Source organism: Lissotriton vulgaris, chromosome 2_1, assembly GCF_964263255.1.
Source record: "Lissotriton vulgaris chromosome 2_1, aLisVul1.2, whole genome shotgun sequence".
NCBI classification, from domain to species: Eukaryota; Metazoa; Chordata; class Amphibia; order Caudata; family Salamandridae; genus Lissotriton; species Lissotriton vulgaris.
The window spans coordinates 95,263,871-95,335,959 of NC_141687.1; positions in this window are offsets into that span (position 1 = coordinate 95,263,871).

Below are 72,089 nucleotides of genomic sequence, written 5' to 3' on the forward strand. Positions count from 1 at the left end.
AGCCCAAATCCTTATAGCGTGGTATGTTTATTCCAACAAAATTGTCAAAAAGGGTGTTTTTTTGACAATTTTGTAGGAATAAACATACCACGCTATAAGGATTTGGGCTCAAGCTCTGCTTCTTTTACGAAATTAGCATTCACAAATATTAGGGGGGTCGCTCCCTCGCTTGATGCCCGCCGTCACTGTGAGGCTGGGGGATTGGCGAACTTCATCAGTGGATATATATATATATATATCTATACTACTATTATAAAGAGAGAACTTGCACCTTTTGGCAAGGTAAACTCGGGAACCACAGCGCCAATCCACACACCCAATACATTGATGTAAACCACAGGGTGTGTAGATGGACATAGGCTGCATAAAATAAAAAATAAACGTAAATTAAAAAAATAAAGTTTAAAAAAAAGTAGTCCCCTAAAACAAGCGCCGGCCGCGACGTAGCACTGACCGCGACCTACACCTGTGTGATGACGCGTGGGGAGGAGCGGTGACGTGCGGCGAGGAGTGAGGAGTGGCGCAGCGGCTCAGGTAAGGCGAGAGGCGGGAGGCGGGAGGTGGGAGGCGGGAGGCGGTCCGGGCGGGCGGGGGCTAAGTCGAATGCACGGCTAAGGTAAGGCCTGAGGTGGGAGGTGGGAGGCGGGCGGCGGGCAGACGGGTGGGGGACCCTGCCGGGACTAAAGAAATGCTCAGAATGCATCCCCCAGCCCCCTTCTGCCCCCGGGCAATGCTGGGGCGGGCTGGAGGCGGGCGGGAGGCGGGCAGGAGGCAGGCGGGCGGGCAGCCGTACGGGCAGCCGTACAAGCAATGTCGGGGCGGGCGGGGGGGCCCGGCCGGGACTACACAAATACTGAAAATGCAGCCCCCAGCCCCCTTCTGCCCCGGGCAACGCCGTGGCGGGCTGCTAGTATATATATATATATATATATATATATATATATACTAGCAGCCCGCCCCGGCGTTGCGGCCAGGGCGGGCTGCTAGTATATATATATATATATATATATATGCTAGTATATATATATATATATATATATATATATACTAGCAGCCCGCCCCGGCGTTGCCCGGGGCAGAAGGGGGCTGGGGGCTGCAATTTTTGGCTGGGGCGGAGCGAGCAGAGGTAGGTGTGATGTACCTCACGACCCCCGCAGTCCCGACCCCCTGCGCTGACAGATTGCTCCTCCACCCTGCTCCGCTCCATTCTCAGCCGCCCTCAGCCCTCAGCTGGTCAGCTCTGCTCCGCTGCTGCAGCTGACGGGACTCCTCCTTCTTCTTCTCTGGAAACACGGACATGTTCACGTACAGGGATCACCTCCCCCTCCCGACCCCGCTCCCGCTCCCGCCCCCGCCCCGACATGTTTGTAAATGCCTTACCTGATCTCCTCACATCACCGCCGCTCCATGTCCCGTCATCACGCACGTCACGGGCAGCTGTTCACGGACACGGATCATCTCCCGCTCCCGCCCGACATTTTCAGTGTTTGTAAATGCCTTACCTGATCGCCTCACATCACCGCCGCTCCATGTTCCGTCATCAAGCACGTCGCGGGCAGTGCGTCGGGGCCAGCGCTACGTCGCGGCCAGCGCTACGTCGCGGCCGGCGCTTCTTTCAGGGGACTACTTTGTTTTTAAAGTTAATTTTTTTTAATTTACGGTTTTTTTAATTTTATGTAGCCTATGTCCATCTACACACCCTGTCATTTTCAAGGATGTATGGGGTGTGTAGATTGGCGCTGTGGTTCCCGAGTTTACCTGGCTCAAAGGTGAGAGTTCTCTCTTTATAATAGTAGTATAGATGTGCACACTGCCGATGCAGAAATAATGCCGACACAAATCAGTTTACCTAAACGGGGCCTGGTTTAATGTGGCTTGATACCGCAGACCTCTCTGTTTTGCTATGACGGAGAGATTTTATAAATGGCCATGTTTGTTTCAGTGGTAGCGAATGTACTGACCTCATAAGGATAAACGCCCGCGTTGGCCCCACTGGGATAGAAAGCTCTGGCCCATCATGCTGCCTATAGATCTCATTAAAACAATAACCCAATGAGACAGCTTAACAATTGATGTTGCCGGGTCTGGGTTAATCGCCGGGTTCCTGGACTAGCACAGGAACCGTGGAAGTTCGACTTGGTTTTATTTTGTATCCTGAAAGAACAGCTTTTCATTTTAAAAAAATGCATGCTTAGTGGCCAAAAAATAATTAGTCATGTGCTTTAAAGATTTGGGTTTCAGAATAGGAACGGAATAGACCCCAAAGGGCCCACATCAGGGCACCACTCCCTGAGAGTACGCCACCCGGGCAAAGAGTCTCGGTGGGTTGAGCACTCACTTCAGAGTGGTATCTGTGGGTAACATGCGAGCCACTGATTCATTGCTGGTCTAACTCTGCCTCTCCTCATTCCAAAGCTTATAAACTGTGCAATGATACCACCTTATTAAAGCGCCAAGAGACGCTTTACTTGTGTGTGCGCAATATGAAATATTTCTACTATTACGACGCCCCTGCCGCTCTGCAGCAAGGCGTTTTGTTTGTTTTCTACCGGATTACAAAAGGGAACAGTTTACAGTAAGTCGCAGGTGCGTTCTTTAAGTAAACGCCTCATCAGCTCCAGTACTTGCACACACATCATTTCACCAGAATGTCAGTGCTAACAGTAGGCGGCCCTCGCTCCCCTCTTCTCTTTACACATGCTCCAGCAACTGCTCTCACCCACCCCACCGGACTCTGCCCCCTTTCTTCCTCAAAGGCCTTAGTTCCTCAACTGTCCTTTTAAGTACCTTCTAGGCGCCCTGTCATCCACTTGTCGCGACGGGGAAAATCCTCAATGAAACCCTGTTGTGATCTCTGTTCCTACATACCGGGTTGAAGGGAGCAGAATGCGGCTGAGGCAGCTGAGGGGCAGAGGAAGGTAGAGCATTGCAAATGACACGAGGTTAGGCGTTATCCAGGGGCTGACCTCTCCAGACCAGGTATGTCGAGTGCTTCTGGAGGGACAGAGCACACGACAGGATCTCATTGTGGAATCTCCCCGTCGGCTCAAACATTTTCGCATTTATATTCTATAGCAGCCCGCCCCAGCGTTGCCTCCTTCTCTGGAAACACCGACATGTTCAGGGACACGCATCACCTCCCCCCCCGCCCCGGCCCCGCTCCCGCCCGACATGTTTGTAAATGCCTTACCTGATCTCCTCACATCACCGCCGCTCCATGTCCCGTCATCACGCACGTCACAGGCAGCGCGTCGCGGCCAGCGCTACGTCGCGGCTGGCGCTTCTTTCAGGGGACTACTTTGTTTTTAAAGTTAATTTTTTTAATTTACGTTTTTTTTTTATTTTATGTAGCCTATCTCCATCTACACACCCTGACATTTTCAAGGATGTATCGGGTGTGTAGATTGGCGCTGTGGTTCCCGAGTTTACCTGGCTCAAAGGTGAGAGTTCTCTCTTTATAATAGTAGTATAGATATTTATTCACTGAAAAAAACATAGGTTTCAGGCAGGTTTGGCTAGGAATTATCATTTAAAAAAATAATTAGAAATTCATTGAAAAAACCATAGGTTTCAAGTAGGTTATAGTTAGGAATTATCCTTTAAAAAACCTTGAAAATTCATTGAAAAAAACATAGGTTTCAAGGGTGTTATAGTTAGCTGGACATGTCACTCATACAAAACCATTGAAATTCCTCTGTTTTAGTTAGTTGTACTAACTGCAACTCTCACGCCAGCAATCCACTGGTGATGATGCCACATATTACATCATTCATAACATGGTCAGTGACATCACTGAAGACATCACTGATGGCATCTCAAATGACATCACTGATGACATCACTGATGACATCATCCATTGAATGTGGTTTGGTTCGTTATTTAAATATGCATTAGATATATAGCAATCTGCATTGAAGAATGAGTGTATATATAAATATCTGGATGGAGGATTTAGTAGCAGTGTGATTGACTGTTTACTTGACTAATGTATAGTGTCTCACTAAATATATTAGATATTGACTAAACTGTGAGAATATCAGTATTACTTTTTCAGTTGTTGTGTAAAGTGCTGTACCATTTGGTTACTAGCAATGTGAAAGACTATATTATTTATTTATTAGTTAACTGATTGTTTGTAATGGAGAGTGAATGTGTGTGTGCTTCGGTGGGGGATCTGTGACTGCCCAAAGACACGTGAATAGTTAATTCAGTATGTAAATTAGGTTAAGACTACGTGTTATAATACTTGTTTAGGTGACTGAATATCTTTATGGGTGTGGTGATGGGAAAAAACATTTCTCAATGGTACATGTCCAACAAAGTAGAAAAAATAAAAGACAGTGTATGTGGCAGTTGTTGGATATAAATAAGTGTACATAAAACTCATTGACTGCATGTGTGACTGTATAGATAACTGTATATTTGTAACAGTGATTTCATAACACACTAACAGCTACATGTATCAAGCTAAAAACCGGTCGCAAACGGGCAGAGTCTGAGAATCTGCCCCTTTGCGACGTGTATTTTTGCATTTGGGATGCATCATCCCAAATGCAAAAATGGCAATTAAAGGAATCTCTAAATTGAGATTCCTTAAATTGCTATTGCATTTAAGGAATCCCAAATTGAGATTCCTTAAATGCAATGCATCAAAGTAAAAAAATTAGCGATTTCGCAAATAGGGGTAGCAAATTACCATGAAGTTGAACTTCATGGTAATTTGCAAAAACTTTGAAAAATGCACTTTTGTGCATTTTTCAAAGTTTCATGTTGTGCACACATATGCCCTTAGGGCATGTGTGTGTGCAACATATGTGCACAGATCAATTCAGGGGTGCAACAGGGTGTCATTTTGACACCCTTGTACCCTTGAAGTTGCATGAGCAATTTGCGAGTACCTACTGGTACTCGCAAATTGCTCATGCAATCTCCAATTTATTCCTATGTGCCTGCAGGCCCATAGGAATGAATGGGACAGCATTCCTTAATTGCGACTCATAATTTGTGAGTAGCAATTAAGGAATGTGTAGGAATCGATATTTGTATAGCAAATCCTACATGCATAGGCTTTTGCGATTCCAAAATAGCGATTCCTTAAAAATCGCTATTTAGGAATCGCAATTCCTTCTGTTGATGCATGTGGCTGTAAGTATGAGTTACTATCTATCAGCCACATGCATCAAGCTAAAAACCGGTCGCAAATGGGCAGATTATAAGAATCTGCCCCTTTTCAATGGTATTTTTGCATTTGGGATGCATCATCCCGAATGCAAAATTCACAATTTAAGGAATCTCTAAATTGAGATTCCTTAAATTGCGATTGCATTTAAGGAATCCCAAATTAAGATTCCTTAAATGCAATGCATCAAAGTAAAAAAATTAGCGTTTTCGCTAATAGGAGTAGCAAATTACCATGTAGTTGAACTTCATGGTAATTTGCAAAAACTTTGAAAAATTCACTTTTGTGCATTTTTCAAAGTTTTATGTTGCGCACACACATGCCCTTAGGGCATGTGTGTGTGCAACATATGTGCACAGATCAATTTCAGGGGTGCAACAGGGTGTCATTTTGTCCCTATTGGGACTCGCAAATTGCTCATTCAATCTCCAATTTATTCCTATGGGCTTGGAGGCCCATAGGAATGAATGGGACAGCATTCCTTAATTGCGACTCACAATTTGCGAGTAGCAATTAAGAAATGTGTAGGAATCGCTATTTGTATAGCGATTCTTACATGCATAGGCTTTTGCGATTCCTAAATAGCGATTCCTTAAAAATCGCTATTTAGGAATCGCAATACCTTCTGTTGATGCATGTGGCTGTATATGAATAAATGAAGTGCTATTTGTATGTGTGTAGCTGAGTAAATGTAAATAGGATACATTGCTTGCAGAAGTGAGTAGGTTGACTGCATAACTGAATAGGATGTGTGCTTATGTGTAATGTTAATATAAGTGTATAAGTATATTTGATAGTGTTCTATTGATCATTGACAACATGTATGAGTGAATCTATAGGTAATTTATTAGATGTGTGTGTAGATCTAGGTCACTGAGTGGGCTTTTAGATACTTGTATTGCTGTGTCAATGGATTCAAATATGATACTCTGTATTTTACAGTGAGTGATGAAGGTTATACTAGTGTTTGATGAAGTGTATCCGATTGTCACATGGATGATGTCATCAGTGATGTCAATAATCTCTCAATAATCTCCTCTGCGACAATAACCTGTCCCAACACTGCTCGGAAGAAACAACAAAGGAGTGACCTTGGATGACATTATTGCCCATCAGGCCATGATCACGATTGACAACATTCTTCCTGTGGACTGGTCGGATCACCACATGATCTTATTCCACATCAACAAAAAAGCTCTATCCCTGCCTCATGTTCAAGACCCCCCCCAAAATGGTCCAGAAACCTCACCCAGATCCCCTTGGACATCAAGGAAGAAAGGCTAAACTTGCTCCTACCCAGCAGCAATGATCACTCCACAAATGATCTCACCTCGCTATACAACATGAATATGGTATCCCTGCTGGAGCTACTAACACCCCTGAAACTTAAAAAAAACGAGCCATCCCGTCCCGAGCCTGGTTCGACTCTGACATCAACGACGAAAGGAGACAACTAAGCACCTCAGAAAGACACTGGAGAAGCATTCCCACTACCTTCCACCTCGATCAACTCAGAACTATCAGGAAGAAATACAACAGTCATAACAAGAACAAAAAATCTGTATATTTCCGCTCTGAACTGGATTGCGCAAACAATAGACCCAAGGAGCTTTTCAAGATCATCAGACAACAAACCTCCATACCTGATACGTCCCTGGGACAGGCTTCCAAAGAACGGTACGACAACTTCACCACCTTCCTTAATGACAAGATCTCTAAGATCGAGCGCTTGCTAGACATCAACTGCTCCTCCCCTCACCTTAGCAGTCCAGCTGGGGTGCCCAGTTACGCTCCCACTCCCAACACTAAATCCTGGTCACTCCAGGGGAAGAGATAGTCAAACTTATCTCCACCTCTTTACCCTCATCTCACACCCTAGACCCTTTTCCGGCTCTACTCATCCAAAAAATTGAAACTCTCCCTTGCTCCACTCTGGTGCCGGATTATAAACAGCTCCCTAAAAACTGGAATCATTCCATATTGTCTGAAAGTGGGTCAAGTCTGCTGAAAAAAACAGGCTTGGACATAAATGACCTAAACAACTTCAGACCCGGGCCGTCTCCAACCTTCCTCATCTTTCCAAAATCCTGGAAAGATGCGTACTCCAACAATTAACTCAACACCTGGACAATACCAACCTCCTCGACTCCCATCAGTCGGGTTTCAGGAAAGGATGCAGCACTGAATCGGCAATCCTCAACATAATTGATGATATTCACAAATCACTGGACTCAGACCAATGCTGCCTCCTTATTCTCCTAGACCTATCGGCAGCATTCAACACAGTTGACCACAAACTTCTCCTCAAAGCGCTCGAAGAAAAGGTTGGTTTAAACGAGGTGGTCCTTAAATGGTTCTCCTTACTCCTACTCGACCGCTCCCAGGAAATCAAAATCAGATGCTACGAATCCGACCTTCAACCAGTCTTGAGGAGAGTCCCCTAAGGATCAGTGCTCTCCCCCCTACTCTTTAACATTTACATGGAACCCCTCGCTGCCTTACTCAGAAGAGCTAACATCCCTTTTGACCTATATGCTGACGACACCCAAATCCACATGAAAATCTCCTCTGCCAAAGACATCCAAAGACTCAATGAAACACTAAGAGAAGCGCAACGTTGGCTATCATGCAACCATTTAAAACTGAACCCGGACAAAAATGAACTACTCCTCATATCGAACAAAGAAGAGAACCCACAATGGACATGACCAAACACATTAAGATTTCGGCTAAGAGTGCCTTCCTTAACCTGAAGCTACTAAACAAAATAAAATCTTTCATTCCACCCAAAGATCTCAAGCAAGCCCCTCAAGCATTGGTGCTGTCAAGACTGGACTATGGAAACGCAGTCCTCTCGGGAATAGCGAAAACACACCTTGCTCTGCTAAAAACAACCCTCAATACGGCTGCCAGAATGGTCACTGGATTAAAGAAATTTGGCCACATCTCTCCTGCTCTCAAAGAACTAAAGTGGCTATTAATAGAAATGCGGGTGAACTTCAGAATGGCCTGCCTCACCCACAAAGCCCTCCACACAGGCAAATCCCAATATCTGGCACCCAAACTTAAAAAAGCAGGTCAGAACAGGAGCCTCAGAAGCTCAAATACCTTACTTCTTATCCCGCTAAAACCACGAAAACAAAAACAACGCGGCCAGATCCTTCGCCGGCAATTCGCCCTAAATATGGAACTCTTTCCCCCCCACATCAGAACTATTCCCTCCTTCGTTAAATTCAAAAGTCAGCTCAACATCCTTTTCTTCGACCGATCTCTAGCGATTAGATAGGATCAATCGGAGTGCTGAAAATGACACTTTACCTCTCCTGGCTGTGGGATAACAAGTCCTTGTAATGGACCTACTCAGCATCTTCTTTACTATGACTCCCATCCAGATTGTCCCACTGTTTTGCTATTTGTTCTGCTCTCTTTTGCTCGCTTTATTGTAATATGTTCTGCTCTCGTGTTTATTGCTATGAAATTGTTGTGAAGCGCTCCGATACCCTCCGGTCAAGCTAGCGCTATACAAAACTTCGTGAAATAAATAATGATGTAATTTGAGATGTCATCAGTGATGTCCTCAGTGATGTCACTGACCATGTCATGAATGATGTAATATGTGACATCATCACCAGTGGATTGCGGGCGCGAGAGTTACAGTTAGTACAACTAACTATATCGGAGGAATTTCAATGGTTTTGTATGAGTGAAATGTCCAGCTAACTCCTGAAACCTGTTTTTTAAAGGACAATTCCTAGCTATAACCTGCTTGAAACCTATGTTTTTTTCAGTGAATTTCTAAGGTTTTTTTAATGATCATTCCTAACTATAACCTGCCTGAAACCTATGGTTTTTCAGGGAATTTCAAAGGTTTTTTAAATGACAATTCCTAATTATAATATTCACCGCTTTCCCTTATTTTCAACAAGAAGCCAAATCTGCAATGCTACCTAAAACAAACAGGCAATAGTTCCATTTACCACTAACAAATTAACATCAACATTTAACTAGTGTAAGGACGTTGACTATGTACTGCATGAATTACATCCAACTCACACCCATATTTTAAGAGGAATTTGTGATAGAGGTACTGCTTATACACTTCCGACACCCAACAAAATCACAATACCCAGAGCCACCACCGGTACAACCACCCCTTCTAAACCCTCCCCCTCTACTACCTCAAAGGCAGTGCAAAACAGGACAACGGACCTTCCCAAAATAATATATCTCCACAACAGCACACTAGCTCAATGTTCAGAGATGTGGCAACCAACTATGTATAAGGGAGGGAACTCACACATCAACAATAGTTTACACAATCCCAAGACTACTGGTGATATGCTACACATAACTCACTATACTAATATAATGTCCCTGAAACATACATATTTCGACAATGTATTCCATACATGTTCTTTCTTTCATTTCAATCATGATTACAGATGATGCAGTCCACCCTAAGATCTACACTGCGGACAGCAGGGTTTACAACTTGAATTCCGCGTTGCATTTACACGATAGACAGTAGGGAATTCAGCCTTGATTTACTTAATACAGAGACAATTATACTTGAAGTATTCAGATTTTGTTAAAATAAGTGAAAAAAAGCATTCTTCTATAACTGCTGTCTAGTGGCTTCAATGTACACTGCGGACAGTAGGGTTCTCAACTTGAATTCAGCTTTGGATCTACACAACAGACAGCATTAAATTTAGCCTTGATTTATTTAAAGCAGAGACAAAAAATTGTGCTGTTGCACTGCTAGTATGCACAAGCATCTTCAATCACTGCATCCTGTGAACTACGCTCACAAAGAATGTAGAAGATTGCGCCAAAATGTACCTTCACCACTGGCAATACCAAGTACCTCTGGGGTATCACCTTCAAAATCGCCACCAGACATACGTCCCCAATTTGAGAAAGTTAGAATGTACTGCTGGAAGTGCAATCGTTTAATTTGTTATGGGGAGCAATCAGTAGACCTAGTTTGCACAGCAGTTGATAACCATCAATGCTATTTTTTTTTTCACTCAAAGTTCATACAGTCCAGTATGCAACAGTCAATGGTTTGAGTGCAGCCCGTTCAGACCACGCATCATCGCAGGGTGAGCACATGCTAAACACCAGATGTACCACTAACTGCATCGTAAATATTCGCCACATGCCCTTGTTCAGGCAAAATTCAATAGTCAAAACACATTTTTACCAGTGCGGTCTGACTGAACCATGCATCACCGCAGGCTCCACACAAACCGCCCCTACCTTAGTGCACCACAACTCATGAACCCTTTACGATAGAATCTTTTATGTATTTTTTCACATACAGTGCTCCTACCTTTGTATAGCAGAAGTCATAAACTGTTTACGATTGAATATCTGTGTATGCTATCATGATTACTATTCTACTTGTTACCAACAGCAATGTAATAAAATGGAGTCGAGCACACGTGCCCGAACCCACTTCAACTATCTATCTGTGTCCGTGTATTTATTATGTTTGTAAAATGCTGCTCCTGCGCCCTACCACAGTATATTGTGATTTTAAATAGCATATACAACCTTCTTACCTCTGTCACTAAGTGTGGGCTATTCCTCCTTTTTTTTTTTTAGCATATTTAGATAGCGCGAAGTCAACTCAAAACTATGAGGCCTATTAGGATGGCGGATGGAAACGGGTTCCGTCCACCATGGTCGCGGCAAAAATACTCCCGACCGCACCGCGGATAACTCGCTTAGCGATTAGGATATTTCTGTCATCACACACCGACCGCGGTGGACGGATCACATCAAAGACCGCCGCAAGCGGACGGTACCACAGAAACACCGCCCGGCGTGGACGCATTGACCGCGGAAACAGGCCCAACTGCCGCCAGACCTGCGGAGGGTCCGGCCGCACGATTAGGATAACCCCGCCATCCCAACTGAACTCACCACCTTCCTCGACCGCCGCGGAAAAAAAAGCACAGACAAACGGAACATGACTGCGGAAGGACCAAACAAACATCACCCCCTGCCGTCAAACCGATTAAAAAATGGCAGACGGAAGTAAATAGAAAACACAAAAACACCCACCACCAACAACTACATGCCCCATTAACATCCCCCCCAGCACAAACAAGAGCACCAAAGTCACCACACCCACAGAACACCTGACTGGCAACAACCATTGGGACACAACCACCACACAGAGTATAAAATGAATCCCTCCCATTACCACAATCCTTTGCATCACGGCACAGCTGCAAGAAAGAGGCAGAATAGCACAAAAAGCAGACAAACACAAACACACATACAACCTGCACACCACCACACAAACCCCCACAACACCATCCCAACATACCACACACCTGCACACCTCACCCCACCCCACCATCACCTTGCACATCACACACCATGGCACCCAAGAAAAACCCCAAGTTCACAGAGAGTGAGTTGAAGTTCATGGTGTATGAAATCATCCGAGTCGAACCACATCTGTTCGGTACCCTAATCCAGCAGACCACCTTGGCAACTAAAACCACCATGTGGGACAGGATAGTGACCAGAGTGAATGCTTCAGGGACCGTGCCACGCACCAAACACGAGATCCAGAGGCGGTGGCACGACCTCAAGGCAAGGTTGAAAGGCATCAGGGCCAAGAACCACCTGCGGGCACAACACACTGGCGGCGGCACTCCCCCGGAGCCTATACCATTTGCCGAATGGGAAGAGAAAGTGCTGGGCATACTGCACCCTGAGAGCCTGGAAGGAATAGAAGAGGGACTTGAGGCTGGTAAGTACAAACCAATGACCACACTGTCATGGTCTGCCTTGCACAACTGACAAGACACATCTCCCAGGCTCCAATCCATGCATGTGGACCACACAGTCACCCAAATGTGAAGTCCAGGGCTCAAATGCACCCACCATGATCAACCACAAATGTTGCCTCCTATGTTCCCAGGCTTGCATGTTGTCAAAGCAGCTAACACCACAACTCCCAACAGGCCCCCATGTCTACATGGAGGGTGGTTGGGTCCAGCACTACAACTCCCAACAGGCCCCCATGTGTACAGGGAGGGTGGGGGTGGGTGGGTGAGAGTCCAGCACTACAACTCCCAACAGGCCCCCATGTCCACAGGGAGGGTGGGGGTGGGTGGGTGAGAGTCCAGCACTACAACTCCCAACAGGCCCCCATGTGTACAGGGAGGGTGGGGGTGAGAGTCCAGCACTACAACTCCAAACAGGCCCCCATGTCTACAGGGAGGGTGGGGGTGGGTGGGTGAGAGTACAGCACTACAACTCCCAACAGGCCCCCATGTCTACATGGAGGGTGGTTGGGTCCAGCACTACAACTCCCAACAGGCCCCCATGTGTACAGGGAGGGTGGGTGGGTAAGAGTCCAGCACTACAACTCCCAACAGGCCCCCATGTCTACAGGGCGGGTGGGCGTGGGTGGGTGAGAGTCCAGCACTACAACTCCCAACAGGCCCCCATGGGTAGGGAGGGTGGGGGTTGGTGGGTGAGAGACCAGCACTACAACTCCCAATAGGCCCCCATGTGTACAGGGAGGGTGGGGGTGGGTGGGTGAGAGTCCAGCACTACAACTCCCAACAGGCCCCCATGTCCACAGGGAGGGTGGGGGTGGGGGGGGGGTGCGGTCCAGCACTATAACTTCCAACAGGCCCCCATGTCTACAGGAAGGGTGGGGGTGGGTCCAGCACTACAACTCCCAACCGGCCCTCATCTCCCATCCCAGAGCAAGATGGATTCCGCCCACCATTTGCTGACCAGTGCATCTCCCCCTTCAAACTTACAGATAGGTAGCGATCTTCACAGGGGCACCATCCAATAGCAGGACCGGACCACACATATCCAAGTATTGTCTCCACACTTCCACACCACCATAATGCCCAGTATTGTCTACCACACCAACATGATGACACCAACAACCATTTCCTGATTCCCTAGAAATTTGTACTGTAACAACAACAAACCTGTCATGTCCACAGCACTGATTCTTAAATTCTTGTACCTCAGGTGATCGCAACTTGACAGGCGAAACCAGCAACCGCCAGCACCAGTCGCCCCCCTCACAGCCAGGACTCTCCGGTGAAGATTCCATGGACACCTCGGGTGCAGAGGACGATGCTGGCTCAAGCACACTCCCAGGGCCATCAGGCTCCCAGGACATGCCTGCCTCCACCACCTTGGCCAGTGTAACAACACCAACACCTGCCATTGTGAGCTGTGCAGCTACCACCACCACCACCACCTCATCACCACCACCACCACCACCACCACCACTCCTGCCAGTGCCACCCTGCCTGGCCCATTGTCCAAAGATGGGCCATCAAAATCTCAAGGTAGCAGGAAGAGTGGACGGGGGAGGACACAGGTGAGGCCACAGCTCACAAACAGGAGTGCAGGTACAAGGCGAGGTCGGGAACAACACCCAGCTCATCCTGGGACCGAGACCCTGGATGCCATTTCCAGAGTGGAAGCCTCCTATGAGCGGTCGCAGGCACAGGAGGATCGTGCACACCAAGACTAGCTACAGACCTGCCAGCTGTTGCGGTCCATGGACACCCGAATGGGACAAATTGTTGACCTCATGGGGCAGCAAACAGCTATTTGGAGGGAGTGGTTATCCCTCGCCACACCACCTCCCCCTCCCCCAAGTGGCCAGCGGGACAGGGTACCAACACCACCTCTCCCTCCCCATGTGGCCAGCGGGATAGGGCACCAACACCACCTCCCCCTCCCCCAAGTGGCCAGCGGGACAGGGCACCAACACCACCGCCACCATCACCTGAGGCCACTGACAGGGAGGTGGTCCCAGAACAACCTGCCCCCACAGCTGGCTCCGCTCCGGCTCCAAGACGGAGGGGCCGTCCGAGGCTGGATCCAGCACAGAGCAGTGGCAATGCACCATCCACCCGCTCGAAGAGGGGCCGCCACTGACTTCACCCTTCCTTGAGCCTGGCATTCACTCTGCGAACTATCTTGCCCCACAATGCCAAGCATTGGCACACGTCTGTTGGAGTAGGTGTACATCACACAATGTGGTGCCCCCACGGTGTTGTCATCTGACATTACCTTCAACTCACACTTCCCCCCAACACCTATTTGTAAATATGCACTAACAGTAATACACAACCCGTAAATAAAAATCACGGAAACACTCAAGGCTGATATCCATGTTGAAACACAAGTTTGTCTCAGTTGTTGACATCACCAGGTGCAGGGATCAATGTTGTTTTGAATCATGGCTCTGTGTGAGTGACCTATGGACAATCAGAGAACAACAAGCACAGGTCAGGAAACTGAATCACACCCATCACACAACAACGTACTGCAACATCCCACATACCACAATCATCTCAAAGTAAGCAGATCACAGGACACACATCAGGGAGCATTGCTCGTACACCATGTCCCACACCCATGTGCAAACAGAACATAACAGGCAGCATTCACACACCACATCCACCCATCACCAGCAGACATACGTCACGCATTGAACAGCAGCAAAAGAGGTAGTTACTCACATTCAAGGAAAGTAGCGAGCAATGAGCTGACGCGTTCTTCCTCCCCACTATCCTCATCACTGGACATGGGTGGTATGGGAGGCGGAGCAACCTGTTGGTCTGCAGGGTCCATGATCAGCTCAATATTCTTGCGTAAGGCCAGGTTGTGGAGCATGCAGCAGGCAATCACTATTTTGCATACTTTGCCGGTATGGCAGGGCCCCTCTGTTTTTATCCAGGCAGCGAAACCTAGACTTCAGCAGTCCAAATATACGTTCCACCACCCGCGTTTGTCTTCCAATGGGCCTTATTATAGCGCATTTCACCTGGGGTAGTAGGATTCCGTAGGGGGCTTAGCAGCCACGGACGGTTTGGGTACGCAGAGTCGAAAAGGTGGGTGGATGACAGACACATACATCATTACCAGGATTGGTGGGAACAGCATGGCACACATACAACACAGTAGTCATCACAGCACACTCACCTACAAGCCACGCACGTTCTTGATGCAAATTAGCCATCAGTTGGGGGACAATGCGGAGGATGTGGGAGTCATGTGCGGACCCGGGAAATCTGGCACACACATGGGAGATGATGTTGTCAGCCAGGCACACCACTTGCACATTGATAGAATGGTAGTGCTTCCGATTGCGATAGATGGGTTCACGTGCCTGGGGTGGAATCAGACCAATATGTGTGCCATCAATGGAACCTACTACGTGTGGAATCTGGCCCAGGGCATAGAAGTCCCCTTTCACTGTAGCCAGCTCTGCAGGACGTGGGAAATGGATGTAATCATCCTTGTAATGCATCATGGCTTCCAGCACATCCCGCAGTACCATGCTGAACATGGATTGGGACATACCCCCGGCATGACCAACTGTATACTGGAAAGTGCCTGTCGCGAAGAAGTGAAGTGCCGCCATCACCTTTGCTGTGGGTGTAATTGTTCCTGGCTATGGCCTGCGTGGCTGCAGATGAGGTGCCAATTGGGCTACAAGGTCCTACAATGTCGATCGGTCAAGCCGGAATTTGCAGATGACCTCCTCTTCAACCATGTCCTACAGCACAGTGTATGGTCGATGCACATTTGGAGCGCTCCTGTGCGGGAGTAGATGGGAGCAGATGTCAATTGACCAACACCGCACAGCTGTGCCACACTATCACATCTTGACCAACACAATACAGATAATACATGTTGCATACACTGATTGTATGTATGACGTGACCGAAAATAGAAGGCACTACAGCTAACTACACACACAATGTTCACCCACAAACATCCTGTGTGCAAACATGTCCAATGGTACGTGCACACATGTTGAAAGAACAGCGAACATCACATGACTGAGGGCCCATGTGTGGACAAGCATCCCCACAGACACAATTGGACGTGCACACACAACACGAACATGGAACACACCCTCCTTGTCTTCATGCACCCATGACCCCACCTACAATGCTGTGCATCCTCACATGACAGGCATGGACATACAACAGGCGACACACAGACGCATACACAGAATGCATGTATACCCCCATCATTGCTACTTGCACACACAAACCACACACTCACGAGTGCTTCAAAATGTGGGTACACAGCCTTAATGTACTGTGTAGATGTCTACAATTAGAAACGTGTGACCTCAAAACCAAGACGTCACCACATAGCCATGCACATCTGATGAAACTTGGGCTCACATCACTGGCCATTGTTAACCACTGGCAAGGTCAATAGTATGACCACACATGCAGCTAATGGACATAAATGAGACACTTGGACACGGGCCATTGACATGACATAATGATTCTTGATGTATTCCGGACGTGGCCTGACACACATGTACACCTACAAACATTACATGTGTGCGGAGACATGCAGTGTGTGTACACACGGCATCCGGGTACGCCTTCCGCCAACACAGAAGATGTGCAATTGTGCGTAACATTTGCTGCATGGTCAAGGACCATCATGGTCACACCCCGCCAACCTCATGTGCGCACTACCGCGACGGTGCATCTTTTGAAAATCATCACTCACTGGCATCGCAATGGCAGCGCCCGCTTTCCGCGGGGCGGGCAAGCTAACACATACATTTGAATGTGCAAGTGGAAATGGCAGTAGGTATACCCCCCTTTCAGTTACATAGCAGCACACACCGCAGACCGCTGGGTGCGGGCGGTCACCTACCGCCGTGTGAGGTGGGTGACCGGTGAATGAGGCAGCCCGGGAGAACCAATTGCTGCAGACGTGTGCCACTGATATCAGCTCAGGGCCTTATAAATGTGTGAATTTCAGCAGCACACATCCACTGCTTCCAGACACTGCTGCCTGCACCCATCACCTCTACCTGCTGCTGCTGAGCAATCCACCAACTGCTGCCTGCACCCATCACCTCTACCTGCTACTGCTGAGCAATCCACCAACTGCTGCCTGCACCTATCACCTCTACCTGCTGCTGCTGAGCAATCCACCAACTGCTGCCTGCACCCATCACCTCTACCTGCTGCTGCTAAGCAATCCACCAACGGCTGCCTGCACCCATCACCTCTACCTGCTGCTGCTGAGCACTCCAACAACTGCTGCTGTTGTGCCACAGTCCTGGACCTTGCCATGCAGAGAGTTCGAGAGATCCGGTCTCGTCCCTTCGCCGCAGCGGAGCTGGAGGTCCTTGTGGACGGTGTGCTCCGCCACTATGAACAGCTCTACGGTGCCCCCGGACAGGTGGTAAGTGCAGTGGGGGACATGTTGGTGTGCATGAGATGGTCACTGACTCCTGGCTTCTGCAATCTTGGCGGTGTGCTGTGAGACCTTCACATGTGTTGTACTGTGCATGGCTGCTGAAAGATACGTGTTGCTCCTATCTGTGTGAATGGCCAACTGTCCACTGACTTGCCTCCTCTTGTCTCCCATCATGGTAGGTCAAGCTGCACCTTCGCAAGGCCGTGTGGGGGACCATAGCACGTGATGTACGGGCAGTGGGGGTGTGCAATAGGCGACACACACACTGCCACAAGCGGTGGGACGACATCTCCAGGCTTAGCAAGAATGTGGCAGAGATGACACTGGGGCTCATTCCCAGATCAGGCCGGCTTGCACGACGTACCATGACCCCTCTAATGTTATGTTATGTTATGTTATGTTAGCTGTTTTTGTACCGCGCACAGCTGCCCCAGCAAAGGGGCGTCCTGGCGCCAAGAAAGGTATACACAACATCGCAATAAAATCACAGAATCAGAGATTTTTATTAAAAAGAAAGGTTTTAATGGCACGTCTGAACTGGAGTAAGTCTTCCAATGCTCGAATTTCAGCAGGAAGAGAGTTCCACAGTTTTGCGGCTACTACTCGGAAGGAGCGGCCGCCAGTCCTACTCAGCAAGAAACGTGGGACAACAGACAGGTTCTGACCCATCGATCTCAGGGATCGAGAAGGGACATAAGGTGTCAGTAGATTCATCAATATAGGGGGGGCCGTGCCTTTTAAAATTTTCAAAGCCAGGCAAAGCACCTTAAACTCGATCCTCCGAGCAACAGGCAGCCAATGGAGCGCCTGCAGTGCTCTTGAGACTGAACATCGCCTAGGCAGTCCTAATACCGCTCTTGCTGCGGCGTTCTGCACTCGCTGCAGCCGCATGAGTTCCGCCTGATTCGTTCCTGCTAGCAATGCACTGGCATAGTCTATCCTAGATAGTACTGAGGCCTGGACCACGAGCTGTCTAGTGGGGGCATCGAAAAATTTAAGTACAGGTCTGATGCCCCTGATAATGCCAAAGCAAGAGGCAGCCACCCTCTTAGTATGGCAGGTGAAACTGAGGGTAGGGTCCAGCCAGACCCAGAGATTTTTTATCTCCATTACTGGAGAAGGGGTCATTCCTAACTCGGGAGGCCACCAGTTATCATTCCACCATCCAGGATGCTTTCCGACCACCATGACCTCTGTCTTCTTAGTGTTCAATTGGAGACAGTTCTGATTCATCCAATTGGCCACCGCACGAAGCCCCTCGCAAAACTTGAGGGCCTCCACAGCTGAGTCCCCACTTAATGTGACCGCCAGCTGCGTGTCATCCGCATAGGAAACCATTGTCAGGCCCCAGCGTTTGACTACCGCAGCCAGCGGTCTGACATATAGATTAAAGAAAGTGGGGCTCAAAGATGATCCCTGTGGGACCCCCAGAGTAAGCGGGTGAGAGGTAGTTTTACCGGGTGGGATCGCGACCTGGAAAGATCTATTGGAGAGGAAGGAACGGAACCAACACAAAGCAGACCCTCTAACGCCAGCTTCCTCTAACCGCCGCAACAGGATCTCGTGGGACACCGTGTCGAACGCAGCACTCAGATCTAATAACAGGAGTGCCGCTGTTCGTCCGGTATCCAGCACGGAGCGCAGATGTTCGACCATAAACAACAAGGCAGTCTCCGTGCTGTGGCCTGCACGAAATCCATTTTGAGTGGGATCCAAGATGTTAGCTTTGGCGAGATGGTCAGCCAGGATCCCATTCACGTGGGCCTCAGTGACTTTGGCAGCCCACGGCAGCAGTGAGATGGGGCGATAGTTCTCAGGTATCAGGTATAGTTCTCAGGTTCTCAGGTATCGGATCTAGGGTAGGCTTTTTTAAAATAGGTGTCACTACCGCTTGCTTCCACTTGGTGGGCACGGTCCCTGAAGCCAGCGACAGGTTGATAAGAGCTAGCATGGGTGAGCGACATGTTGCCTGCATGTTCTTAAACTGGGACGGTTTAAGAGGGTCCACGGGGGAGCCAGATTTGATTTTTTGGCTCAATAAATCAAACCCCTCCTCAGAGAGGGGGGCCAGCATGTCCAGAATCACATCATCGCCCATCGGACAACCAACAGAGTATTGCATGTTAGTTGGAAAGGTGCGGTAGATTGCTTGCACCTTTTGGATAAAGAAAGAAGCCAGACTTTCGCAATGGGAGTCTGTACAGATTTCCGCTGCAGAGGCCCTCTTAGTCATAAGGTCCTTTAGGACCTTAAAAATTAGTTTAGAGGGGTTAGGGCTGTTCCGAAACTCCTGCGCATAATATGCGGCACGGGCTCGACAGACCGCTCTATGGTATGCCTTAGTTAGAGTGAGATAGCAGGTTTTAAGCGCGGGGTCATAAGCTTTTCTCCATCGCCTTTCTGCTTGCCTACAGTCTCTCTTGAGAGACGCTAAGGTCTCATCATACCAAGGACTGTGAACTTTAGTCCGGCAGTTGGATCGAACCAGAGGAATTAGAGAGTCCAGGGCCATGGCAATCCAATTGCAGAATGATTTGTACCCACAATTAACATCCGAGAAGGGAGGCAAGGGTGTCTTCTCTAGTAGACGATAGAAGTCTTCTAACTTTAATTTATTCCACTGACGTATGAAAGTGATTTTGTTCTGCGTCACAAAGAGAGGTTCCGACAAGGGAATAGCTGCCTTCACCAGCATATGGTCCGTCCATATCAGCTGGGTAGGTGGACATATAGTTATGTCCTCTAGATTGGTGAAAAACGGGTCCAGTATATGCCCGCCCTGATGGGTGGGAAAGGCCACTCTCTGCGAGAGCTGCAAGGCTTCTAAGTCGGCTAGGCAGCTCCGGATAGAGGGTTGAGATGTACAGTCAAAGTGCAGGTTGAGGTCGCCTAGCACATTAAAATTGGCACAGCCAAGAGCCTCTGAACTGATGACGTCCGGGAGAGCGGCCCTAAAGGCGGCATTGCAGCCCGGAGGCCGATATATTAAAAGACCAGTGAGGCTATAGCAGTGAGAGAGGGAGATTCTTAACCGGGCACATTCGCATCCCGGGAATTTTAGTTCTTTCCATTCGCAGGGGAAGCGGCGTTTCACTGCCATGGCAATTCCACCCTCTCTCGAGCCGCGATTAAGGGTGGCCACGGCATAATCAGGGGGGAAAGCAAGGTTTAGTATTGCGGTGTCTGCATCCTGTAGCCAGGTCTCGGTCATGAAAAACACATCCGGGGAGTCATTAGTGAGAATATCAAAGATCTCCGCATGATGTTTGACCAAAGATCTGACATTTAAGCTATATATACTAATAGCATTCACCCCAGACACGTTAATCTGCCGGGGTGATGTTTCTAAAGAGTGGATGCGGAAGGGATGCGGAAGCTCCGTATCATAGCTGTGACGCATCCTGACCTGTCCGCCCGGTTGAGAGGGGAGCAGCAGCAAACTAGCGGTAAGCAGACTGAATGGGTTTGTGACTTGTGAGTGCATGCATGTATTGCTGCTCAGACACAGTAGTGACATCCGTGGTGTGTATGTTGTGCTGCAATTGCATGTTGGTGCCATTAGAGGAGTGAGCGTTAGCATCCATGTCGGCCAGGTGGACATGCCAGTTGCATTGTAGTGCAGGGTTCCAGGACATGCCGTTGAGGTCTGTGGTCCCATGGCATCACATGTGTGGTGGTCAGCATGCACTTGCCCTGTTTGTTTGATGTACATGTTTCACAGACACCCCCGGTTCTTTGACATGAGGATGTCTAGTAGGGGTGGTTCATGTGCAGGATGGGTGCTACATGTTGGTCAGCAGGTCAAGGAAATATTGATTTTTGTAATTTGCAGTACATGAGTGTGGCAATTAGGTTTACCTCTTTTCTCTCACTTTCAGCTTTGGCCAAGGGCACTGACCCACAAACGACGGAGCTTAGTTGTGGCAATGCATCCGGATCAGAGATCACACACACGCCGACTGAGACTGAAGGGAGCAGCCCAGGAGAGGGGGACAGAACTGTCCCTGAGGACTCACATGTAGAGACACCATCGTCCTCATCTTCAGACAGTGGTGGTGAGTCAGCACTGTTGGTAGACACAGGGGGTGGGCAATCTACACCTTCAGTCGGTACACACCACACTGGGCCCACACTGCCACCAACTGCAAAAAATACTGCTCGTGCTCGCCAGAGTAGGGGGAGCAGAGTGGCCTTCAGTGCAGGCACGGCTGCCCCTGCCCCTGTGACACAAACTGCCCTTTGTGCTGAGGCAGTTGATCTGCTGTGACAGCTGTGCGTAGGGCAGACCAACATGATCAATGCATTCCTAGACCACGATAGGAAGTTGGGGCAGGTGGTAGCATTCATGGAGGGGATGCATGGCGATGTTGCTGGTCTCCACAGAACAATTCAGTCATTATCCAACACAGTGTCTGCAGCCATTCAACAGTCGCATGGACAAGGTTCTACTTCAGTTCCCCCATCCACACCACTTGATGTCTCAGGGGAGAGTGACATTTCTGACCAGGCCTCATTTTCTGGGTATTGCACTAGAAGCAGGCACAGGCAGCAAGGCAGGGCACGGAGGCAGCCGACACCATCCCCTAGGACAGGGAAATCTCTCACAGAACACACCATCAGTTTTTCCATCTTCCAGTGCTCCCCTCATACCGGCAACCTAGCAGAGTCCATAAGTAAAATTGAAGGATAGAGGGCTGAGTAAAATAAACCTCAGGTTTGTAAGAATGTGTTTTTTATCATATGTTTCCGGAACATAATATTATATGTAAATAGAGCTTTAAAGATAGATTTTAGATAAAGATGAGATTGATGTTAGCATCATATTGTTGAGGTAACATTTACTGATTATATATAAAAAATCTCAAATTGCCACTGATTAGATCTTGGTATTGGTAAGGATCTGTAAGTTCCACTAACTCGGGGCTAATCTAAATTAAAAGTCATGCTTGATTCTGTCTCACATGACCCAGCTCGTAATAAGGCACAGTGGAGCTGTGCTCATGACGAGCTGGGCTCGTCATTACGGCCGCGCCACTCCCCTGTGTGGCGAATTCCACACCTGTGCGGGCGTTCGACAGGAGTGGGCGGAGTCATGACAAGGCACTGCGCTGCTCATGGCCCCCCTCCCCCTCTCACAGGAGGGGAATTACGCCCACGGTTAAGGGGTTAAATAATTCGTCGGATCCTAAATTCCTATATAAAAACCTGCCTTAAATATCCTTATCACAAGCGATGGGTGACACACTTAATCACTTGTAATACATAAATGACATAGCTTCTCAACTATAATCAATTATTACTGTTGAGTTCTGATGCCACAATGCCTGCTGCCAGAACCAGCTTGCAAGGTAAAAGCCAGATAACAGAGCATAATTAAAGCTCAATGCCTACTGCCAGAACCAGCTTGCAAGGTAAGAGCCAGATAACAGAGCATAATTAAAGCTCCAATTTGAAAAAGGAAAGTAAAGCATGGTGTTTTCTCCTTCTGCTCTGTTTTTCTTGCTTCATAGGTAACCAACAAGAAGATACTTGTGCAACATGTATTTTCTGCCCATGCCATAAATCTCTGCATATTTCTACACATATCAAGCTACAGTGCTTTTCTAAAATATTGAACTAATTCTAACATCTTTTTGGGCACAAATATCTAGCACCTTTTTTTGTCTGCTTACTTTTGCACTACAGAGTTTACTTTTATTCTTCATATTTTGCAAACATTCTTTCATATGAAAGAGCAACACATCAAGGATTTAAGTGGTTTGTTGGAACGGTTATGGTGTGACCATATACTGTAAGGAATAAAGTACCCCCTGACGTACATTATAAGGATATTGCAAGTCACCTCTACAATCCATGATCTTATAAAGGAACTCTTCCTTAGGCCGTGTTCCTCTATATGGTTACAGATCCTCCTCGGTGATTTGCAATATCTTTATAATGTACAGCAGGTGGCACTTTATCTCATATGTATTTGGAAATGTACTTTGCTTGGAAGGTTGTTTGGAAATGCACTTTGTGCCTTTTCTAGTTTCTTCTCCAGCTAGAATTTCCACTGTTTTCAAGCTGTTCCATGTCAAACACACAGCAACCTTATACACCAGTTTTTCAACTTACTTGTGATATCTCTAAAACAAAGTCCTTAAACCCAATGGTATATATGCAGCAGACAAGTAGAGTGATCCTCCCAGCTCCAAATGCCAAAGAAAAGTGTCTAGGAGAGGGACAAAGCACTTTGAGGAGCCTGCTGGACAGGCACAGGAAGTTGGAGTCCCTCGTTTAAAAAACAAGTTTTAAAATATGGCTTCTTACATAAAAAAAACAACTCCAACAGCCAGTTTGAGAAGAAAATCCACTCCAAATGCCTCTCAGCTGCATTCTCAAGCAGAAAAGCTGCTTGACCGCTCCATTTGTGGTTGGCTCTAAGAATCATAGATTAGTATGGTTGCGTCCAGAAGCTGTGCGAGAGAGTGCGAAACTATCAAGCGGCCTGATATAGTTGATGCTCGCAGTTGAGCGGCAAAAGATAATTTGAGCATACAAATGGAAAAAAACTCCGCTTTACGCCCCAATAGCGGAATTCAGGAATTCCGCGTTCCTCCGCGAGCGGAGTGAGGTTTACCCGGGCTTAGTCCAGAAACACCAAACTTGAAAGTCTGTCTTTGACCAATTGGAATTTTAGACTCAAAAATTTTGTATAATAATCCCAATGTTAACCTAGTGGAGAGATAGGTCTTGCAGTAGTGAAAAACGAATTTAAGAGTTTTTCACCAACAGGACATGTAAAACTTAAATTTACATGTCTGACCTTTTAAGTCCACTGCACCCTGCTCCTTGGGGTGTTCAGGGACTACCCTACGGGTGACTTATATGTTTTAAAAGGGAGGATTTGGGTCTGGCAAGAGGGTTATCTTGCCAGATTTACTTAGCAGTTTAAAACTGCACACGCAGGCTCTGCAGTAGCGACCTAACATATTTTAAGGGCTACTTAAGTGAGTGGCATAATCAGTGCTGCAAGCACACTAGATGCATTTGATTTACAGGCCCTTGGCACAGTAAGTGCACTTTACTAGGGACTTATAATTACATTAAACATGCAAATTGTGGATTAGCCAATGTTACCATGTTTAACGGAGAGAGCACATGCACTTGGTTAGCAGTGGTGAAGTGCTCAGAGTCCTAAGGCCAACAAATATCAATTCAGTAAAAGGCGAGGAGGGAGGCAAAATGTTTGGGGTGTCTCTGTAGAAATGGCCATTTCCAATACATAAATTCTCCTCTTGAGCAAGTATATGTCCCTGCTGGTGCACATAGATAATGATCCATTGGTTACTCTTAGATATATTAAACTACTTCAAGAAAGGATTGAACTCCCCCTTTAGAGTTTATGAAACACCATGTCATTTGCTAATGCGATTATAGTTGCATTTTCACTTTTGATTCAAACTCCACACGTTCATAGTGTTAAACAAATTATTCTGGAAAAGCTTCGGAACATCCTGTGGCGAAGTGTGGCTCAATGGTTAGAGCGGCAGACCCTGATGCAGAGGTCTAGCCCGGGACCATGGTTTAATTCCCCGCCTCGGCGGGTTTTGGGCTCAAAATTCCACAGACCTGATACTTCTCGCCTCGGTGCCTGTTCCAATCATGGAGTCCCACTCTGCAACTCTGGGCAATAGCTTGCTTAATCTCCACAATGGCCCCCACAACACTAGGGATGCCTGACCTCCACCCTGGGGGTGCCCAGGAGTGGACGCCTCACATGGAAAGCCAGGACAGGGTCCACAGCGGTATTCGTACAAGCGCCTTGAGAGCCTTGCGGGTGAGTAGTGCGCTATACAAGTATCAATTTACAATTTTTTATTAAGATATTTTACACATGCCGAATGTATCCAAGATGTACCTGATAAATATGTAGTAACCTCTGTCATACACTTTATTCCATACAAGCTTTCGTCAAAAAAGCAGACCATCAGAATTTCAACCCAGTTAGCTTTATATGCTTTTGTTGTCATAGAATCTCTTTCTGCAAGGTGATCTTTGAACTTCTCTTTCACTCTCTGGTCTCTGCTAACATACAAGGCTGCTTCTCTGCTAACATGGGAGCTGCTTAGTACACCGCCATATCATGCACCAAATTCCAATTTTGCATCTGCATATCATTGTTAAGAAAATAGATATTTTTCAAATGTGTGCCTTATCCTTGATATAGCTTATATAAGATACAATAATATACCTGGTCTTTGCATTTCCAAATGCCAATTCTATGGTTGGAACTTTTGCAATGTTGGTGTACATCTGGCCTTTTCTTTTTCTGAAGCACTGCTCCTTAATCTGAACATTAAACACAAAGTAGTTAAGAGGATAAAATCAATTTGGACTGACACAATGTTTCATCTTTGCCTACGTAGGAAATTAATTAACTTTCTTGGCTAAATATTTATGTTTGCTCTCTTTAATGGAACCAGTTTACTGGATAAACAAGAAAAAGATTCCATTACATTTCTTTTCCCTTTAATGAGGAGCTCTCTAATAGCTTTTTGAAGCAAATGTGGTGGAAAAAAGCAATGATGCTGTCAATGAAGAATGTACTGGTGGCGTAAAGGTGAACAATTCAGGCACTATTGATCAGAATTGTAATGTATTCAAACGATTGTAGGAAGCTTCATGTAGGAAATAAACACAATTTCACTTGATTTGCTCAAATTTTACCCTGTCCGTTTTACTGCATTAGACCTTAGGAGTAAAGTTCCTCTGCTACCTTTTAAACATGGTCAAATTGGTTAAAATCAGTTTTGCCCAATTAACTTTCTAATAAGGCCTTGATCTATCTGCAGAAATACACCACTGGTATTGAAAGTTCAATGCCACTTGTGGACTACAGCTCCTACCTAATGAACCATCCATTACAGAGGCTCTGAAATATGACTTCGGACCTACCCTGTGTACCCTGACAGCAGCATCTTAAACCCTGCTGCACAGACCTTTCAAAATCAAGTGTTTGAAGGTAGCTAAGGAAAATGTGAAATTTAAAATAAGTCACTTCTCAGTACATCTTGCTACACACAATGTAGGGTGCATAATATTCATGAGCAGAACATTTCTGACATTTAAAATGGCATTTTGTCCCAGTGTCTAGGCAAGAAACGATATGGTTGTTGGTAAACCTGTAACTGGTACATAAGAAAAGGCAAAGCATAGATTATACACTTTCATCTATATAGTTCTACTTGTACCAACTATAGATTCCATTTTAAGACTTATTTTTATATTTGATTAAAATACATTTTAATGGTGGAGTCAGATTTTATTGAATATGTATGAAATGTCATTTTAGGAGTTAGAGTTACCCTGTCTTTTGTCTTAACTCTCCAGCTACTGCAATAAGCTAAAAGTAATTACTTAATAACAACAGAATGTCTTTTTGTGCCAGTTCTCTGAAAATCATATTAATGTGTACTCAGTTCAGATCAGGGCATTCTTGAAGAGAGCTCAGTATCTGGCCAAATCAGTGATATTTTATTAAAGCAAAACGATACAGGGTAATTGGCAGAACATGGGTTCTAAGCAATTGGATTTGCCCTGTAAAAGTCAACATGGCTCCTGTTTATGGAAGGGTCTCCAAAATTAGTGGATTGCAGAGCATCCTAAATTGATAACCACTTGGATTGTGGAGCATTTCGGATAAATGTAAATGACTATCTGATAAGTGAAAAATAAAAAACATTATGTTATACACATATAAATAGATTGTAGCTCAAACACCATAGAAGTTCATACAACCTTTCTTTTCGTGGCAGAAAACAGAAACTGATGCTGTTTCATTGAATTGTGCTATTTGTTTATCAATGTGTTGTAAGTTCTTCTTTTTTTATTCTGTCACTGATGCAGAGCTCCTAGTGTGTATAGTTCTGTTTAGACTCAACATCTTTAGGACGTTGATTTTTCGCAATTCAATAGTTTATTTCTTTAGCATGGTCCTGAGAGCGGTGTATTTGATCCTTATCTCAAATTTATGAGTTAGTCACCATTTAATAGTCTTCATTGGGTGGCTAACGTTCTATATTATGGATGCCCTAATTTCCACCCCTCCTATTGGCAGAGAAAGATCCATCATAGGACCATTTATCCCAGTGGTAAAAGTAATGTGGTGATTCGTCTAACTGTAAAGGGCACAGTACAGTTAGAGTGATAGATGAGTAAATAGTGATAAACGAAAATAAATACATTTATAATATTTTTCGCTGGATCAAACCTTACACCCAGTGTCTTCTCTTCCAGACTTTAGACATCATAAACATAGGAGGAGGCCTATGTTTTTTCTCACTGCTTCTTTTGTGCTGACCAAGTCACTCCAACTAGAAGAAATATGGTTCATTGGCAGGACCCTGTGTCCTCTTGGTACAGGGAAGAAAATAAGAGTATTAAATCCCTTTGCAAAGAAGGCCTAAAGTGTCATGGAAGCTGTACTTCTGTGACTGTAGAAAGACTTTGTCGGTACTAACAACAATTTTAAATCTGTAACAAGACATGTTCCTATTACTGTCAAAATGGAACTAAAGCTCTTTCATTTCTCTAAAATACAATAATCATAGTGCCAGTGCAACCTTCATCCTGGCACCTGAGAAAGTTTGAGAAAAGGACTCCACCTTATGCAAAAAAAAATGAGAAAACAAACGCTTGTGTTTCTTCTTTAGGATGCCTTGTCCTCTTGTCCCCCACCTCATTTCTAAAGCAGAATTCTCCACTCCTTGTGTTTTTATTAAATTCATTTAATCCAGTTCTCCAGAGGAACACTGCCCTATAAATAAATCATGCTTGTTTGTGGCAAAGTTACTCTTGTCATCACCAATTATTTTCCTTGAACAAGCTTAGAATCCCACTACTTGGAAAGAGGCAATTATTTCACCATTGAAGACACCTGTCTAACCCATCAATCACTACTATGGTTGCCTTATATATCTTTTCCTTTACCTCCACTGTACTAAATCAAAATGGGCCTTCCTTTCTTCAGCAACAAACTAAGGTAGATCCCACTGTGGCAAGCTTCCAACAAGGTCATATAATATTCATAATACTCTATACTAAGTCTGGGCGAAATGTAAATTACTCTGTCATAATTATTGCAATTTACATAAATTCATATTGCACTTATTATATGAAATTCCTGAATTTACGCTATTACAACACTTTGCAAAATCTTACTGCAAGCTCATGGGAATAATATGAACGGCTATAAAAAGAGTAACTTTTAAACGCACCATTTTTGTTTTAGCCCAAATTCTTTTAATACAAAATGCACCCTTATGGTAAAAAATTGCTGAAAGTTCTCATTTTCCACTGAAATATAATACTAAATGATAGATTGGGACTTCGCATACTTACGCGTAATTTCGCCTTATTATCCTAAACTTTCTAGCTACAACATGAAAGCAAATTATATGCATTTTACACACCCCAACTCATTACCACTGTTGGGGATCTTCTAGGTGACTGGCTTCTCTAGTACTGATGAATTAGTCCATAGCCAGTGACACGGTCTCTACCTTTCCCACAAATTCAAAAATTTGTTTTTCTTCGTGTGTTTCCTTTGCATCTCTAGCTTATATACCCTTAATATGGAGTTTAGCCAATCGCTATGTTTTGATGGAGATAGTTTAACCCAGTTTATGCAGATCTCTCTTCTAGCCAGCAGGATCTAGATAAAAAGAATACTTTCTTGATCTTTAGTTAATGGCAGGGGTATTTCATTGCATTGTATCCCAAAAATAACCATTTCTGCGCTTACCTTTATATGCTGGTCTACCACGTTAGAGAGGATCTTACCAATCTGGTCCCAGTAGTCGTTAAGCATTGTGCATGCCCGGAACATATGTAGATCATCAGCTCTTTCTTCTCCACATTTAGGGCACTTTTTTGGTTAATTACTGGTCATTTTAGATAGTCTTTTTGGGGACCAGTATGATCTGTGGATCGTGAAGAGGTGGTTTTTCTTCAAAGGGGCAGATATTACTACTCGGCCCATGATAGCATTAGAGGTAAGCCAAAGGTTTGAGTGGTCCAGGCCGGGCATGTCTTTCTCCCAGATATCTTGTGGTGTTTTGTACTCTTGCTCCCCTACTCTTATGAGGGCCCAGTACCAGTAAGAAATCTCCTTTTGAAGGTGGCTGGATTCAAGAGTTTTGTTCAATGATCCCGTCTCCTTGCAGTTTCTCTTTTATGGTATTTACCCAGCTATTTAGTTGATAGAAGTTAAATCTTGATAGTGACCCCTGTGTTTCTTCGTATAGGGTTTCCCATTTCACAATCCGGTTGTTTTCTAATAACTTTCCCCAGTAGTTTAAATTGTGCTTTCTTAGCGGAATCGATAGTTCGTCTTTTAGACATTGAGGGGTGCCTGGCTATTCCCAAATTGGCGCATGTTTGCTGAGATATGGTATTTTTTGAGTTCTTCTTATCTCAAGCCAGGATCTTGCTGCCTTTATCGTCTTAAGTTTTATTTTTTTGAAAAATTTCGGATGGCCAAATTTGTACAAGTAGTGGTCTTCTTCGGAACCTATGAGTGCTTTTAAGTAAGTGGGCCAGTTACACCATTTGGTCAGTAGTATCCTAATGTTCTTGAACTGAAAAGATATACTGTATTCCAGTATGTCTGGACTGGCGATTCCCCCTTGTGCTTCGTTTCTTCTTAGTTTTTTCCATCCGATTCTGACCCCCTTGGCGGCCCGGATGAAACTTGATAGTTCTCCCTGGAGTTTTTTGATTTGTTCTGTACTAAAACTCAGTGGGATGGAGTTAAATAAATATGTGCATTTCGGAAAAATGGTTATTTTAATGAAATTGGATTTTCATAGGAATGATAGTTGTAGACCTGACCAGGCCTTTAGTAGTTGTCTTATTTCGTTGTATATCCTAGAAAAGTTCAAGATAGTTACTCGTTTAGGTCTTTTGTGTATTCAATTCCTAGATATTTGATTTTGTCTTTGATAAGGGGGTTTCCTGAGGCTGTATTCCACTCAAGAATATCTGTTTTGGCTTGCTTGATCGGGTAGCCTGACACTGCTCCAAACTGGGCTATGGTATCCTCTATTATGGGGAGGGAATTTGCTAGATTTCCAGTAAATATCATCAGATCGTCGGCATATAATGGTACTTTTTTCTCCCATCCATGATAATTGAATGTTTGGATCTCTTCTTCCCCCTTAATAAAATAGCCAATGGTTCAATGTAAAAACTAAACAAGAGGGGAGACAAGGGGCATCCTTGTCTTGTGCCTCTTATTATAAGTACGTCATCAGTAAGAGCATCATTTACTGGAATTCTTGCATTTGGCCTTGCGTAGATGTTGGATATAGTGTTTTCGATTTTATCACCTAGATTAAATTTAGTTAGGGTAGCATTCAAAAAGGGCCAAATGAATCGATCGAATGCTTTTGCTGCGTCAAAAGTTATTACCGATAAAGGGGCAGTATAATGAGTTGCAATGTCAATGCCAGCAATAAGCTTGTGGGATAGTTCATGAATTTGCCTGCCTTTAATGAAACCCTTTTGGTCTGGGTGGATTAGGGACCCTGCCACTGCCCCTATTCTTTTAGCCAGAATCTGTGTGTATATTCTGTAGTCCGTATTCAAGAGGTAGATGGGCCTGAATGATTCGCATTTAGTTGGGTCTTTCCCTGGTTTAAAGATAATGTTAATGATTGCATCATTCCAGGAGTTTGCGAGTTTTTGGTTGTCTAGAAATATACAGTTTAACAGTTCAGTAAGTGGTGTTAGCAGTGTTTCTTGGAGGTGTAGATATATTTCATTTGGTAGGGAGTCTGGACCGGCGGCTTTCTCTCTTTTAAGGGTCTTAATTGTAGCTCTGACTTTCTCTTTCGAGATCTCTTGATTGAGAGCAAGTTTCTGTTCCAGTGAAGCCGCCGGAGTGGTAATACCATTTAGAAACTTTTGTATTTGGTCTTCAGAGCTAGTTAGGTCTTCCGTGTAAAGATCTTCAAAAAAGCGTTTAAATTCTTGCCTAATTATACTGCTTTCTGAGGTGTATCTTGTATTGCCTTCTCTTTGTATCTTTGTGATCCTATTTTTAGTTCTTTTGGTTTTTGCTTTCCAGGCCAGGATCCTCCCGCAACCTTCTCCGTATCCGTAATGTGAGAGTTTACTGGCTTTCCATTTATCTCTATCTCTTCTTTCCAGGAAGTCATTCAGCTCTGTTTTCTTGTTTCTCATGTTTTCATCTATTTCAGAGATTGACTTGCTGCATCTAGCAGTTTTGAGGTCCGCATCTAGAGATAGCAACTCTTTTTTAATCTGTTCTATAAATAGCTTCTTTTCTTTGTTCCTGTGCGATGCAGTGCTGAGGATTTTCCTTCTGATAACTGCTTTTTAGGCATCCCAGGCAGTTTGTTTTGTATTTCCGGCATTATTTAGATCAAAGAACAGTTTTGTTTCACCTGCAAGTTTTTCATTATAGGCCTCTACTAGGAAGATACTCCTATCTACAGTCCACCTCTGGGGAAGAGGTGAAGTTTTTAGCTTCAGTGTGAGTTGTACCGCTGAGTGGTCGGAGATATGGGCTGGGAATGGTTCCACCTCTGTTTGTTCTACCAGGCTCCTACTGATAAGGAAAAAATCTATTCTGGATGCATGCCCTAGTCTTTTGTTTTTATAGGTGAATCAGTGATTTCTATTTCCTTTTTCTTACCATACGTCCACCAGGCCTAGGTCTTCCATACATCGCCCCACCCATTCTCTCATGTTTGGCAAGTCGGGGAGGTTCTTTGCAGGGTGTCTGTCCTCTGAGGAATTTAATATGATGTTAAAATCTCCTCCCATTATTATTGGAGTGTTAGTTGCTAGGAGGTTGGCATATAGCTTCTTCAGTGGTTCAGGGTCATCGGAATTTGGGCCGTAATGGCCCACCAGGGTATATGAGTTGTTATACATTCTTGCCGTCACGATGGCCCATCTGCCCTTTCTGAGGATTTCCATTTTTTCGATCACTGCTTTCAAAGATTTTTTAAAAATAATTGCGACTCCCTTTATGTTGCAGTTTTGATTTGTACAAATACAGTGTTCTATCCAACCCTCAGTTTTACGGATTGGTTCTCACTCCTCTTTTGTTAGGTGTGATTCCTGAATTAGAATTACTTTGCTATTGCAGTTTTTTAAGTACTCCAATATCTTCATTCTCCGTGATTTAATTCTCAGTCCGTTTGAATTCCACGTTAAAATTTTAAGTTCTTTTCCTATGCTCTTATTGATAGCCATCGTCATTGGTCTGGTCTTTATATCTTCCGACTGTGCCTTTGTACTCCTCTTGTATTGCTATTAGGACGTTATTTTGTTCCCCATTTTGCTCCCCACCGTGCGCTTTTTTCTTTTTTTTGATTTTCTGGTGAACTTGTGTGTGATGTCTTCCCCCCACCCTGGAGAAGCCTCTCTTGACTTCTTCTTTCTGGGCATTGAGACTGCCCTTTTCGAGCTCCTTGCCTTTGGTTTAATCAAGTTTTTCTTTTCTTTTCCCACCGGTATTTCGGCCATTTTAATTCTCTTTTTTTTTTGTTTTTCCTTTTATTGCAGTGTGTACTTTGTTTCCTTTTTTGAAAGGGTTTGATCTTCCTGGTGTGTCTTGATTTGTTCGATTAGCCCTTCCACTTCCTTCGGTTCTCTTATGTGGAACATTTTATTGTTCCACATAATTCTGAGTAGCGCTGGAAAGCGCATCTGGACATTTGCTCTGAGTGCCCTCAATTGAGGCATGAGTTGGCACAGCTCCCATTGTCTATCTGGAGTTGTTTTAGATAGGTCTGATCTGATTTTACAGGACCAGTCGTCCTTAGTGTAGGATACAGCTTTAAGGCTTTCACTAAGTATTCGCTCTTTCAACGAGTATGTCATGAAGTTGATCAGAACTTTCCGTGGGTTTTTTCGAAACGTCCCCTTCCTGAAGGGGTCTCGGTGTACCCTTTGGATGTCTTCGTTTAGGTTTACCGATTTAGCCCTGGGGATTTTTTGCTCTAGTAGCTGGATTATGAATCCTTTTATGTCTGTTTTTCATTCAGTTGGCCAGTTCTGCCAAGCAAAGTTGAAAATGCAGCCCACATAGAAATAGCAAAAACGAGGAAAAATAAACAATTTCTCCTCATTTTGCCATATTAAGACCTGGTTTCCCCTGGTCTTAATTTTGGCGCTGCATTCCTATTTATGTCACCCTTGTAAATATGGGGCATTGTCAAAACATTTGGTTGTTGTGAAGGAACGGCAAGTGCAATACCCATTGCTGACCCCTTTTGCGCTAGGTGTAGCGTGAAAAGGAGCCTTTTTTACAAGGCGGGTTAAGCCATGTTAATAAGGCAAAGGGTTTATCACCACAGGAACTTCAAATAAAAGTGACGTTCCTGCAGCAATAGGGGGTTGTAATGATATGAAGCATATGATTAACAAGCAGCAGCAGCTTGTTCAGACCAGTGCTACCTGATTAGTCCTTGGAATCTCCCACTGAGAAATATTTCTGTCTGTACTGGCTTCTGCATCACAAAAGGAAGTCTGCTATATGGAAATTTTCAACACAGATACCAAACTCATTCATACTCCACTAATCAGATATATTCCCTCATAACCGTGGTGCTAGAACAATATTTAGACTGAGGTTAATGTAAAAATCAATATTTGTAAAGCGCGAACTACACACCCTTACATGTCTCAAGGAGCTGTTGTGGAAATTAAGTGAGCTATTGACTAGAGTAACATGGGACTGGGCTGAGCTGAGCTGCCACCGGAACTGAGGATCGAACCGAGAGCCCTGCGCTCTGAAGGCAGCTGCCCTGGCTGCTGCACCACACCTTTCCACTGGTAGCTTGCCAATCCTGTCACCTCCCTAAAGTGACTATGCGGCCATGCATTTTCCCATGTTGCTCCCAAGCTGTGGGACTGTGTGCATCTTCAGACTTTGTCCACTGCTCTCATTGTCAGTGAGGCATTACAACTGGGATCTTGTTTGAATGAATGAATGAATGAATGAATGAATGAATGGGTTTTTTGTAAAGCGCGATAGTTACCCGCAGGCGTCCTAGCGCTATGTCCAAATACAGGTGGGTGGGGTGTGTCAAGTTTATCTGCTGAAAAAAAAGGTTTTTAATTTTTTTCTGAAGAGCAGGATGTTTGGTTCTGAGCGGTTGGGTAAAGGGAGGGAGTTCCAGAGTCTTGCCACGTTTGTTGAGAACATTCTACCTCCACTTCTTTGTCTTTTGAACCTGGGGATAATGACTTGGTGGGCGAGGGTCGACCTTAGCTGCCTGTTGAGGTGGTAGGGGGTGATCAAGGTGTGATTAAGGATTGCTCCTTTCCTCCAGTAGGCACGGTGGGCGATGCACATGCTTTTGAAGTTGACTCTATCTTTTACTGGCAACCAGTGGAGGGCTCTTAGTTCAGTTTTCACTGATTGCCGGCGGGGAATGCGCAGGAGAGTGCGGGCAGCGCAATTTTGAATGACCTGCAGTTTTTTCAGTTTCTCTAGACCTGTAATGTTTTGCCTCATTGTCTTTGAATATGCTTTGAACTTTTAGGATAACTCATGAGGACACTGAATGCTCTATCCTTCAGTTATGTGTTAATTTGATTGACATTATTGAGCTTTGAGATAAACTAAACCTATTGGACCACCTCCACATCTGATACTACACGGTACCTGATAGATGAATTGGTGAGAGACTGTAAAGGCACTAAGTGAAGTTTGCTCATTGTCTTGAAATGTCCCAAAGAAAGTGTTATGTGGCCCTTAGGGTCATTCTCAACATTGCTAAGTTAGCATGAGCACTGCTGTCCTGATTCTGCTTTTGGACACGTTACTACACAATTTTATTTTGCAAGACTCTGTGTCTTTCACATGAGAATGGTCTTCTTTCTGCATTTGCTGCAGTTCCTGGAGTTTAGTCTGAACACGATGTGCAAGGTCGAAAAAATGCCCCTTGTTATTCTGTTCTGGCCAGTCCCTGTTACCTAGACAAAATACGCTACATACAGCTGCACTGCTAGAGACTTTGTGCTTTGATATTATGGAGTTGCAGGTTGTTCACAGACACTTGGATGGAAACCTTTCCTTGGAGAAGAGCTATGCTGTTCCTATGATGTAAAGCTATCATCTAGGCTCTAAGACATGGGGTCTGCTGACAAAGCCCAGAGATCTTCCTTTAAATAATAAACCTCAACGTAGCAAGTGGAGGGTCGTTAGGCCTTATAGATCTTTTTCCACTGTCTATAGATAATGACTTTGCCCTTCATATTTTATGGTATTGTTACAATGCTAACTGTGCTAGGTTAATACCTTTTGCTGCTGGTACTGGCTCGTATACTGTATTATAGAGCACAACATTTAAATAAACATTCTGAACTATACAGTGACTTTGATTTTCCTTATTATGGACAAGTGTGAGTGAGAGAGCGAAAGGGTATGTTTTGCTACCGCGTTTTCTGAGAGTCGGGAGCGTTGTGTTCTGAGTTGTCTAATCATTTGTAGCTTTGTGAATTTGTTGGAGAACGAATGAGACACTATAGCTAGTTGAGTTTGGGATTTTGGGCACTAAGGTGGTAGGAAGCTACAAACCCTATACACCAAGGTCCTGTTTTCCAGCGCATAGTTCTGTGTATGTGAAGAATCCCCGCAACAAAATATGAAGAAATGGAAGACTTCAACTGGTTTGTTCCAGAAGGAAAGAAACTCCAGCCATACTCAGGTTCCTACCTAGTAACTGCCTCTCATAGTTTTCACAAGGGGGGGAGAACATACAGTATAGACATATAGCAAAGACCTCACTGCCTTTACCGTTACTAACATACACAAATCATACACAACAGTAGAAGAACAGATCACCTAAAAAAGGCCATAAACAGCTTACACAGTATAACGCTTAAGCAGAACACATTTGTTAGACAGGAATATATTTTTCTTCTAGCTACACCTGAAATTACCCTCACTAAAAGCTTTCCATTTCTAATCGAAGCATCCCCAAGCTATTGAAGCACGTTTCTTATTTTTCAATAGCATGGTCTCTATACAGCTTAGAGGGAAAACTGTGTAGAAATGATACATGTGTAGGGCTAGCTATTTGTCAGGTGGTTTGAATGCCTGTGGATTTGTTCTAATAGTGCAATTTCCGCTGGGTTGTGTGCTGGGGTGGTTATGATCTTTGGTTTCTGGATGCACATCTCAAAGCAGTACACGTGACAGGAGATTACAAATGATGAAGGAGAATTCTAAATGGAAAACCCTTTCACAATGTTGAGTGACAGTTGGAATCTGACCTTTGGGGTCTCATTCAAATAGAGGAAGAAACAAAAAGTAAGAGAGGCAATAGACTTCAGGAGACAAAATGAAGGCGCAGGGAAGGGTAGGAGGTGCCTTTATACCTTTCTTCTTGCATATGCTCTTTTGAGATCTAGCTGGGCAGTACAGCTGTCTCCAGACTTTAAGTAATTAACCTAAAAAAGGGGTTTAAGAAATACTATCAGGAGAGAGGCATTGGTTCCACCCACATATTGGCAGTCAGTAGTACTTGTTTTGATTGGGCAGAATTGTGTGCTTCCACAAAAAAGTGCTTGCAATTCACGTAGCTGTGATCAATTTGTTCATTTATCTAGCTGCCTGAGCATGCACCTTTAGGGGCACTCACGTGACATTGTAATGCTATTAAAGTGTCTTAGTTAGGTATTTTGCTATGATAGCTTATATATGGCAGCAAAATAGATTGGAGGAGGACTGTCATTAACTTTGGCCATCGGAGTGCAGTTTGGTGCTTGAGAGCCCAGGGCTACAATAATCTACGTGGATTTTTATGTCTGCCTTGACAGTGCAACTGCTGCCTGACCTTATGTGGCTTACAACACAGTGCTTTCAAAGTCCTACTGAGAGAAGGGCTCTGCCACATATTGGTCCCTCTGAGTACAGTATTTGATTACATTGCACTTTTTGTCATTTGGCAAAGCTTATTCCCACTATAGCAGGATTGAATTGCTTATGGTGGCAAGCCGATGATCATGGCTACTGGCCAGATCTGTTTACTATGAAATGTCATAATAAAGGCACTAGACCTGCCATGTATATTGTGAGAGGAATATTTTAAAGATCATAGGTATTTAAGTGTGGATTGTTTTTACTCTATATTAAAGCCAAAGCATAGAAATGTTGTTAAATGGCATCTCACAGACTACCATAGCAGCAAAGGGTTTTTGTTGTTGGCCATCCACTCTAATAAATCATTGAGGGTTTCAATTTGAGTTTTTAGTTAGGCTCTGTTGAGAGGGGTTGTATATTCTTATGCAAGCTGTATTTTTCCACATATTTGTAATTTTAAAACAGATAGTTGCTAGTTTACATGCAGTCCACTCCACTAAAAACCCCACCTGCAATGGCCGCAACAATAGCAGGAGTGGCGGAGCAAAAGCAGCATTGACTCCTGTAAACTACTGCACTCCTGATGCTTTTGGAAGTGCTGTTAACCCCAACTGCTTTGGCGCGCAGCCGAAGGAGCGTATGTTCCTGGTAGGACATCTCATCCCCTTCATCAACGAGATGTTGTGCCCGGGAGAACAAACACTACTGCGACCTGTTTTATTGTGTGTGGTGGCTGCTCCATTGGGCCACAACATGTACAGGAACTCATCATCTGTCTGGGTCGGCCTCGGAGGGCAGCTGCAGCATTCCACTACCCGCCACGAGTTAGACCTTTTAATTTTGACAATTTTCTGACTCCACCTTGCTCTCGTGGCGTATAATGGCAGCCACGCTGCGACGGGCCCCTTAGGACAGCACCTATTCTGATGCATACTAACGTGGCCAGCGCCTGGAGAGGCAGTGGAGTAGCGCAACCTCTCTGACATCGACCCACGCAGCCTCCTCACATACTGCCTGTAACTTGGGGGTTGGATCCTAAACTGAGGCGGGGGGCCTCTGCTGCGGCCTCACTCCTCAATGCAGCTAAGCACAGGTACCCAATGCTGCGGTCATTTTGCGTATGCACGCATGTGTGGCCTATGCATCCTCAATGTGACTGAAAGCTTCTCAAAGTGTTCAGTGTGCTGGGGCCACTGTCAGTCCTTCTGAAATGGTCACCTAGAATTGCCAATACTCACCAGCATATATTTTGCTGGAACTCCCCCTCGGGAGACACCCACACTGGGGTATATTTTGTGGAAAGGGGGCCCCTAGCAGGATACCAGTTCGGCGCTTGTCTGTCTAGTGGGAGGAGACAACCAACAAGAGAGTCATCAAGGCTTGAGCGTCTGACCTTTTTGTGGTGCACCAAGGACTGGGTCCCGTCTTCTCCGCCGCGGTTGTACATTTGGGGGGGGGCTCCTTGCTTGTATCAGCATGCATTAGGGTCATGGTTCATAGCGACCCAAAGCAATACAAACTAACATTTGAGAAGGCTTGGTGTGCAGGACGACGCTACCGTACCAGGACAGGCAGAAGGGGGGATAACCCAAACACTGAAATGGCTGTACAGCAGGGGCCTTGTAGTAGAGTAGGATCTGCTTCTTATACTTACCTCAACTTTTTGCTGCTGTTTTACTGTTTTTCGACTTTAGTCTGGCTGGGGCCCTGCTATCCAGGACCCCAGCCTAGCTCCTTCCTCTCTAACATGATTCCATGTACTTTAGGTACACTCCAGATTGAATACTGGGGTACCCTTATGAATCCCTAGTATATGGTACGCTAGGTACCAATGGTATAGTTACCCCAGAGGCCTACCAGGGGCTGCAGCATGTATTATGTCACCCCCGGGCAGCCTTCCAAAATGACACAACAGGTTTGCTACTGCAGCCTGTGTAAGGTGGTGTATGCACCCATTACTTAAATATAGGTTCCCTATATCTACCTTATCTCACTACACATATAAACCTATCAGTCAGCCCTATGGCAGGCCTTATCAATCCTGAAGGCAGTGTGCTGGGTTTTGTGTGAGATGGTGACCATCCATGAACAGTACCCTCTGCAGCCTTTGGAATCTATTCTCCGGAGTTGTTCTGTGATGCAGCCAGACTATATACTCTTAAGTGCATTATAACCTCGCTGTAAATGCTAACTTTGGAATGGCTGCAAGGAAACATGTCTTGTTTGGTGTCAAACACCTTGGAATCATACATCCCCTCTAGGACTAGCTGCAGAGGTTTGATTCCACCCTCCTAGAGGGAGAAACATGGCCACAATGGTACACCCGGTACCAGCTTAACAGAAACCTGGCATCACAAAATGGATGCTGCAGCCAGAGACACAATTCTGGCCTCCTCCAGCAGGGGAGGCCTGGACAATAGGTTTCCTGTAACAGGGAGGTGTCACCACCTCGCAGACAGGCTTTAGTGTATTGAGGCTGGGTGGTTGCACTCCAAGAGTGCTTTGAAGTCTGCACTGGGGGGACATTTGGTGTCCCTGTGCATAACCCAGTTCAGGGTTCAAGCCAGCCGGGCCGAAGACGGCTGTAATGCCAGAAACCGGTCCCCGGAAGCTTGTTTCCTTTCCAGTAAAAGAATTGGCTTGGTAGTTTGGTCTGCCCTGTTCCCATGATGCACTGGGCCAGGGACAGACTAATTTGCATGTAGCCAGGTTCTGAGCTGGGATGGTGCAGTGAGCTAAAAAACGGTGATGGATCAAGCCCTGATCTGTTGACTTGGTAGGAGTATTCTGCTTTATTCAGAAACTCTGTCCATCACCACCCCCTTTTCTGAATCGTTTTGTCCACCACAAGCGTGGAAGGGTATGCTCAGATGTGAGTCCCTTGCTCACTGCACCATCAGGATTCAAGCAAGCTGGGCCGAAGACGGCTGTAATGCCAGAAACTGGTCCCCGGAAGCTTGCTTCCTTTCCAGTAAAAGAATTGGCTTGGTAGTTTGGTCTGCCCTGTTCCCATGATGCACTGGGCCAGGGACAGACTAATTTGCATGTAGCCAGGTTCTGAGCTGGGATGGTGCAGTGAGCTTAAAAACGGTGATGGATCAAGCCCTGATCTGTTGACTGGGTAGGAGTATTCTGCTTTATTCAGAAACTCTGTCCATCACCACCCCCTTTTCTGAATCGTTTTGTCCACCACAAGCGTGGAAGGGTATGCTCAGATGTGAGTCCCTTGCTCACTGCACCATCAGGATTCAAGCAAGCCAGGCCGCAGACGGCTGTAATGCCAGAAACCGGTCCCCGGAAGCTTGTTTCCTTTCCAGTAAAAGAATTGGCTTGGTAGTTTGGTCTGCCCTGTTCCCATGATGCACTGGGCCAGGGACAGACTAATTTGCATGTAGCCAGGTTCTGAGCTGGGATGGTGCAGTGAGCTAAAAAACAGTGATGGATCAAGCCCTGATCTGTTGACTGGGTAGGAGTATTCTGCTTTATTCAGAAACTCTGCCCATCACCACCCCCTTTTCTGAATCGTTTTGTTCACCACAAGCGTGGAAGGGTATGCTCAGATGTGAGTCCCTTGCTCACTGCACCATCAGGATTCAAGCAAGCCGGGCCGAAGACGGCTGTAATGCCAGAAACCAGTCCCCGGAAGCTTGTTTCCTTTCCAGTAAAAGAATTGGCTTGGTAGTTTGGTCTGCCTTGTTCCCATGATGCACTGGGCCAGGGACAGACTAATTTGCATGTAGCCAGGTTCTGAGATGGGATGGTGCAGTGAGCTAAAAAACGGTGATGGATCAAGCCCTGATCTGTTGACTGGGTAGGAGTATTCTGCTTTATTCAGAAACTCTGTCCATCACCACCCCCTTTTCTGAATCGTTTTGTCCACCACAAGAGTGGAAGGGTTTGCTCAAATGTGAGTCCCTTACTCACTGCACCATCAGGATTCAAGCAAGCCGGGCCGCAGATGGCTGTAATGCCAGAAACCGGTCCCCGGAAGCTTGTTTCCTTTCCAGTAAAAGAATTGGCTTGGTAGTTTGGTCTGCCCTGTTCCCATGATGCACTGGGCCAGGGACAGACTAATTTGCATGTAGCCAGGTTCTGAGCTGGGATGGTGCAGTGAGCTAAAAAACGGTGATGGATCAAGCCCTGATCTGTTGACTGGGTAGGAGTATTCTGCTTTATTCAGAAACTCTGTCCATCACCACCCCCTTTTCTGAATCGTTTTGTTCACCACAAGCGTGGAAGGGTAGGCTCAGATGTGAGTCCCTTGCTCACTGCACCATCAGGATTCAAGCAAGCCGGGCCGAAGACGGCTGTAATGCCAGAAACCGGTCCCCGGAAGCTTGTTTCCTTTCCAGTAAAAGAATTGGCTTGGTAGTTTGGTCTGCCCTGTTCCCATGATGCACTGGGCCAGGGACAGACTAATTTGCATGTAGCCAGGTTCTGAGCTGGGATGGTGCAGTGAGCTAAAAAACGGTGATGGATCAAGCCCTGATCTGTTGACTGGGTAGGAGTATTCTGCTTTATTCAGAAACTCTGTCCATCACCACCCCCTTTTCTGAATCATCCTGGTCCTAGTGGCTGCAGAGTCAAGCTTCACCTCTTTGCACCTGAAGCGCCCGACAAATGTGGGCATTCATGTACTGTGCCCCTGGTCACTGGCAAGTTACCCAGACTTTGTCCCCTCTGCTTTCAGGTTCTTCACATCTTCAATCCAGGCTTGGATCACACTGGACACTTTTCTTCTTCACGGCAGCAGCACTTTGCAGCAGGTCGCCATTGAAAACGACGACGATTCCCAACACCATTTAACACCTATGCACCCGGCCTGCCTGGGGGAGGTAACTTGAGTACTCCGGTGCTACCGTGGGTGTTGGCCCTAGAACCCCTTAAGTCTAAAGGGGTTTGCTCAGAGTTCTCTCCTAAGTGTCCTTTAATTTTAAAATTCCAACAGCACTTTCCCCACAGAAGCTAACGGCGATTGCGGCTTTGTTCTCGCACTGCACGCATTCCCTGTGGGTCCCCTGTGTCACTCCCTTGGGTGGTTCCTTGGAGTCCCAGCGATTATATCTTCTCTACACACTGCGTCTGGTCAATTTGTGGTTCTTGTACCACTTTTTATATTGTTTGGTCCCCCGTGGGGCCCAGTGTATATTGTGCTATTTACTGAGGTTCTATTGTGTTTAAATGAGGTACCTTGCTCTGTAATTCATAAAGCGATTACCAGATAGTGTTTAGTAATAAATACATATATTTTATATATACCTTGTGTGGGTCTCCTTTTATTTAGACATTCAAGAGGTTATAATCTGGTAAACCAAGCTGCTTTACACTCCTTCATGACTTAGCCTGAAGACTGCTCTCCATAGCTACCACTAGGATAGCTTTCAATAAAGGTTGTCTTTTAAGTATGGGCGGAAAATCTGTTTCGTTCGCGGATTTTGCGGATTTTCGGTAAATTCGCAATCCGCGAGATTCGCGAATTTCCCGCAAAATCCGCAAATTCGCACGCAGCGGATTTTTTTTTCTGGGTGATAAACTTTTGCGGCGCGCGGCGTTCACTTACCGTCATTCAGCGTTTGCCGAGTTGTTTTTCTCAATATTTTGCGAGTGCTGCTCCATTTTGGATCTTGCTGCGGGATCCAGCGGGAATTTGGCGAGCGCGATTACGTCATCGCGGCTTGCCACCTTGCACAGCAAGAGTTTGTCAACGCGAGTACGCGGGATCCCGCGGGAATTTGGCGAGCGCGATTACGTCATGGCGGCTTGCCACCTTGCACAGCGAGAGTTTGTCAACGCGAGTACGCCGTGTTCACGTATCGCGGGAATTCGCAATTGCGACCTTGTAGATGCGGCGAGCAGGAACAATCTCGCACTCGCAAAAACACAAAATTTGCAATTCTGCACAAGAAATCCACCAGCAAGCAGCATAAACTTTCTGGAAATGATGATTTTTCTCTGAATAACTCCTCAGGTTAACATTTGCCTGCACTTTTTTTGCGAGGATTCCATTTTGGGGAGGGGGGGGTGGGAGAATGGGAGGAAGGAAGTGCCCCACAGTCTCCAACTTCCTGTTCCTGTCCAGCAGGCTCCTCCCAGTGCTTTGTACATCTCCTGGTCACTTTTCATTTGAATCTGGAGCTGGAAGGATTACTTTTTGTGGATGCTGCTGGATATTTGGATTTGAGGCCTTTTTGACTTTCTTTGGATCACTTTTCGATTAGAAAATTCACAAGTAAGTTTGTTTGGGGCATTACAGTTGCTGCAACTACAATTTTGGAATTTTCGATTTTTGGGCTGTTTTGGGGCCTTTTGCCCAGGGGTACTCAGTGGTGGGTGGACTGAGTCTTTCTGTGGGGTGTCTTGAATTTAAACATCATGGAGGGGCTGGATGGCTTGTGATTGTGCTGATTTTTCAGTGATTTTCGTTTTTTTGGGCTGTACTTGTGGCCTTTTCACCAGGGGTAGTGAGTGTTGCATGGGCCTAGTCTTTCTGTGGGGTGTCTTGAACTTAGACTGAGGTCGGATGGATGCACAGCTCTGAATTTTAGAAGGTGAGTATACAGTGTTAGGTAATGTTGATTTCGGTTTTGAGGTGCTCCGCAAGGTGACGTCGAGGGCCCAACGGCGTCAAACACAATGCTCAAAAAGTGAGACTAGAGGGTCTCTAGTCTCATCCCTTGCCGGCACACATATTGTCGTCTTTCCTGGGTAACAAAAGACTTCCACTCAATATATTTTTGTTTACGTTTCTTTATATTTCATTGCAGTTTAAACTCCAGTTTTTCAAAATTGTGTCTTATATCTTCAAGATCATTATGAAATATATTTCATTCAGGCAGTGTCTTTATGGTGTGTCCAATGCATTTCGGGCATTTACATCATGCCCTTCATCAGGGAATCGACACTAAAAACAATAAAGTAAACGGCCATTAGTATGGCTCTTGGCTGTGTGGACAGATATGCCAATTAAATAAACATTTCAATAAGTGTGGTCTTCTGAATTGATATGAAAAACTGTGATCATGCAGTAAAAGAATTGTGCAGTCATGCGTGGTTCAAAATTATATCCGGGATGTGTGGGGACTGGTCGGGGTGTTTAAACACTAATGGTAAATATAAGCGGAATCGACGTGTCACTTACATGCCTGTCTGCAAGGGTTATTAGGAATCTGTGGAGAGATTCAAAAAGTAGGTCAGCGCATGTTTACTGAGGGCTTCAGTAAAGCGCACAGGGTTTAAGTCTATCGATGATATGTGACTAACCTGGAGTATGATGAAAAGGAGTTCTGATCTGGTGTTCGTCTTCAGGAACGCCGGCATAGGATGCTTGCCGCGTTTAGATATTTTGAACTTGGCCGATCACGTGACGCGTCACGCGTTGGGGAAATGGAAAAAAGACTACGGGGGTCTAGGTCTGATCGAATAACAAAGTAATAAAAGGAATGCAATATATTCGGAAGACTGGCTAGCCGGCATGTCAATGAAAAAGGCTACGTGAGGATTGAAAAGCGACAATATGGTGTGGTTGTAAAGAACCGGTGTGCAATGAAAAACGGGTAAAAAAACGTAAAAAGGGGCGGGTTTGGGATCGAACTCATGATGTTTGGGATGGGAGTGTGCTGGTGCTATCGATGTAGCCACTGTCGTGTTGGTGGAAAATGAATGAAAACAAGTGAATTGTGGTGTCGGTGTCAGTTGATACAACATGAACTAACACAGTAATAACAAGTACAGTCTATTTGAGCAATTCTTTACAGGTAACAGGAAAATTCGATTCTGTCATTCAAACCCATCGGTTTTTGAGTCGACAGTTTCTGTATCCAGTAGTTCTCTCTTCTTAGGAGGTGTTTGTTGTTGTCTCTCCCCTCCATTTTGTGGATGGTTTCAAGAACGATAAATTTGATTTGCGAAACGTTGTGTTGTTCTTCAACGAAGTGTGAGGATAATGCTGACTTCTGGTTCTTGAGGCGAATATTTGATTTATGTTCTGTTAGACGCACCTTAATGCGTCGTTCAGTCTTGCCCACGTACATTTTGCCACAAGGGCATCTTATCCCATAGATCAGATTGCTGGTGTCACAGGTTGCATTAACCCTTAGTTTGATAGGATTGCCTTGCCTAGGATGGTGGATGATGTTTCCTCTAATTATGCTGTTGCAGTTTCCGCAATTTAGGCAGGGTTTGGTTCCAGAGTATACTGTGTTCACGGTGGGTTTGTTCTGTAACATTTCTCCCAGGTTCTTTGCCCTAGTAAAAGCGAATAAGGGTGGTTGGCTAAATGACTGTTTGAAATCAGGTTCAATGTTCAATATTGGCCAATGCTTTAAAATGATTTGTTTGTATTTTTTGCTGGCTGTTGAATATTTAGAAACCACCACGGTCCGTGTTTGGTCAGATCTTACTTTGGGAGTTAGGAGTTTAGTTCTATCCATGTTATGGATCCTCACTTTGGTGTTTTCAACTAAGGTTTGTGGGTATCCTCTGTTCGTGAATTTGTTGGTCATCTCATTGAGTCTTATGTTGAGTGTAGTTTCATCAGAGGTAATCCTTTTAACTCTGGCCATTTGTGAGAATGGTAAGTTCCTAATCAAATTCGGTTCATGAAAGCTGGAGTGTAAAAGCATATTGTTTCTGTCTGTGGGTTTGACGTATAGATCTGTTATGAAGCCTTGTGGTGTTACAGATATTTTCACGTCCAAGAAGTTAACTGAGGTATCTGATATATCCCAAGTTAGTTGGATTCGTTGGTCTATTGCGTTAAACTTTATGAGTTCCGTTCTCAGTGTCTCCTCAGTGTCTGTCCAGATAATGAAAAAATCATCTATATATCGAATTATCATTCTTAGGTTGTTGGTCCATGTTGTCTTCAATAGGATGTGTTGATTTTCATACCATTGCATGATAATGTTTGCGTACACGGGTGTGGCTGAATTGCCCATGGCCATCCCGGAGAGTTGTTGGTACCAACCTTCTTTGACTTTAAAATAACTGTGGTACAAGGTGAAGTACATTAGTTCCATTAGGAACATCTGAAGATCTTGGTCCAGGTCCGTGTTCAAAAGTGCTGCTTCCAAGGCTTCAATCCCCATGTCATGGGGTATACTCATGTATAAGCTGCATACATCTGCTGTACATAGAATCAATTTCTCATCTGGATTCCATGGTATTTGCTGTAGTCTCAGTAAAAATTGTGTGGTGTCTTTGATGTAAGTTTGCATGGATTGTACTGTCGGTTGTAGGTATCTGTCAATCAGCTGTCCAATCGGTTCATGTAGGCTTCCTCGTGTGGAAACGATTGGCCTCATTGGTGGGTCCCTGATGTTTTTGTGAATTTTCAGTACCATTCTCAATGACGGGCTTCTTGGGTTAGAGGTTATGAGGACGTTTTTTGTTATCTCAGTGATGGTACCCTGGCTTTGAGCTCGGTCAATGATGATCCGTAGTATTTTCTGATACTCTAGTGTGGGGTTGTGATCTAGTTTACAATACGTGTTGATATCATTGATGTGTTCCATCACTTTGGTATCGTACATGGTGGTGTTTATGATCACAAGTGCTCCGCCCTTGTCCGCTTTGGTGAATGTCGTTCGGTCATTGGCTGCCAATTTGGTCAATGTATCAAGGTCTTTTTGTGTCGTGTTCCTTGATTTGGGTTTGGTGTGTCTAATTTTACTGAGATCTTGTTTGACTATGTTTTCAAATAAATCCAGTGTCTTATGACTTGTTGGTGCTTGGAAGGAGCTCTGGGGACGTAGTCCCAGCAGTTGGTCTTTCTCTTGTTGTGGACGCTCCAATATTACGTTCTCAAAAAAGTGTCTGAGTCGAAGTTTTCGCATGAGCTTAAAAAAGCTCACTTCTAGTTCTAAATGGTCCGTAGAAGTGGTTGGTACAAAAGAGGTTCCTTTTTGGAGTAATCCAAGTTCATAAGTACTAAAGTCTTGGTCACTGATGTTAATGACTAGTTGTTCTGTGGTTGGTTCTTTTTGGTTCTTTTCTCCTTTTCCTTGTCCTTGGTTATTGCTGTCGTACTCCTGGTGGTCGGAGGGTCTCTTTCTTTGTCCTTTTCCCTTCCCTCTCCTGGGTCTCCTTTTTGGGCTTGGCCCTGTTCTAAAAAAGAATTGGTGTCTGGTGTTTTGCTGGTAGTGGGTTCTTCAGCTGATATTTGCTCTTGTGGTGTCCGGGTTGGTTGAGACTTGCGTGGTTTGTTGCTAGGTTCGCTATCGGTGGATGAAGTGTCAGTGTTGGAATTGAATGGGCGATTCCTACGTTTCTGGGCATAGATGTCAGCCCATGTGTAGACTTCACCTAGTCGGTAATCCAAGGTGTCCCTTTTAAACTTCCGGATTTTGCGGTCATTGATTTCTCTTGAGTGGCGTTCAATTTGGTTCTTGATGTCCTCCAAAGTTGTTTTTAATTCGTCTTCTGACATCATTTTAGATAGTTCTGTTGATGTTTCTTCAATTTCAGCTGTGAGTTCGTCAAGGATAGAGGATAATTCTTGAATAATTAAAAGGATCAAGTCCAGCGAACATTTATTCAGAATCTCGTACCAGCGTTCTTGGAATTTTTTAGAATGCTTACAAAGGGATGGTTTCAGTGCAATTCTTAAGCCACGTGGTATACGTTGGTTACAGTGGTATTTAATGAGAGTACTGTGTCTTGAACTTAAACATCATGGAGGGCATGGATGGAATGGGATTGTGCTGATTTTTCTGTGTTTTTTCGATTTTTGGGGGTGTTCATGGGGAGGGACAGGCCATGTGGCTGGGGGCCATTTTGAGTGCTGCTACAGGCCCTGGCCATGTGCTGGGAGGCAAGTGGCCATTTTGAATTCAGGCAGTGTTGTTAGGCCTGCAACCATTTTGCCTAGATTTCAACCTTTATGCCCAGGGGTAGTGAGTGTTGCATGGGCCTAGTCTTTCTGTGGGGTGTCTTGAATTTAAACATCATGGAGGGGCTGGATGGCTTGGGATTGTGCTGATTTTTCAGTGATTTTCGTTTTTTTGGGCTGTACTTGTGGCCTTTTCACCAGGGGTAGTGAGTGTTGCATGGGCCTAGTCTTTCTGTGGGGTGTCTTGAACTTAAACATCATGGAGGGCATGGATGGAATGGGATTGTGCTGATTTTTCTGTGTTTTTCGATTTTTGGGGGTGTTCATGGGGAGGGACGCCATGTGGCTGGGGGCCATTTTGAGTGCTGCTACAGGCCCTGGCCATGTGCTGGGAGGCAAGTGGCCATTTTGAATGCAGGCAGTGTTAGGCCTGCAACCATTTTGCCTAGTTTTCAACCTTTATGCCCAGGGGTAGTGAGTGTTGCATGGGCCTAGTCTTTCTGTGGGGTGTCTTGAATTTAAACATCATGGAGGGGCTGGATGGCTTGGGATTGTGCTGATTTTTCAGTGATTTTCGTTTTTTTGGGCTGTACTTGTGGCCTTTTCACCAGGGGTAGTGAGTGTTGCATGGGCCTAGTCTTTCTGTGGGGTGTCTTGAACTTAAACATCATGGAGGGCATGGATGGAATGGGATTGTGCTGATTTTTCTGTGTTTTTCGATTTTTGGGGGTGTTCATGGGGAGGGACAGGCCATGTGGCTGGGGGCCATTTTGAGTGCTACTACAGGCCCTGGCCATGTGCTGGGAGGCAAGTGGCCATTTTGAATGCAGGCAGTGTTGTTAGGCCTGCAACCATTTTGCCTTGTTTTCAACCTTTATGCCCAGGGGTAGTGAGCGTTGCATGGGCCTAGTCTTTCTGTGGGGTGTCTTGAATTTAAACATCATGGAGGGGCTGGATGGCTTGGGATTGTGCTGATTTTTCAGTGATTTTCGTTTTTTTGGGCTGTACTTGTGGCCTTTTCACCAGGGGTAGTGAGTGCTGCATGGGCCTAGTCTTTCTGTGGGGTGTCTTGAATTTGCTGATTTTTCTGTGTTTTTCGATTTTTTTGGGGTGTGTAACTGAACTGATGTTCCTCTGTCTTCCATTGCTTTTAGGTGCACAAGACTCAAGAGAACTACCAGTGCCAGGAAGAAGTCCTGCAGCGGTGTGTGTGTGCAGCATAACGTCACGCGACGTCACGTCTGGCACAGACAACTCTGCAACTCGTGCAACTGCGGCCTGCTGTTCTGACCTGCTCTGAAGAAGATGGCCCCAAAAAAAGTTCCCCGTAGCTCCTCTAGCAAGAAAGTTGCCAGTAAGGAGCAGAAGAAGCAAGTTACCAAGGAGACTGGTGTGCCGCCCGCCACATTTTTTGGGAGTAAAAAAAAAGTACGCCTGCAGCAGCAGCGGGATCTGCTGGGGACCAAGCTGGGAGCAGCACCCCCGCTCCATTGGGCTCAGTGCCACCATCACCACCACGCCAACTTAAGTCCAAGCCCTTGAGTGCTGCAGAGGCAGCCAGTGTACTTCTTCAATCACCATCGACCAGTGATGTTGGCTCATCGCAAGAAAGTAGCAGCAATGTCCCTCAATCAACACAGGTTGTTGTAACTCATCTGACGAGTGTTGAACAACCACAGCCGCAACAACAACCACATGTGCAAGTACAAGCCCAAGTACATGTGGAAGGAGAGGCAGCGCAAGGAGATGCGCAAGCAGAGGTGCACGGAGGGTCACAAGTGTCCACAATAGTTGTTCCTCCCGAAGTAGGGGCACATCAGGAAATCGACATTCAACCGGAGGTATCGTTTGAGGAAGCCTCACCTCCTGATCATTCATTGTCTTCCAGATCCCTAGCAAGGAAAAGATCAAGGATGGTGTCTACATCTTCTTCAAGCCCCCTTCCTTCTGATGATATGGATGACAATTGGGAACCACCACAGCGGTCTGAGAGTGAGGCACACCATGATCTGACAAAGGTACTTAAGCGTAAAAGGAAGGTCATCGAAAAACTCAAAGTTATGGAGGGTGATGAGGCTCAACAAGAAGTGGCGGATACTGCTGTTGAGGAAGGCTCTCACGACGACGAACCAGTCATCATAAAGGTCACTGCAGCCCCAGCGGGCATGCAGCAAAGAGACATTTTGACCCTAGCCCGAGAAGCTGCTGAGCGTGATGATGATGTCGACGAGGAGGAAATGGAAACACAAAAATCATTGGAGTTAAGTAGTACACCAACACGTACCGCTTCCATATTTCTTCCTCGCAAGAAGGGACCTCCATCCACCTCGACCTCAATTAGTGGTGGTGAAAGTGCACAACGTACTAAAGTTCGGCAATCCACATCCTCCACTTCATCTGGCATTAGCAGCAAGACCACCGCCACCAGTATCGCCGCCTCCTCCGGCCCCCACAGACAATTCAAGTCCCCAGTTTGGGACTTCTTTAGTGTTTGCCCAAAAAGGGAAAACTTTGCCATTTGTTGCATTTGTAAGTTGGCAGTTAGTCGTGGTAAGCTTGGTACCAACTATGGTACCGGAGGCCAGAGAGGTCATCTTAAGAGACAGCACGCTGTCCAATGGTTTGCGCACCTACAGGCGATCAAGGAAGCCCGAATTGCACGTAATGAAAACGTTGATTTTTCATCTGATGATGACGAGGAGGAAGAAGACGTGTCAAACACTTCACTTACACCCAGTACCCCTGTCAGCAGCACACCCCATGTGAGCCACACTAAGAGTGTGGGAGAGAGTGAGACACCAATGCGAAAAAGTTCATCAGCGAGCGTAACTGGGTCGAAGATATCATCATCATCCGGTAAATGCTTGGTCCAGGGCAACATTAAAAAGATGTTGTTTACAGAAGCGCAATATGAACGCAACCACCCACTGACGCGTCTGTATAACACTAAGCTGGCTAAAATGCTAGCTCTGGACCTTCTCCTTTTTTCTTTTGTAGAATGTGTTGGTTTTCTAGAATTAGTGGCAGCGCTCTGCCTAAATGGAAGGTTCCTAGCCGGTTCTATTTTGCCAGAGTTGCGGTTCCAGCACTACATGAAGATGTGCTGGAGGTGATTGGGGCAGCTTTGCAGAAGAGTGCTGTTCACACTATACATCTGACAACAGACATGTGGACCAGTGGCGCAGGCGCTGATTACATGTGCATCACTACACACTGGGTCTCTTTTTCAGGGGTTAAAGCAAAGCTAAATGCAGGTGTTGACCCGGACCAAGTTTTTAAAGCTGCTCGGAAACATGCAACACTAGCCATGTTTGGTTTGGAGAAACGTCACACAGCACAAAACATTTTGGATGAGTTTAACACAAAGGTCCTTGACTGGCTGTCCCCAAAAAAACGCCAGATTGGTTATGTTTCCACGGATAATGGCTCCAATGTAGTTAAGGCCATGGACCTGGGTCACTATTTCAGAGTGCCATGTTTGGCGCACTGTATAAACCTCGTTGTCAAAAAATTCTTGAGTGATAAAGACAGTGCAGCGTACGAGGTAGTGGAGACCTGCTGAAAAATGTGCAACCATTTCAGCCATTCTTTTAAGGCCCGGAAGCATCTGAGGAGCCTGCTATATGAACGTCGAATGCCAGTGAAAGCACTCATCCAGGAGGTGGCAACACGTTGGAACTCAACCTTCTACATGCTTGAGCGTCTGTATGAGCAGTATACGGTACTCGATCACTATTTCTTAACAGTGGGTACAGCTCAGGACCTGAGGATGGGTGCGGCGCAATGGAACATAGTTAAAAGCCTGACACGCATGCTTCGTCCTTTTGAGGTCTTCACGCGTGCAGTCAGCAAGGAGGACTGTAATTTGGGAAAAGCTATCCCATTGTTGTACATGCTGGAGCACCAACTGAAGGAGGTGTGTTCTGTGTTTCAAAAAGATGAAAAAAACAAAGACCCTTTTGTTTTGGCGGAGAAATTATTGTTGAACGTCTTAAAATGATCCACTCAAACCAGCATTACATTTGTGCTACTATTCTGGATCCACGCTACAAAAAGGCGCTGGCAGGCCGAGCATTCTTTCCTTTTGCTGATGAAGATGTTACAAAGTACAAACGTTGGCTAGGCTTGTCAGCCAAGAGGTTTGAAAGAGAATGGCAGAAAATTGAAGGAAAAGGCAGTACATCAGCATCAGCAGGCCATCCCCGATCAAAACAATCCACTTCTGCACCTGTGGCTGTGGCACAAGTGACCTCTCAGCCGTTAAAGACACTGGCAACCGGATCATCTGCACCAGACACAACAGTAACATTGGAGGCTGAAGAGGATTGGCTAGCTCGGCTTGGGTTTGGTTCTCAAAAGGTCACAGCAACAGCTAAGCAAAGTGGAGGAACCTTGGAGGAGGACCTTGAGTCGATGGTGAAGGACTATCTGAATGACTCAACAGAGTTCTATGTTAATGCTGACCCATTGGCGTATTGGCATGGGAAAAAAGAATTGTGGCCACAGCTCTCCAACCTGGCTTTAAACTACTTGTCTTGCCCACTCGCAAGCATGTCTTCTGAACGTGTTTTCAGTGCTGCTGGTGGCATTGTAACCTCCAAACGGAGCCGCCTCTCGCCCAAAAATGTGGAGAGGTTAACAATGATCAAGATGAATCAGCACCTCATACCACCAGATTACAGAGTACGAGAAAGCACGCCGGATGAAGACGAGGTGGGCAGCAACGAAGATGAGGGAATTTCTTCACTGTCAGGTGACACTGAGCTCACCCTGCCTGAATTCGCAGAGTATGATGACGAAGCCTTATTCTTATTCGTGGACCGTGACACCGAGCCCTGAAAATGAGACAATGAATCAATAACTTTCTTTTTCGTCCTTATTCACTTTTATTCCTGTGTGTCTGTCTTTCTTTGTTGTGCACAGTTAATATAATTCAAACTTTAATCACCTAATCACAAAAACAAGCCCATCAGCAGAACTGTCTTCACTTGTTTGCTTATTGATTTGAAGGTGCCGCAGTCTGCATTCCTCAGGTTCACAAGTTCAGAAGAACATGCTCCTCTATCCTCCTCCTCCAGACTCCTATTTCCATCAAAGCAGAGGGCTGGTTTACGCCCAATGAAGAAAGACTCAGCACTTGTGGGGGTGTTCTACTTCTTTGCGGGCGAGTTGACGGCTCTGGAGCCATTGCTGGGAAGCTCTAATACCGGATAAAAGTGGTTTGGACCAAATCGGAGGCAGAATTTTTTGTGTGTTTTTGCTGACTTGCTTGCCTTTGAGGTGCTCTTTGGGGGGTTCCGGCTGTTTGTGGGTGAGTTTCGGGGTCTGGGAGCACTGCTGGGACACTCTAATCTTGATTGCATTTGCTTTTCAGGAAATCCGTGCTGGAAAACTGGAGTTATGGCCTAGCTGCACAGCGCGTTTGGACCGAAGGCCGAGAAATATTGTAAGAATGAGATTTTGCTTTTGGGCCGTTTGGAGGTGTTGTGCTTTTTGGCGGGTGGGTTGGCGGGTCTTGGGGCATTCCTGGGAAGGTCTAATACCGGATAGAAGTGGTTGGGACAAAATCCACGCTGATTTCTGACATTTTGCTCAATGTAGCGTTTTCGGGGGCCTGTTTGGGGGCTTCCTGGTGTTTGAGGGTGGGTTTTGGGGTCTGGGAGCACTGCTGGCTATGGATACTTTAGTTTGCAAGAGGGTTGAAGCAAATCCATGGTGGCAGAGGGGAGTTAGGGCCTAGCTGCAGAGCGCGCGCGGAGTGATTTGGGAAATTTGCAAAAAAATGACTAAGTCCCCATTTTTGTACTTTTGCTCTTTGGCTGTTTGGGGGTCTTCTACTCGTTTTCTCCTGGGTTGAAGGCTCTGGGGCCATTGCTGGGAAGCTCTAATACCCGATAAAAGTGGTTTGGACCAAATCGGAGGCGGAAATTTTTTGTGTGTTTTTGCTGACTTGCTTGCCTTTGAGGTGCTCGTTGGGGGGTTCCGGCTGTTTGTGGGTGAGTTTCGGGGTCTGGGAGCACTGCTGGGACACTCTAATCTTGATTGCATTTGCTTTTCAGGAAATCCGTGGTGGAAAACTGGAGTTATGGCCTAGCTGCACAGCGCGTTTGGACCGAAGGCCGAGAAATATTGTAAGTATGAGATTTTGCTTTTGGGCCGTTTGGGGGTGTTGTGCTTTTTGGCGGGTGGGTTGGCGGGTCTTGGGGCATTCCTGGGAAGGTCTAATACCGGTTAGAAGTGGTTGGGACAAAATCCATAAGGAAAAGCCTTTTGGCACTTTTTGTAACTTAGGGTTCGTTAGGGTGAGCCCTAGCAGCGGGATTGCATGTGTTTTGGGGTGTTGTAGATTTTTGCAACTGAGTTCTGGGGTCTTAGAGCACTCGTGAGAATGTGTAATTTTGGTTGCAAGTCATTTGAAGAAAATCCATGGTGGGAAAGGGGGGATTTGGCATAGTTAAAGAAAGCCTCTGCCACTATTCTTAACTTAGGGCTCGTTAGGGTTAGCAGTATTTCTATTGCATGTGTTTGGGTGGGGGGGTTTTCGAGTCTTGGAGCAATGCTGGCTATGGATACTTTTGCTTGCTTGCAAGTGGTTTGAATACAATCCACGGTGGGTAAGGGGGTATTTGGGCCTACTTTTACATTCGAAGTACATTTTGTCACCAGTTTTCTGCTAGACCTCGTTTTTTGAGATCTGATTGGGGGTCTTCTACATTTTTGCAACTGGCTTTAGTAAGGGTCTGGGTGGAAGCACTGCTGGGAAGGTCTAATTTTGTTCTAAAACACAGTTTACAGTACACCTAGCTTGAGGGGAAAGATCCGCTAAATTAATTTGCCCATACGTATTTATCCTTCAAAAGGTGACTCAGACAGAGTACGCACTTTCAAAAATGTTGTACTGTCTATTAGGAAAATCAAAGTGTGACTTTTTGCACTACACAGCGTACATACCTTATATTTATTTATCAGTGCTGTTTTTCGTTCAATAATTACAGGCCGGGTTTCAGTCTGTGCAATGGGGAAAAAAGGATGGAGTCAGGCTTCACATTAGCGAGCCGCAATTCAGCATCTGCCAGGCAGGCAGTGGACAGGGTGTCTTCTGGTCACCAACATTGATGGACGAAGCGTCAGCTGGAATGGAGGAGTGCCGCTAATAAGAGGAATTGTTTGCTGCATGCAACGTACTTACCAAATTCAACAGGACAACTACAACAATACAGATACAGTATCCATTCTTTTCTTCAAAGAGTGTGTGTGACTGCATTTCTTGGATCTCTCTCTGCTTCTAAATTGATCCCTACAGCCATTCTATAGGTTTTACTTCGGCTATTTTTTAAACCTAATTTAATGTAGCCCTGTTCTGTCGCATTCTGTCATTCACGGTTGTCGAAAGTACTACTTACTTTTCTGTAACAATGCATTCAGTAGTGCATTCACTTCCTTTATGTCACGTAAAAGATTTATGGTTAGCTTTGTACCCAAAAATTTCTTTATGTTCAATTATTGTTTGTCCATGCTGTGCTTTTTTTTTTCTCTCAACAAAACCTACCCAAAAAGAAACCCCCATTCCCATCCATTTTACAAACCCTAACCCTCTTCCCCCGGATTGTGTGGTTTTGCTTGATGTGTGACTAAATGACATCAATAATTCCACACACTTGCTGGGGAGGATAAGGTCATAGCAACAGGCTGGTGAAGGAATCCGAGGATATATTCTAGACTTACTCAGCTTCAGTACTATTTCTTGTAGTAGTAGCCAATGTCAAAGAAATCCTACACAAGTACAAGTTATACTATCAATACTTTACCATTTGTTAGGCTACATTGTGGCACTGTTGTAGTCTAGTGTACTGTCACCTGCTATATTCTCTATCGTACCGTTGTAATGCTACAGTAAGGACAAACCAGGTTTCATTTTCTTTTTTTCCATAGCCATGCAACTGCCACTGTGTCACACCACTAGTACCACCGCAATGAGGAGGAAATTTCAGCCGCCCTGGATTGCAACCTTAATCGCCATTTCCCGTGGAGCCATCCCTGGGCCTAGCCCTACTTTCAAACAGAAATTACAGGTAAGATAAGCGTTTGGTTGGAGGTAGTATAATGGAGTATTAGGAGAGACGAGAGATTGACGGTAGTACTGCTAAAGTCCTAGGACTATTCAGGAAAACAAACTTACTGTTAAACACCCACCCACCAGACTCAAAAGCAGTAAAAAACAGGTATGGTCAGATAAAGTTTCAAAAAGTATATTTTTATAGCCCTAACAAAATAATCTCCCGCAAGACCCTCCCTAACCCCAATGATTGTCCTTCAAAAGTCCCCAAAAAACCCAACTCCCAATTCCCACCCCCCAAAAGTCTCTAAAAAAGGGGCAAGGGACACTACAGCAGGGTGCTGTTGACTTTAGCAGCCAGGGCATCATGCTCCTTGCGGAGGGTGGCATGTTCGAAGCGGAGGCCCTCCACCAAGTTCTTATAGTTCAGGACCTCCTGCTCCTGGTAGGACAGTCTGAGGGATAAGCGGCGCCGGCGTGCCTTGCAAATCCTGTGGGGGGCAGCTGCTGTCTTTGCTGCTTGGCGGTGGCATTTGGCTTTGGTAGCCCGGCTCTGTACCGCTGGAGCACTGCGATTCCTGGCAGCCCACACGGAGGAGGATGCAGCTGTCCCAGTGGACGTTGTTGTAGTACCAGACTGCGTCTCCTCCTCCTCCAGGGCCACCAGCCGCCGATATTCAGTGACAGTGGCATCCAGCCTCCGTTGCCGGGCCATTCGAGCCAGCTCCCTCCTCCTTGATGGTCTCTTGGATTTGGAAGGAGCAACTATATGAAGAAAGAAAGACATAGTCTGTAACCAATGCTCCTTAAGATTAACACAAAATGATTGAGCAGAAAGTTGAGTCACAGTACAAGTAGCAAATTGAAAGCACAGTACATAACTATTGAGGACAGTATCTATGTAACCTCCGACTTCTTCATCCTTGCTCTAACATTAGTGGGAGTTTAAGGAACAAATTCTACGAGCACTATGGACTTCCATTACAGTCGACTATGACAGTACACCAGTCTTATTCTTCTTCTTCTCTCGTGTTTAGGAAAATTGGTACGTTATCTTATGCAAGCCGGCATAATGCCAGCGCAGTGAACTTGCACCCGAGAAAAACAGACGCACACCATGGTGAGTGCAACAGACTTGCGTTACTGTACCGGTCCAGTACATGCAGGTGGTGAAGCTCTTACTTTTCTATTACGGGTGGCACTGAGAATACTCTGTTAAAAGGGCTACTGCTTAATTAAGTTAGCTTTCACCCTACAGTGCAAATGAGTATTAGAAAAGGAAAATGAAGAAGCTAAATAATCTGATTATCTATCACTTCACATGGGATGTATTTGATGACATATGGGATGACTTTAGGTGCTTTGCTTATTATTGAGTGAACAGTGATACACCCACACATGAATGACGTACTACTACTAAACTAAAGTTATTAAGAGAGGTAGGGAGTGTCCACCGTAATAACCGGATATATGCTGTGCTTGCAGTTGCAATACAAACTACTGCTACTATTCATGGTAGTATTTGGACAAAATTACAACTTCTTTTCCTTGCCTTTCCTACACTGGAACGGACGTGCGGGTGCGGTGTTACATGCTCTTCAAAGTAACACTTAGTTCATCCAGTGACCGTCTACTCTCTCTAGATACACATATGCTATCTAAGAGTCAGATAGTAGCATGAATGATCCAGGCATCCATCCATTCAAAGTATATGCACATATACAGTTTCTGTTTCACCCACCCAGACTGTTCTCCTTCCACCCATCCTTGCTTCATCATTCACCCAGCCATGCACCATACCATATTCTTTCCTTCCCAGCCACCTCTGGGACGAAGCAAACACATATCATTCTTCTTTGCCAGTCATCATTACATTTCTCGTCCTTCCACACTTACTTACACCCTTCTTTCGCTTTTCGTTCATCCCATCCATCAAGTTCATCTCAGATCTGATTGGGATTCTTCTCGCCAAAAATTTCACAGCTAAGTCGAAGTACATTTAGAGGAGGCTACTACCTGGTTTATTTATAATACACCCGTGTAAAAAGCACACTCTGCAGTCTTCAATCTCAATAAGTAAGGAATATATAGCTTATCTCTGCCCGCCACCACCGTGTCATCCCCCACAGAATTGTCCGGCACTTCCACAGCCTCCTCCCCAGAGTTCTCCTCGTCCAATGCCACCACCACCTCCGCGCTGGCCCCGCCTCCAGATGTTCCACCTACAAAGTACATTTAATAATGTTAGAATACACCACTCACTACTATATAATGTTTGGTCTAGGAGGAAGAAAGAAATGTGAAAAAACAGTATACAATTTAATAATTTGTGACTGTCTACTCTAAAGTAAAAATTTCCCTTTTTCCAGGGAAGGCTGTTGTCTTGCTGCACTTTTTGGCACAACTGATGAATGCTTGCTTTATATTTTTAACACGCACCACTTTTTCTCCTCACAGACAGAAGCTTGACTTCTAAGAACACGAGCAGGATCAAGTTCAAACCAGGTGAGAGCTCGGCTCGACTACAGGAAATGTGTCCAATTAATCGTCAGCACTAAGCACTTCTCCGTTTTCAGTTAAACGTTTACTTTTATGACAAACTTGATTTTAATAAATGTGTTTACTTTTAATAGAGCTTTTAAACTTAAATAGACTCTGTGGTTTTTGGTCCTCCAGACTAGAGTGGATGAGCTAAAGGTTTTGCAATTTTTGCAAGCATGAGTCCGTGCCTCTGACATCATTGGGGAATATTCATCGGTGACTTTGGGAGCTAAATGACTCTGCCACACTATCTAGTCAGTAAGGAGATTGGGGGTTCAACTACAAAGTCTGTTATCACTGAGGTATGTGGAAAGTCTAACAGCACCTATTATAATTGATAAGCTAAGCAATGCATTATTTAGTGTCCATAGTTCTGTTTGTGCAGATTTGTCCCTGCAACAGTAGTAGAATGGATTGTCATCCTATCCAAACCAAAAGTAAAGTAGTATCTTATTCTTTCTTGGTGGTCATTCACCTTTTTATTGTTGGCAATTGTCAAAGCATAAACATTTAGAATACTTGAAAAGACATTATGGACAATCCCAGAGGACTGCACTCAGTGCATAGAGCTATTGCTGACTATAATGGGAGTCCAATGGAATTGCCAAATGTGCAATCTTAGTTAGCTACACAGACAGACTAATAAGAATAATCTAGTAATACCACAGGGAGTCATAGTCGAGGCAGGATAAGAATTTAAATCCAGTCTACAAGAAGATCAAAGACGATTTAGAAAAAATCGAATGAGGAACGCTAGGAAAAAATAAGTACTCTATATTAAAATTAAAACTTACTGGGGCCAGCAAAGGAGCCCTCGCCTGCCCGATCCTGGCCTGCATCCTGAACAGCACCCTCCTCCTCCTCCTCCTCCTGTGTTCTCCTCTTGCCCCTGGGGGAAGCTGATGTACAACATGAAAGAAAGAAAAACAGAAAACATGGATGATATTTGTCAACCAAATCAAACATTTCAAAAGAACTAACAAAATATTTTGGCGAAATAGCAAATAGACAACTATTCCACGGGATATATTATTGACCAATCTCATGTGGTTGACTACGTTATTAGTATTGCTTGATTTGCGGACCATCGAATTGGAAACTTCTTATGTAACTCACTAAACAAAGTACTAAAAAGGTTTGCCTAGGATTGGCAGGCAGCAGTCCGCAGCACGCGAAGTGACAGCCAAAGTCCATCGTGATTGCAGATCAGCGACAACACTAAAGTTTCCTACTACATTAACCAATCATTAAAATACTCAAACTATTAATCCACCACCACTATTTCTTCTTATCACCATGTGTACAAAGGAAGGACTGGACTTGAGTCTGTAGGGGCTGATTTAGAAGCCCCTTGCGGCTCTTTTGCTCCATTGTTGCGTGACTTTTGTGACGCAGCGGCAGCACAAAAGAGGCGCAATGGTGCGGCGTATATTAACAACGTGACGCATATGGGAGATGCATCACGTTGTAAAGCCCTGGGCCATCAGGGGGCGTTCCGGCGAAAGGGAGGGCGTTCCTGCGCAGGAACGCATCCTAAAAGTGGCTGAGGGAAATCTACAAGATTTCAATCACTCACTTTAACGACAATGATGCGTGACTCAAACCCTGCGCCTGCTTGAAGCAGACGTACGGCTTGACGCAGAATTGGGGAGATAGGGCACCCCAGAGCATTGATGGAGCTGCGCCATCGTTGCGACGCAACTCCAGCAATGCGCCGCCTTTACGGCACAGATGCGTAACGCTTTGGTGACGTTTTGGGCCCATGGTGCGCCGCATTGTAAATACGGTGCACCATGGGTGATGGTGGCGTGGCGCACAATTACTGGCGCATCCCTGCTACTTTGCAGGGATGCGCCGGTAATTAAAAATCTGAACCTTAGTGTGTAGCATTACGCAGTTCTTTAAACTACACTCATACATAATTTCACAGGCCAATGAAATGAACACAAAATCTAAAACAAATAAGCATAGTAGCAACACTACTGAGAAGGAGAGCAGTGCACCTGAAATGCACAGAAGATTTTGAAATATAATTTACCTACAATGTAATGAGCAGCATTATTGGTAAAAAACAAAAATTTGCAATATAATAACACAGCAGGAGAAAACAGAGTAGTAAAGAAATAGCTACTACTACTCACCAAGCCCGGGGATCTCAAGGCCAAGCAGGTCGAGCAGATCTCGTTCACGGGTCAGGACATCTGTCCAGCGGTGGGTGGCCTGGTTGTAGGTGCGCCATACCCGAGAGTGGTGGTACATGGCCTGGCACACCTTATCCCACCACTTCCGGCGCTCCCGGATCCCGTACCCGGCACCGATCCTGCCACCTGCCATGATGGTCCTGGGGAGGCGGCGCTGAACATAAAAAATGAGTGCGCCCACCTCCTCTGGCCGCATGGTTTTGCACCAGTTGAAGCCGATGAAGGTGGTAGGCAGGGATCCCCACATACAAGGAGTTGGCATGGTCAATACGAGAGGTGACAAGGGCCATGTTGACAAGTGTGAGAGCCTCGGTAGTGAGAAACCTTCGAATTTTGCAAATTCTGCGCAGTTGGTAGAAGCAGGCAGAAGTGACGGCGTTGATTTGAGGTCTCATGGATAAGTCACTAGAGATGATAACGCCAAGGCTCTGCAAAGTCCTAACTACTCCAAATAATTCATTGTCCAAACAGATGCATCTGAGTTGGGTGTAGGGGCTGTGCAGTCACAATTGATCGATGAAGGCCAGGACCAGCCAGTAGCTTTTATGAGCTGAAGGCTGACCTCTAGAGAGAAAGGTTGGTCAGCTATTGAGAGGGAGGCCTTTGATGTTGTTTGGGCTATGAAGAAGCTGAGGCCATACTTTTTTGGTACTCAATTCATTGTTCAGACTGACCATAAGCCCCTCTTATGTCTAAAACAGATGACGGGTGAAAACCCCAAACTTTTGAGGTGGTCCATTTCCCTACAGGGGATGGACTATACAGTGGAACATAGACCTGTGAGGGATGTATGACGTTACAACGCATGCTATTACAACGCATGCTGTTACAACGCAGTTTTTACAACGCAGTCCATTACAACGCATAATGCTTTTGGGTGCTGGATAGTGAATAGTTTAATTTACTATTCCAACTCCAGTCCCCGTGGACACTAGGGAAGGTTATTGGATAGTAAATTAACCTATTCCCTATCCTAGAGCGCCCCCCAGAGCAATGCGTTGTAATGGTTTGCGTTGTAATGGTTGCGTTGTAATGGCTCTGCGTTGTAACAGTTGCGTTGTAACGGTTGTTCCCCCCTGTGAGTAACCATGCCAATGCAGATGGACCCTCCAGATATTTCCACTTAGAACATGAAGACTCAACTGGTCAAGGTTAGTTTAATGTCCCTGCGTTTGGGGGGAGCTATGTAGGAGAGTAGGAGCTGCTCTTATAGTTATCCCCACTATTTGCTTATGTTTCACAGTTTTTTTCTTTAATCTGGCTGGGGCCCTGTTATCCAGGACCCCAGCCTAGCTGCTTCCTCTTTAACATGATTCCATGTTCTTTAGGTACACTTCAGTTTGCTTACTGGGGTACCCTTATGAGTCCCTAGTATATGGTACATTAGGTACCAAAGGCATAGGTACACCAAAGGCCTACCAGGGGCTGCAGCATATATTATGCCACCCCTAGGAAGCTTTCAAAAATGACACCACAGGACTGCTACTGCATCCTGGGTAAGGTGGTGCATGCATCCCTTACTTAGACATAGGTTACCTATATCTACCTTAAATCACTACACAACTTTACCTATCTGTCACCCCTATGGCAGGCCTTATCAATCCTGAAGGCAGGGTGCTGGGTTTTATGTAAGATGGTGCACATGCCTGAGCAGGGCCCCTCTGCAGCCTTCAGAACCTATTCTCGGGGGCTGTTCTGTGATGCAACCAGACCATATACTCTGAAGTGCATTATAACATCGCTGTAAATGCTAACTTTGGAAAAGCTGCACGGAAACATGTTGTGTTTGGTGTCAAACACTTTGTAATCATACCTCAGTCCTGGAGGCGGGGGTATGATTCCACCCTTCTAGAGGAAGAGACATGTACCCACCGGTATACCCGGTACCAGTTTAAAGGAGCCCTGGCATCACAAAATGGATGCTGCAGCCACAGACACGAGTCTGGTCTCCTGCTGCTGGAGGACACACCAGGAAAATAGGTTTCCTGTCACAGGGAGGTGTCACCACCTCCCATACAGGCTTTAGTGTATTGGGGCTGTGTGGGTGCACTCTGAGACTGCTTTGAAGTTTGCACTGGGGGCACATTTGGGGTCTCTGTGCATAGCCCAGTTCAAACCGGTTGCAGGGGCTACAACCCCCTGCTCTGGAAAGGAAGTGGACAAAGGAAATGGGTGTAGCCACCCCTTTTTCCAAACCCTCCCACAGGTGGGTCTCCAGAGTAAGTCCAACCCCTTCCTTGGATATAAAAAAGGTACCCCTGACTACAGGACTTTAGATTACACCTGGACAAAACTCTGCTACAGATATCCTGGAACTTCGTCGATCTATACGACTAGATGACTAAAGAATCTCCCTTGGAGTAAAGGAGTTACTCCACTGCTTGGCAGGCACCAAATACTGACTGGTCTGCATCTCTTTGTGTGTGGGTAGCTGTTGCCAAGGCTTGTTGGGTCCAATCCGGTCACTGACGCCGCAGCACTCGACATTCTTTGTGGGATAGCTCGAATCCAGCTCCTGGTTGTCGTTCACACCTCCTGGTCCTCGTGGCTGCAGAGTCAAGCTTCACCTCTTCAACCTGAAATCAATCAACATCATTGGGCATTCATCTATTGTGCCCCTGGTCACTGGCAAGTGATCCAGACTCTGCCCCCTCTGCTTTCAGGTTCCTCTCATCTTGGATCCAGGCTTGGATCACACCCGTCACTTTTCTCTTCAATGGCAGCAGCACTTTGCAGCAGATTGCCATTGAAATCAACGACAATTCCCGACACCAAAAGTCACCTATGCACCCAGCTTCCCTGGGTGAGGTAACTCGAGTACTTTGGTGCTCCCGTGGGTGTTAGCCATAGAACCCCTTAAGTTTAAAGGGGGTTGCTCAAAGTCCTCTCCTAAGTGTCCTTAATCTTTAAATTTTCACCCGCGACTTTGCCCATAGAAGCTAACGGCGTCTCACGGCTGTGTTCCCACACTGCACGCGTCCCTCGTGGGTCCCTTGTATCACTACCTTGGGTGGTTCCCTGTGGCCCCAGCCATTCTACAGGCTCTAGGCCTTGTCTCTAGTCAAGTTGTGCTTCTTATACCACCTTCTTAATATATGATTTGGTAAGACCCCAGGGCTCACCGTATATTGTGCTAATTTACTGTGAGTTATATTAAGTGTAACATATGTGCTTTGACCTCTAGCCTCATAAAGGGACTAATAGGGTGTGTTTAGAATAAATACATATATTTTATATATATACCTGGTGTGGTTCTCCTTTCATTTGGTCATTTAAGGGATTATAGACTGGTAAAAGAAGCTGCTTTACATTCCTTCAAGACTTAGCCTGCAGAGTGCTCTCCATAGCTACCACCACATTTCAAATAAGGTTGTCTTTAACCTATCACCTCTAAGGGATTGTTTGGACTGGTGCAAGGTGCCCACTATAACTAGTGGACAGCATATGCCAGGGCAACTTCTAACAGCAACTCTCAAACATCTCTCTCTACCCAGATTATGATGTCATGGTCCAGGAGGCCCACTGAAAGTTCACGAGAGGCAAGGCCACCCTCAGGATCTTGGGACTGCGATATGGCATACTATACCCAGCATTCCTCGAGGTGGACATTGACAGCAGACCTCGAATTTTCAAAATACCGGCGGTGGTGCAGGAGTTCTGTCACACACTGTCCAAGACAAAATCCAAACAAGTACCTACCTCCCCTACCAGGCCACCCCTGGGCTCTGGGTCTGTGTCCAGTGTAGATATATTTTCCTCAACTTAATTTTGTTAGAACTTACGCAATGCACAGGTTATTCTAGTAGATGTGGGACATTGTGGATTAAATCAAAACTCATATGATTTTTTGCATGCCATAGTTTTTATATATATTGGTGGATCCGGCGTTGCCACTCCCCTCGTGTTGACACACTGGTGTGACATTTAGATCGTATTTGCTATGTTGTGAGTATGACATTTGAATTTGGGATCTTCACATAATATGTGAAATGTGGATGGTTGGTGGGTGGTACGGGAGGCAAATTTTTCCGTTTTAATACAGTTTCTTACACTTATGATATACTTCCATTCCTGATTTACCTTATTATCCGTTTTGCCTATGAGCGTTAACAGCAGACTTCAACCAGTTGCTAATCTTACATTAGTATCATGGAATGTGCAGGGACTTAATAACCCTCGCAAAGGCAAACAGGTGGTACAACACTTGTAGAGACACAAAATAGACTTTGTATTCCTGCAAGAAATCCACTTATCTCCCGATAGCCCCACAGTATTGGCCAAGACTGGGATCCACACAGAGGTGTCATATTATTACATAAACTAGTCCCATTCAGCCCGTTGGAAGTGAAAAGTGACAGGGAGGGTTGTTATCTAATGGTAAATGGTCACATGCTGGGACACATCATCCTTTTAGTGAATGTATACGCACCCAACATAGTTGACCCTAATTTTTTCTTGGAGCTCACGGCCCAAGTAGACGGTATGGAGATGACACAAATATGTCTTGGAGACAATCTGAACATTTATTAGACCCTATTTGAAACAGCACCTCACCCTCACCAGACACAAAACCCAGTGCTTGACGTACACGTTCGGACCTTCCACAGGAATATGTCAGGACTGGGCGACAAAGTCCCAAAGTGAAGCAATTCTACCCCTGTTCAAGAGTTAGGCATGTGAGGTTGCTCAGGAAATCACCTGCTAAATAGCATTAACTAGTTGTAAAGATGTTTCTGCAGTGTTACAGCGATTTATTTCCTACTACACTCAGCGGTATTTCAATATGGCAGCCGCCAATAGTAAACTTAGGTGAGTGTTCTAGTGTTTTAAGTGGAGGAAGAAGTGTCGCGGTTATCGTGCTCATGCTCTATGCGCGCTGCGTACTTCAACCATCTATTCGTGAAGAGAAGTAGTGTTTTGGCTTCTGCGCATCATTGTGACAGGAAAACCTTCCGGGGAGTAGCCCTTTTTCCTGCATATCTCAGCCTGTTATTGTTGCTGGCCATTTAGACTGGAATCCGGTAGAGAGAATTTTGGAGTCTCTCTATTGCAGGTATTTCTTGGAGCACTTGGAATCTCTTCCTTAAGAGATATCCCTTTGTGCTCTTTTTGCATAGTTCAGAGTTCAAAGGAAGAAGCATGAAGAGAATCAAGTAAGTCAAAATCTTCCTTTTAATAATGGCATTCACCCTTCTCAATTCTTGGTGATTATTATTTATTGCGAGAAGATTTTTGAAGACAGAAAAGCCTTTTTGGTGATAAAAAAGGCAATATATCTAGAGTTTGGATTAAACTCTCTTGTTGGACTTTCACTTATTGCTGCGCAACTTAGTATAAAGTACAATTATTCAGAACTAAAAACCGCACAGCTATTGTTTCCAAGTAGATATAAATATATATATATTTGAACATACCACCAGGATATTAGCAGCACTATCTAAGAAAAGAGACAAGAAAAGACTGAAAGAACTAAGTAAATATATATATAAAGTGAAATCAACTAACATTAATTTCTACAAAAATAAAGGAGAGAACTTCGGCCACAACTGGTACATCTGGTAATAGAATTGACCATAGGGAGAGAGGTGTTAGAGGGGTTTGTGGGAAGTGAATGGGAGGGGCAAGAAAAGAAGTAGTAATTTTGTGTTTTGTGCTTACAGGTGCTAAGGAAGACCCTAGCTGGGTATCCAGTTTGGAAGAGACACAGCAGTGGCAGTCTCTCTGGTTTTTCCCAATTCCCCTTTCCCCCTCTTTACTGATATCATTATCAACTCGCAGTGGAGTTTGGGTGCTGCACAAAAGCTCTTCTGCTCCTGTGGAAGCCGAGTTCAGGTGCGTGGTACTGACAGAATATAACTTGGAAGACACATAGCATCACTTGTACTCTCTACAACTGCATACACACACAACTCAGCATATCACAACATATGTACTTATCTTGAGTACTGGCGTTTATCGCCCAGTTTCCTCAACTGGACCGCACTCTGTCGGACCACTCGCCATTTTTAGTAAAGATACGCTCGGGCAGGTGGATTCAAACACAAATGGAGATTTCTCGACATGGCCCTTAGGGACGAAGTATTCAAATCAGAGCTGCAGCAAGCAATAGTAGACTATTTTGAATAAAAATAAAAGAATACTAGAAAAAAGAATACAAATATATTCCGCTTATATAAGATACAATATTGTTCCTGGTCTTTGCATTTCTAAATGCCCATTCTATGGTTTGAACTTTTGCAACATTGTTGTACACCTGGCTATAGGATGCACTTTTATCTGAAGTACTACTCCTTACTTTGAACATTAAAATCAAATGACTTCAGAGGATAAAATCAATTTGGACAGAAAAGATGTTTCATCTTTGCTTACCTTAGAAATTAATTAACTTTCTTGGCTAAAGTATTTATGTTTGCTCTCTTTAGCGGAGCCAGTCCACAGGATAAACAAGGAAAAGATTCCATTACATTTCTATTCCCTTTAAAGAGGAGATCTCCAATAGCTTTTTGAAGCAAATGTGGTGGGAAAAAAAGCAATGTTGATGTCAATAACGAATGTACTGGTGGCGTAAACGTGAACAATTTATGCACTATTAATCAGAATTGTAATTTATTCAGAAGATTGCACGAAGCTCCATGTAGGAAATAAACAACATTTCACTTAGTTTGCTTGAATTTTACCCGGTCTGTTTTACTGCATTAGACCCCAGTGTCTCTTACCCTTGCCAAACAGGAGTAAAGTGCCTCTGCTCCCCTTTTAAACATGGTAAAAATGGTTAAACCCCATTTTGCGCAATTAACTTTCTTATAAGATCATGGTATATCTGCAGAAATACACCACTGGTATGGAAAGTTCAATGCCACTTGTGGACTACAGCTCCTACGTAATAAGCCATCCATTACAGAGGCTCTGAAAATATGACTGCAGGCCTACCCTGTGTACCCTGATAGCAGCATCTTGAACCCTGCTACAAAAACCTTTCAAAATCAAGCGTTTGAAGGTAGCTAAGCATAATTTGAAATTTAAAATAAGTCACTTCTCAGCACATCTTGCTACACACAATTTAGGGTGCATAATATTCATGAGCAGAACCTTTCTGACATTTAAAATGGCATTTTGTCCCAGTGTGTAGGCAAAAATCGACATGGTTGTCGGTAAACCTGTAACTGGTACATAAGAAAAGGCAAAGCATAGATTATACACTTTATATATTTCGACTTATACAAACTATGAATTACATTTTCAGACTTATTTTTATATTTGATTAAAATACATTTAATGGTGGAGTCAGATGTTATTGAATGTAAATGAAATGTAATATTAGGAGTTAGAGTTACTCAAGTCAATAAGTCTTTATTTCGACACAAGTCAGTAAAGACAACACAGTAAAACAATAAAAACTCAACATTTCATACTTGTTACATCCTAATATTCATAATGGCAAGGGAAAGTTTGTTAATTAATCTATCCAATCAATGCTTTATACAGGGTGTTCCAAACACAACCATCAAAAAAATAAATACATTGTAATCTTAAAATTTTATAAACCATTTTAAAATTTGTTACATAATTAGCAGCTTATACTTTCTACTAAAAGGGCCAGGTTAAAACAATGCAGTCTACATTAGTTTCAGGTTATCTCTGCATATTGACCACATCCATTTTAGAAACTATGCAAGTGCAATTACCATGCTATCAGTACAATCTGTTTTTAAAATCCTAAGTGCCACAGTGCCACTATGGATGCCTTTCTGCATGCAAATTGGTCTTATCCATTTGTGGCGCAGGGCTTTATATGCTGGGCATATAAACAAAACATGAGCTAGAGTTTCGGATTGGGCTACACAGAAAGGACACAGATGGTAATCTTTGTTAGTTGACCACTTGCTCGTGAATGTATTGATAGGAAGGGTTCCTACCCTGTATTGATGGAAAAGTTTCCTGTCATTGGGGATGGTAATAAGGTCCCAATATCGCTCGTATGCAGGGATATGTTTTAGTTTCAAAAAAGCCCTGGTAAGTGATGCGTCAGTGTGTTTCTGAAATTCCCTTTGGGTTATGTTAGCCCAGTACAGCTCTTTTAGGGCCTTTCGTGAGGGAAAGATATTTTCTAATGGGTTTTCCCATAGTTCCACCATTCCTAAGGCTTTATATTGCAACTTGACCTGTTTAAACCATGATATTTGCACCCTGTGTCCATATTTCTAGTTTCTAGGAGCGCTGAAGCATAATGAGATAGTTCAGGCATAACCCATAGCCTCCTCCAGAGGCAATCAGTCTGTTCTAAAAGCTCACCATTCATAAAGACTGTGCCCTTCACTTTCTTGTGTCTGTGCATTACCATGTATTTAGTTTTTGACACAATAATGATTAGACCATGGTCTTTGCAGAAAGCCTCAAAACAGCCAATTTCTTTTTGAAGCCCTTCTTGCGTTTTAGAAATTAGAAGGGTGTCGTCTGCGAACATTAACAGGGGTATTGGGATGCCATTTTGTTTAGGTGCATCTGTATGAACCTCCCTGTAATATTCAATAACACTGTTTATGTATAACGTAAACAGATTTGGTGCCAGGACGCACCCTTGTCTCACTCCCCTTTCTGTTTCGAATTTATCAGTAACCTGGCCCTGGTTGCCCCACCTAACCTGTGCATAATTATTTTCGTGAAATTTGATCAAGAAGGTGAGGAGTTCGTGTGGCATGCCTTGCTCATGAAGCACTCGCCACAGCCTGGTACGCGGGACTAGATCAAAAGCCGATTTCAAATCGACAAAGGCTGCGTAAAGAGTGCCTCCCCCAAGGATTACCCATTTCCAATATATAGTAGAAAATCTAAAAATTTGATCCACAGTGCTCCTAAAAGGGCGAAAGCCTACCTGTAGTGTGGACATAACCCCAGAATCATCTATCCAGTTCTGAATCCTATGTAGTACAAGCCTAGCCACCACCTTCTGAATGCATGCAATTAGGCTGATTGGCCTATAATTCGCAGGATCAGCACTATCCCATTTTTTGAAAATTGGGATGATTCGGCTCCCCTCCAGACGTCTGGTATCGGGAGTTAGAGTTACTCTGTCTTTTGTTGTTTGTGCCAACTTTGCAGTAACTCTCCAGCTACTGCCAAAAGGAAAAAAGTAATTACTTAATAACAACAGAATGTCGTTTTGTGCAAGTCCTCCGAAAATAATATTAATTTGTACATCAGGCTTCCCTGATGCTATTGAAGGGACATGGGAAGAATAATGAGGCACTCTGAAAGGTCCTGGGAAGACTTGAGGACACTCCAAGTTCAGTGCGTCATCGGAGCACACAGCCTATTCCTGACCCTAAGATGGCCACCATGAGCTGCTTTCGCCCCGGGAAGTGTGGGGTGCATATCAGGGGCCGCACCTTTACAAACATGTCTGTCACCCACCAACACAAAAATGGATCCCCTGGCAATCGGAGGGGATACGTGCATCGATACCCTGGTGCCCAAAAGCAAACCACATGCGGAGAGTCTAATTGAAGCATGGCCAAGCCCAAAAAGAAACAAAAAAAACAGTAGTATGCAGTAAGTTTTCAGAGCCTACAGGGACACGAGAGACAACAAAGCTGCGATGTAGTCACCCCCCACTGTGATTGCTCCTGAAATACTGCCTGTACCTACCAAAAATGACGGCCGCAACAAATACTCCTGCGTCTCTCCTGACCGTTTCTCCCTACCTCCTACCCCTCTCCACTCTACTCCGCATTCCTGTTACTGACCATTGCCCTCACCTTTCCTGGCCCTTAGTCCCTACTCTGTTTACCTATTTATCAATTTTCCCGCGTCAATTGAGATCTAGCTATTTTGTCTGATGCCCGATGGAGCTACCTGGTTTAGCAATTGGTGAGACAGGCCGGGGATACCCTCATTGGACGTCACCTACCCAGTCGGACTCTAGACAGACTTCCTTTCATCTCTCCTGTCGTCTCTTCCAACATCCTCCCTCTATTTATGTCTCTCATTGCCTCCTCTCTCAATGTATTGAGACTGAACTATTTTGTTTGATGCCCGATGGAGCTACCTGGTTTACCTATAGGGGAGATGGACCATGGATTACCGCCTCGGTCATCACCTACCCAGTCGGTCTTTAGACAGACTTCCTTTTAGTCTCTCCTTGTTTGTCTCTTCCCTTATCCTCCCTTTCTCTCCTCCTCTGCCCCCTCCACTACTTTTCTCTTTCCTTTCTCTCCTTTCCTAATTGTATTGATTATTTTGTGATTCATTGTGTAATTTTTTATCCTTTTCTGTTACATTGTTGATTCTCATGTAAAGCGCTCTACTACCTTCGGGTCTAGCCAGCGCTATATAAAACTCTTTAAATGAATAAATAAATTAAGAGAGCTCACTATCTGGCCAAATCAGTGACATTTTATTAAAGCAAACCGATACAGGGTAAGTGGCAGAATATGGGTTCTAAGCAATTGGAGTTGCCCTGTAAAAGTCAACATGTCTCCTGTGTATGGAAGAGTCTCCAAAATTAGTGGATTGCAGAGCATCCTAAATTGATAACCACTTGGATTGTGGACCATTTTGGATAACTATTGATGTGAATAACTATCTGATAAGTACAAAATAAAACCATTATATTATACACATATAAATAGATTGTAGCTTAAACACCATCGAATTACATAGAGCCTTTTTTTTCAGTGCATAAAGCAGAACCAGATGTTCTTTCATTGAACTATGCTATTTATTTATTAATTTGTTGTCAGAGTATCAAGTTCTGCTTTTTTTTATTCTGTGCTGCTGAAGCAGAGCTCCTAGTGTGTATAATTCTGTTTAGACTTAACTTCTTTAGGAGGTTGGGCTTTCCCATTGCAAGAGTTTATTTCATTAGCATGGTCCTGAGAGTGGTGTATTTGAACCTTATCTCAAATTTATGAGTTAGTCACCATTTAATAGTCTTCATTGGGTGGCTAACGTTCTATATTATGGATACCCTAATTCCCACATCTCATATTGGCAGAGAAAGATCCATCAGAGGACCATTCACCTCAGTGGTAAAAGTAATGCGGAGATGTATCTAACTGTAAAGGGCCCAGTACAGTTAGAGTGATAGATGAGTGAGTAGTGATAAAGTGAAAAATAAATACGTTTATAATACTTTCGCTGGATCA